The sequence below is a fragment of the Oncorhynchus mykiss genome, chromosome 3 (assembly GCF_013265735.2).
Source record: "Oncorhynchus mykiss isolate Arlee chromosome 3, USDA_OmykA_1.1, whole genome shotgun sequence".
In the NCBI taxonomy this organism is placed as follows: domain Eukaryota; kingdom Metazoa; phylum Chordata; class Actinopteri; order Salmoniformes; family Salmonidae; genus Oncorhynchus; species Oncorhynchus mykiss.
The window spans coordinates 16456980-16529068 of NC_048567.1; the positions used below are offsets into that span (position 1 = coordinate 16456980).

At 43.7% G+C, this 72089-nt stretch overlaps 2 protein-coding genes across 2 annotated transcripts; both read left to right on the plus strand.

Annotated features, from left to right (window-relative positions):
• Window positions 1-739: 739 nt before the first annotated feature.
• Window positions 740-19390, plus strand: LOC118946091 (activating signal cointegrator 1 complex subunit 3-like). Its single transcript, XM_036970561.1, has 5 exons — window positions 740-866; window positions 1424-1571; window positions 2644-2794; window positions 5847-6245; window positions 18905-19390. Exons 2-4 carry the CDS (start codon window positions 1482-1484, stop codon window positions 5930-5932), a joined length of 327 nt encoding a protein of 108 aa, XP_036826456.1. The 5' UTR covers window positions 740-866; window positions 1424-1481; the 3' UTR covers window positions 5933-6245; window positions 18905-19390.
• A 1555-nt stretch (window positions 19391-20945) lies between these two features.
• Window positions 20946-58918, plus strand: LOC118944532 (activating signal cointegrator 1 complex subunit 3-like). The gene is made up of 4 exons (XM_036964386.1): window positions 20946-20961; window positions 56729-56798; window positions 57844-57979; window positions 58805-58918. The coding sequence occupies exons 1-4, from the start codon at window positions 20946-20948 to the stop codon at window positions 58916-58918; spliced, it is 336 nt and encodes a 111-aa protein (XP_036820281.1).
• The last annotated feature ends 13171 nt before the right edge of the window (window positions 58919-72089 follow it).

Here is a 72089-nt window from a genome sequence, read left to right on the forward strand (position 1 = left end):
GACATGATACACCATTTTCAGGGACCACTTTTGGCTCGTGGACACTACTTTCAGAACTACTGGCTAAAAAGTATACACAAGTACAGGAGAATATCTTTAACACAGGTTTAAGGATGATTTTAAACGTTTTGTTCTATGATATTAAACCAGGCAATTAACATTAACTTTATGAATTATGAAGACTTTATCTGCTTTTATGTGCTTGTTTTGATTACATACTGTAAATGCTTCAACATTCCCAAAAGTGAAGTTAGCTGATGACAATTTCTCATAGAACAAAACGCACAGGATCTCTTAAATCTGTGTTTACCACAGAAATAATTCTGCTAGTTGGAACAAGGAAACGTTTCCTACAACCAGTCAGCAAGTTGGAAATGTCAGCGTTTACGACTAGCACCTGAACGCGCATATGGGCCAACGTTGGACCCACAGACCAGTGATCATCACTGATTAATAAACTCATAGTCAGAAAGCTGTAATACATTCTTAAATTATTCCCCTACACCAGGGGTTCCCAGACTTTTCCACGCAAGGACCCTTTTCACACCCCCAAAAATTATACATGTGAACAAAAATATTTTCACAAATTAGTTAGTTATGAATATCTTTGATGATACTATAGGCAAAGATAATTGTCATAAATACCTGTAGCTCGCTGATTTCTCTCTCACAAATCGATTACTGCTGGCTTGCTTCTTTTATCAATTAATATAGATATTGTAGTCCTTTCCATGTCTACAGGCCTGCAAGTATTTATACGCGTACTACAATACCCACTACTCCACCTTTGACAGAACATCTGACGTAAACGCTTCTGACAGTGTAGAAACGTGTGTATTAAGTCCTTTCTGTCGTTGCGAGTACAGGTATAATTATCCTTACGCCCTTTGTTGGTATTATTGTGATGATGTACCATACTGTCCTGCATTTGTGGCCATTGTATCGGGAGACGTGTTGAATTGAGCAGCTAACTAACGCAAGTCTCTCCATTTGGTCTCCCTCCCACTGCGCTAAGCTTGCTAGTTAGCTCACGTTAACTATTCTATTCATTTTAACAAAATCACGTTGTTGACATTGAGATTACAGCATTTCTTTCAAAGACTCATTTTGGAAAGAGGCTGTATTGTTATTACCCACGACATGCATTGTCAGCTGAGCAAGCTAACTAAGTGATGATGCTAGCCAGAGTTTACTAACGTTAGCTAGCTGTCAGTGGAGTTGACAGGCTGACGTCAGACCAAGCATTTAGCAAAGTTACCTAAATTGGTTACCCAATACACAGTTATGTGACAGCATCTATGTAACCTTATCTTCCAATTGAAAACAAATCTAGTGTCTTTGTTGGTGGTGAGGGAAAATGTATTGTTTTGTTTACTCCGCTATTGATTTAATAGCGTATGTGTGAATATTTTGTTACTTTCAGATCAGAGAAAAGACTGTGTTTGGTAGCATCTTATGGACCACAGAGTGGTAGGCAACCAATGTCTCCGCCCCGGTTCACCAGCGGCCTGCGCTCCTTCTCTACTGTCAGCAAGCAGGAAGACTTCTCTGAAGAAGTATATGATCTGAAGGTAAGGCTAACCCAAAGCAAGTTACATTACAGACCATATCCGACTAACCATTGTGATGGGACACTATCGCGATTTAACAATATCACAATATTATTTTATTGGTAGTCGGCTGTACCAGCACCAAAACTCTAGCATTTTTCCTGAAAAGCTTGTTATCAATATTTTTAAATAGGGAGCCAATTTGTTTTCATCACTTATGCCCATGATAAAAACTCACTTTCTCATTGCTCTCTCTTGAACATCTGCAGAAGACATTGGGTGAGAAATGGGTTTGGAACATCGAATTGCAATAAAATCACAGTATTATCACAGTATTAAAATCATAGTATTAAGCTAATTGAGGAGGATGCTTTGGGCTGTTGTGAACACAGGCTACTTGTAGTGCTTTTCACTCACTTCCCTCCTTGATATCACTTTCTTCAGCTCTCTCCCATTTACCATGCTACCTCTCTTTTCCTGTTATCTTCTTTAATCCTCTCTCTCTCTCTCGTTTCAAAATATATTCTAATCTTTGCCTCCCCCTAATTTCTCCTCTCTCATTCTGATCGGGGGCTTGTTAAGTTGTTGGTGTGTATTGAGATACTCAACTTAGGAGGAAATTGGGCCTGGTCCTCAGACCACCACCTCTGGCCCTGTTTTCCCAGAGCTAAATCCTCCACAGTGTGAAAACTGCTGCTTGAGGGAAAAGAGGGACTAATGAGGGTCGCTGGGAGATTATCAGAGCTCCAGTTAAAATTCTTTAGTTTTAGAGGACATGGAAGTGCTGATTGTAATAAAGGCATGGTGTTAATACTGCTGCCGGCCCTCCTTGCACTGAACCCCCTGACCTGATGAGCATTAATACCCAATGCTAAAGGAAAGGCTTATTTCAAAATTGCTCGCTATGCAAGGAACTTAGCGTATACTGCTGCACTATGTCTTTGAGTTATGAAAAGGACTTAGAATTACCCTCTGCTGTGTGTGATAGAGAGGGATATGCAGAGAGAAGTCACTGTGTGCATCCAATATCAGACTATATAGTTTCATAATAATTCTGTGTAACTTTATGCCCTTGCTGTCTGTCTTATGTTAGACCAAGCGTCTGAAGAGGCAGGAGCTGTTCTCCAGAGAGGGCCTGACATGGCAGAAGATAGTCCAGTTCTTCACTCAGCACCTGGAGAAGGCAGAGCAGCAGGCTGCAGCACAGGAGCTGAAGAGCATCCTAAAGGCTGCCAAGCAGATAGGTAATCAACTCGCTGGACTGGCAGGGATGCACTTTCAGTCATACAGCACCATTCTAATGTTATCTTATCTGTGAGGCTAAATAGGCAGTGTTTTCCCGAGGACTATTCGAATCAGTGGTGGCAAAGACAGTTGTTGTTTTGTAGACACCATCTGAAATGTAATTTTCTATTTAAAAGCATTATAACCTTTAGACCAGCTTATGTTGCACGGCAGCTTTAAATAGGCTGAATCATGGGGTTGCCCATCCAATGGAGTGCCGCTACTGAATTAATATAGGGTAAACACTGATAGGTAATCAACTCATTGTCCTGGATGATATTCACTCTAAGCCAGGGTTGTCAAACTAATTTTGCCCCGGAGGCTGCATTTGGTCTTCACTGAGGTCTGGAGGGCCGCAATTAAATGTATTATATTTCCTCGCTGTCAAAATGTGCATCAGTTCTCTATCGCCCCACAACGGCTTCCTGATGTGACTTATAATTAGATTAGATGCAAATCCCCCACAATTCCTCCCGAAGTTGTACAGTGGTGCAACACAGGTCCTTCTCCTACTGCTCTTATTACTATTCTGATACTGCCTGTTGGGGGATCACACACCCCATACTGCCTGTTGGGGGATCACACACCCCATACTGCCTGTTGGGGGATCACACACCCCATACTGCCTGTTGGGGGATCACACACCCCATACTGCCTGTTGGGGGATCACACACCCCATACTGCCTGTTGGGGGATCACACACCCCATACTGCCTGTTGGAGGATCACACACCCCATACTGCCTGTTGGAGGATCACACACTCCATACTGCCTGTTGGAGGATCACACACCCCATACTGCCTGTTGGAGGATCACACACTCCATACTGCCTGTTGGAGGATCACACACCCCATACTGCCTGTTGGAGGATCACACACCCCATACTGCCTGTTGGGAGATCACACACCCTATACTGCCTGTTGGGAGATCACACACCCTATACTGCCTGTTGGGGGATCCGTCCCCTAATCCCACTGCATCCCTGATAGATATCAGTGGAGTGCAGCAGAGAGTGGACTCTCCCCGTGTGGAGCACCTCTGTAGTGTACCGGAAGAAACTGAGGCCCGACACACAAGAAGGCATCTTTGAGGCTCTCTCAATTTGTCCATCCTTGATTCCTCACGTCCCCTCTCCTCACCTCCTTCTCAATACACATTAGAGGAAAACATCCAAGGTTCCTCCCCTCTGACTTTCTCCTCCAACTAGTTTTGAGAAGGTGACGAGGAGAATTGAGGGAAGACAAATTGAGAACAAGCCTGGGGTTCTAACAGTAGCTACATGTGTGTGTGTGGAGGATCAAGAGCTCAGGACAGCTAGTGGAGGCTGGCTGCCTGGGGGTGTGTCTCTGTCCAATGACTCATGCATATCAGGCCAGGGTCAGTGTCTCTGAAAGATGAGTAATATAGTGTAGAGCTTGATGCAGGTTCCTTAGCTGAGGTGTTTTAGTAGATACTACAGTACATTCTAACAATAGACACATGCAGTAGGTCACTGAAACCATGTTGTGCAGGCAGGATTTCTACTTTGAAATGCTGTCTAAGAGCTCACCAAGAGAAACATGATGTCCTACCTACCTTCTTGAAACCCTGTGAAAAAGACAATTTTCTATTTATTTGCCTTCTGTTCGCCACTACTCTTTTTGTGTCCTCATCATTGAAAAGCTAAAGAGCCTTCTGCGATAATAAACACGTTTTTGGGATATTTTTGAAAGGTTCTTGACCATGCAATTTTGGTCCTTTTAATGTGCCCTTAGCCTGTCTGTCTACCTAGAGCGTAGAGAGTAAAGTAATGCTCCAGAGCCCACTGAGAATGACGATGAAAAGCACCCATCGTGCCCTGACACACACAGTGGAGAGTGAGACGCTTTTAGGCCATTTTAATTGGCTTAAATCCTTTTCATTCGTTTCTCTCTGCCTCTCTAAGTATCACCCTTTATCTCTCTCTCTCGCGCTCTCTCTCTCTCTTTTTCTCCTCTCTCTCACTCTCATCTCTTTTGGACAATTAGTCCTGATTCCCTTGATTAAACAGAGCTCCAAATGAGCTACACGTGTCTTTTAGGAAGTGCTCTTTTTCATCTTTCATTTCTCTGAGGAGCAGTGCTAGACAATGGTAGTGTTTTACTGCTTGGAGCATACAGTTGGAGCATACAGTTGGAGCATACAGTTGGAGCATACAGTTGGAGCATACAGTTGGAGCATACAGATGTAACATACAGATGGAGCATACAGTTGGAGCATACAGTTGGAGCATACAGTTGGAACATACAGTTGGAGCATACAGTTGGAGCATACAGTTGGAGCATACAGCTGGAACATACAGTTGGAGCATACAGTTGGAGCATACAGCTAGAACATACAGTTGGAGCATACCGTTGGAACATACAGTTGGAGCATACAGTTGGAACATACAGTTGGAGCATACAGTTGGAGCATACAGTTGGAGCATACAGCTGGAACATACAGTTGGAGCATACAGTTGGAGCATACAGCTAGAACATACAGTTGGAGCATACCGTTGGAACATACAGCTGGAACATACAGTTGGAGCATACAGCTGGAACATACAGCTGGAGCACATAGCAGTGCAGCAAGAAATGTCACATTGCTGTAGCCACTAGCCAGCTAGGTATCACTAATGGTAATAGTAATGGTAGTGGGTTTTCTGATAATCACAATGATCATCATCAGTGTCAGCATATTTAGGTCACGAGGAGACAAGGGCCATCAAGCAGATCTTCCTCGGCAGCCGACGCCTCCTGTGCTGCTGTGGCCCCTCTGGGAGAGTCCCAGGTGGGGGGAGTCTAATTTGGTCTTCGGTTACAACTGAAATACTCAAATCAAATTTTAATAAAATACTATGACTATATATAGGCATACTTAAAATAAAATATTTTTAAAAAGTACATTTTCTTCCTAGTATTTTATTATTCTACTATCATACTTTTCTTAGAGCATTATAAATACATACATATTTAAATAAGTAATAATGTATGTATTTATTTATGTTTTACAGGTGGCGGAGTTTGTTTGTTCCCAGAGCTCCTGTCGCTCCCCTCAGCGTGGCTCGGCCTTCGGACGCAACATCACCTTCTCCTATGACTGTTACACCCTGGACCCCCAGGAGGCCCTGCCCTGGGCGGGGGGCCCTGAGGACGAGACCCCTGGTGGAGGCCTGGACTTCCAAAGCTTCCTCAACAACCATCAAGGCCTCTGGGGTAATGGGGGAGAGGCGGATGGAGGCAGGCTAAGCCCGGGAGGGGCTCAGAGCTCTGGGGATGGGACCAAACCTGAGGGGGAGGTTGAGAAGTTCCTGAACGGAGGCAACATGATCTCCTCCAGCCCTGAGGAACTGTGCACCTCCCTGTTTGAGATGCTGGCCTCCACCAAGAGTGACGACGAGCTGCAGAACGAGGTGAGCAGCACCCTCTCACACCACCTTTACCCTTTTCACACTATTGTGCCGTCCCAAACCTCAGTTATTCCTTGACCTTAGCCAGCTGGCCTTTGGGGGTTTAAACCCCGGTTCAGACCACATCCACTTTGGACCTCGTCTCCACGGCAGGTCAACCTTGGCCTTTAGTGTGAGGTTGACGTGGTACATATCTGGAGTTTGGAGAGATCTGGAGCTCTGACCTTAACCTTGTAAGAGAGGAGGAAGACTTTACTGCACACCAGGATAAAGGCTGCGGTATGCCTCAAATTTATTTGTCACATACACATGGTTAGCAGATGTTAATGCGAGTGTAGCGAAATGCTTGTCTGACATACACACCAGGATAAAGGCTGCGGTATGCCTGACATACACACCAGGATAAAGGCTGCGGTATGCCTGACATACACACCAGGATAAAGGCTGCGGTATGCCTGACATACACACCAGGATAAAGGCTGCGGTATGCCTGACATACACACCAGGATAAAGGCTGCGGTATGCCTGACATACACACCAGGATAAAGGCTGCGGTATGCCCGACATACACACCAGGATAAAGGCTGCGGTATGCCTGACATACACACCAGGATAAAGGCTGCGGTATGCCTGACATACACACCAGGATAAAGGCTGCGGTATGCCTGACATACACACCAGGATAAAGGCTGCGGTATGCCTGACATACGCACCAGGATAAAGGCTGCGGTATGCCTGACATACGCACCAGGATAAAGGCTGCAGTATGCCTGACATGCACACCAGGATAAAGGCTGCGGTATTGTGCAGTATGCCACACACAATAAGTGAAACAGTGTTCAGGTTCAATGTTTAATGTCTGAGATTCTCTCAGGTTTTTAGAGGGTGGAAAGACCTTGGGTTTAGTGTATGTGGAAAGGATTTGCGCCGTTACCAATGAATCAAGACTAGCCAGAAGTACTGGGCAACAACAGGCAATTAAGGCAGCACTTAGTCTGTGCTGAGCCATGGTGTTATTGAGACATGTTCACTTCTTCCACAAGAAAATAACACACTTACACAGAAGGATAGATGCCAGGTTGTGACAGAGGAGAGGAAGGATGGATTGATGAGGCTCTGGGCAGAGCTCCCATCTCTCTTATACAGGTGCTTAATTTAGAGTCGTTCTCTCTCCCCCTCGCTCCCCTGCAGCCCACAAAAACACAAGGTCGCCACACACATTTAATTAATATAATTTATTAGTGGCTCTCTGTTATCCAAAATCCAGTCTAGAAGAGGTGTGTGTCTGCGTGCTTGTCTGTTAGCAGTTAAAGGTCAGGGTTAGAGTGCCCCTTAGGCCACATGCTCTGTCGGCCACATGCTGAGACCTCTGGCAATGAGATTTCATCCATAACTTTCACTTATGAATTAGACAGTGCCTCTTTCTGTCCTCTTGAGTCCCTCTCCCTCCCTTCTCTTTCCTTCTCTCCACAGCAGAGTGTAGGTTTTACTAATACCTGAGTCTACATTCTCTTCTAATGTTCTTCACGTAGCTGACATTTGGAAGCCAACTCTCCTACTGACATCTTTCGATGTGGAGTGCCCTTTGTGTGTGTGCCCTCCTCTCTGTGTGTGACTCCAAATTCAACAGCAAAGTTTAAAGACTCTGTACCATTACATGTGACAGAGGATAAACCCCCGCTTATTATTTTATTACCTCTCATTTGTACCCCTGGAATGATGACATTTGCTGCAATAAAGGTATGTTTTTGTTTTTTTGTGAAGAGAGCTGAAGCTCCATTAAAGCACCAGGATATAGACTATTGAGTTATTATATTCATAGTTTTGACCGTTGTAAGACCTACTGTATGCAGGTGTGCTGCTTGTATGGCAGTCTCATTCAACATTTTGTATTATAACCAGTGCTCTATGTGGACACTGATAGTTGCCTGTCTTCCTGAAAGCTTGTTGTAGCCTATGCGTTTTCCAGAACAATCTATGGTTCACAGTTCACCTAATGTCTCAGCCTCATCCAGGCTTAAAGATAAAAAAAATGGCTTCAGGGTGGTTAGGTCTGTGAGCTCCTTCCTTCTGAGGGGAAAACTCTCTCACTCCCAGCGGACTTCTCTGTCCTCCTCACCTTCCCTTCCAGGCTGAGAGGATCCAATGAACTTCAAGGACAGAATTCATGAGTGCCCATAAAAAATATATTTTCTCAGGGCAGCAGGGGAAAAACAGACCAACAATATCAACACAGTCCCAGGGTCATTTCACCTCCAAAAAGCACAAGGTTTTCGACACCCACCACCTCAGATTGTTCTGAAATCAATTCTGTTGTAAGAAACAGAAGGTTACAGATCATTTTATGATATCCAATTGGTAGTTAGTCTTGTCCCATCGCTGAAACTCCCGTACGGACTCGGGAAAGGCGAAGGTCGAGAGTCATGCCTCCTCCGAAACACGACCCTGCCAAGCCACACTGCTTCTTGACACACTGCTCGCTTAACCCGGTAGACAGTCGCACCAATGTGTCGGCGGAGACGCCGTACAGCTGGCGACCGCAGTCAGTGTGCATGCGACCAGCCCGCCACAAGGAGTCGCTAGAGCGCGATGGGACAAGGACATCCCGGCCAGCCAAACCCTCTCCTAACCCGGACAACACTGGGCCAATAGTGCGCCGTCTCTCGGTCGCGGCCGGCTGTGACATAGCCTGGGAACAAACTTGGGTCTGTAGTGACGCCTTAGACCGCTGCGCCACTCGGGAGGCCCCCTGCAACATTATCTCTGAGAAATTAAGCTAATTGATTGCACCCAAATTCAGTAAATATAGTACATAACCTAAGACATGAGGATTCCAAAGAAATTGTCAAAAGCCCCCCCCCCCCCATGCCAAATCTTATCTGTTTCAAATGACAGAAATGATTTCAGAACAATCAGAGATTGTGGGTGTCATTGCTTTCTGAAACGACATGGAACGACCCTCCAGTCACTGAGAGGGAAAGGAATAAAACCAAGACCCAGCACTCAGAGAAACAGACTACCCTTCACAAAGGACCTGGCTGACCTGTCACCTGACATCATCAAAGTGCATCTGGTGTTTGGCTCCTCTACCGCGGTGGCTAGCCAAGTCTCCAGAGAGGATGTGGAAAAGCAAAAGAGCAAAGTTTCTCTTTCCATCAAACTATCCATCCATTTATCCATCTGCAGACTGAAAAGCATGAATTGAATGATCAGTTTTGTTTTTATTTAAACAAAAAAAAAGAAAGGGATATTTTATTTTATATATATATTCAAAAATGCTCATATCTTCTAATGTCAGGTACTATGTTGGTTTTGATGTTGTCTCATTGAGTGCAGTTACATGCACATAAACGATTTCCTTAACAATCATGTTTACATGGACACATCTGAAGTCAGGCTTCCTGATGGGACTTAAATAAATGCAGAAAATCGGTAATCAAAATAAACATTCTACCACAACGGCCATGTTATTTTTGTGAAGCCTGATTGAGTTTGGACGTATATAGTTTGTATGTGAAATGTATTTTTAAGATGCTTATTTTCAGTTTTTCCCAAACTCACGTCACTCGTGCATAAGAGGGAGGCTTGTGCTACCGGTGCTGGCACATGTGCAGATCAATTACACCGATGGAACCCGGATTAAGCTGTTGCCCTAATAATTCCAGATTGCTCAGGAAACTAGGTGTTTTATTCAGCGTGTGCTTACTTCCATTTACTTCCAAGGTGTCGAAGGCGTTCCACAGGGATGCTGGCCCACGTTGACTCCAATGCTTCCCACAGTTGTGTCAAGTTGGCTGGATGTCCTTTGGGTGGTGGAACATTCTTGATACACACACAGGAAACTGTTGAGCGTGAAAAACCCAGCAGCGTTACAGTTCTTGACATACTCTAACTGGTGCGCCCGGCACCTACTATCAAACGCCGTTCAAAGGCACTTCAATCTTTTGTCTTGCCCATTCACTCTCTGAATGGCACACATACACAATCCATGTCTCAAGACTTAAAAATCTTGAACCTGTCTCCTCCCCTTGATGTACACTGATTTGAATTGGATTTGACATGTGACATCAATAAGGGATCATAGCTTTCAACTGGTCAGTCTATATAATGGAAAGAGCAGGTGTTCCCGACTTGTGCAGCTGTCTAAGGCACTGCATCTCAGTGCAAGAGGCGTCACTACAGTCCCTGGTTTGAATCCAGGCAGTATCACATCCGGCCGTGATTGGGAGTCTCATAGGGCGGCGCACAATTGGCCCAGCGTTGTCTGGGTTTGACTGGGGTAGGCCGTCATTGTAAATAAGAATTTGTTCTTAACTGACTTTCCTGGTTTAATAAAGGTTACATTTAAAAAATAAATAAATACTTTTTTGCCCCTAATGTTGTGTACACTGTGCATGTAAACATACTCATTGTTTCTATTACACACAGCATTTCCACCCCCTATGGTTAATACTGTATGTTTCTCTCCTGTGCTAGCCAGCTCCTTGCTCAGTGATCGTTTCCCTCCCAGTCAGGTTTACTGTTGTTTTGCTGTCCCCAGCCAGCTAAGTGCCAGGTGGCTGTGTTTGGGGGGCTAAGCGGCACAGCATTATTCTGTCTCAGGCCCAGACTTACTTTGGGCATGGTAATTACCAGGTGCTCAGTCTTGGCACTGAATGCGTGTGTTTGGAGGGGAGGATGGAGGTTGAACCATAGGATGTGTTTGTTTACTGCTTTAGTGTTTTTTGGCTTAAGCACACCAGCTGATGTCTCCCCCTCTATTACTCTCTCTCTGCTCCTCTCCTTCTTGCCCTCTCTTTTTCTCTCTGCTTCGCTCTTGCTCTCTCTCTCTCGCTTTCTCTCTGTATCTCTCTCTCTATATATCTCTGTATCTCTCTCCCTCTGTATCTCTCTCTCTCTCTCTCTCTCTCTCTGTATCTCTCTCGGTATCTCTCTCTGTGTATCTCTCTCTCTGTATCTCTTTCAATTCAATTCAATTCAAGGGCTTTATTGGCATGGGAAACGTGTTAACATTGCCAAAGCAAGTGAGGTAGATAATATATAAAGTGAAATAAATAATACAAATTTACAGTAAACGTTACACATACAGTGCCTTGCGAAAGTATTCGGCCCCCTTGAACTTTGCGACCTTTTGCCACATTTCAGGCTTCAAACATAAAGATATAAAACTGTATTTTTTTGTGAAGAATCAACAACAAGTGGGACACAATCATGAAGTGGAACGACATTTATTGGATATTTCAAACTTTTTTAACAAATCAAAAACTGAAAAATTGGGCGTGCAAAATTATTCAGCCCCCTTAAGTTAATACTTTGTAGCTCCACCTTTTGCTGCGATTACAGCTGTAAGTCGCTTGGGGTATGTCTCTATCAGTTTTGCACATCGAGAGACTGAAATTTTTTCCCATTCCTCCTTGCAAAACAGCTCGAGCTCAGTAAGGTTGGATGGAGAGCATTTGTGAACAGCAGTTTTCAGTTCTTTCCACAGATTCTCGATTGGATTCAGGTCTGGACTTTGACTTGGCCATTCTAACACCTGGATATGTTTATTTTTGAACCATTCCATTGTAGATTTTGCTTTATGTTTTGGATCATTGTCTTGTTGGAAGACAAATCTCCGTCCCAGTCTCAGGTCTTTTGCAGACTCCATCAGGTTTTCTTCCAGAATGGTCCTGTATTTGGCTCCATCCATCTTCCCATCAATTTTAACCATCTTCCCTGTTCCTGCTGAAGAAAAGCAGGCCCAAACCATGATGCTGCCACCACCATGTTTGACAGTGGGAATGGTGTGTTCAAGGTGATGAGCTGTGTTGCTTTTTCGCCAAACATAACGTTTTGCATTGTTGCCAAAAAGTTCAATTTTGGTTTCATCTGACCAGAGCACCTTCTTCCACATGTTTGGTGTGTCTCCCAGGTGGCTTGTGGCAAACTTTAAATTACACTTTTTATGGATATCTTTAAGAAATGGCTTTCTTCTTGCCACTCTTCCAAAAAGGCCAGATTTGTGCAATATACGACTGATTGTTGTCCTATGGACAGAGTCTCCCACCTCAGCTGTAGATCTCTGCAGTTCATCCAGAGTGATCATGGGCCTCTTGGCTGCATCTCTGATCAGTCTTCTCTTTGTATGAGCTGAAAGTTTAGAGGGACGGCCAGGTCTTGGTAGATTTGCAGTGGTCTGATACTCCTTCCATTTCAATATTATCGCTTGCACAGTGCTCCTTGGGATGTTTAAAGCTTGGGAAATCTTTTTGTATCCAAATCTGGCTTTAAACTTCTTCACAACAGTTTCTCGGACCTGCCTGGTGTGTTCCTTGTTCTTCATGATGCTCTCTGCGCTTTTGACGGACCTCTGAGACTATCACAGTGCAGGTGCATTCATACGGAGACTTGATTACACACAGGTAGATTGTATTTATCATCATTAGTCATTTAGGTCAACATTGGATCATTCAGAGATCCTCACTGAACTTCTGGAGAGAGTTTGCTGCACTGAAAGTAAAGGGGCTGAATAATTTTGCACGCCCAATTTTTCAGTTTTTGATTTGTTAAAAAAGTTTGAAATATCCAATAAATGTCGTTCCACTTCATGATTGTGTCCCACTTGTTGTTGATTCTTCACAAAAAAATACAGTTTTATATCTTTATGTTTGAAGCCTGAAATGTGGCAAAAGGTCGCAAAGTTCAAGGGGGCCGAATACTTTCGCAAGGCACTGTACAGAAGTTTCAAAACAGTAAAGACATTAATGTCATATTTTATATATATATATATATATATATATATATATATATATATATATATATACATACATACATACATACATACATACATACATACATACATACAGTGGGGGAAAAAGTATTTAGTTAGCCACCAATTGTGCAAGTTCTCCAACTTAAAAAGATGAGGCCCATCATTTTCATCATAGGTACACTTCAACTATGACAGACAAAATGAGAAAAAAAATCCAGAAAATCACATTGTAGGATTGTTAATTAATTTATTTGCAAATTATGGTGGAAAATAAGTATTTGGTCACCTACAAACAAGCAAGATTTCTGGCTCTCACAGACCTGTAACTTCTTCTTTAAGAGGCTCCTCTGTCCTCCACTCGTTACCTGTATTAATTGGACCTGTTTGAACTTGTTATCAGTATAAAATACACCTGTCCACAACCTCAAACAGTCACACTCCAAACTCCACTATGGCCAAGACCAAAGAGCTGTCAAAGGAAACCAGAAACAAAATTGTAGACCTGCACCAGGCTGGGAAGACTGAATCTGCAATAGGTAAGCAGCTTGGTTTGAAGAAATCAACTGTGGGAGCAATTATTAGGAAATGGAAGACATATAAGACCACTGATAATCTCCCTCGATCTGGGGCTCCACGCAAGATCTCACTCCGTGGGGTCAAAATGATCACAAGAACGGTGAGCAAAAATCCCAGAACCACACGGGGGACCTAGTGAGTGACCTGCAGAGAGCTGGGACCAAAGTAACAAAGTCTACGATCCGTAACGCACTACGCCGCCAGGGACTCAAATCCTGCAGTGCCAGACGTGTCCCCCTGCTTAAGCCAGTACATGTCCAGGCCCGTCTGAAGTTGGCTAGAGAGCATTTGGATGATCCAGAAGAAGATTGGAAGAATGTCATATGGTCTGATGAAACCAAAATATAACTTTTTGGTAAAAACTCAACTTGTCGTGTTTGGAGGACAAAGAATGCTGAGTTGCATCCAAAGAACACCATACCTACTGTGAAGCATGGGGGTGGAAACATCATGCTTTGGGGATGTTTTTCTGCAAAGGGACCAGGACGACTGATCTGTGTAAAGGAAAGAATGAATGGGGCCATGTATCGTGAGATTTTGAGTGAAAACCTCCTTCCATCAGCAAGGGCACTGAAGATGAAAGGTGGCTGGGTCTTTCAGCATGACAATGATCCCAAACACACCGCCCGGGGAACGAAGGAGTGGCTTCGTAAGAAGCATTTCAAGGTCCTGGAGTGGCCTAGCCAGTCTCCAGATCTCAACCCCATAGAAAATCTTTGGAGGGAGTTGAAAGTCCGTGTTGCCCAGCAACAGCCCCAAAACATCACTGCTCTAGAGGAGATCTGCACGGAGGAATGGGACAAAATCCCAGCAACAGTGTGTGAAAACCTTGTGAAGACTTACAGAAAACGTGTGACCTCTGTCATTGCCAACAAAGGGTATATAACAAAGTATTGAGAAACTTTTTTTATTGACCAAATACTTATTTGCAAATACATTAATTAAAAATCCTACAATGTGATTATCTGGATTTATTTTCCTCATTTTGTCTGTCATAGTTGAAGTGTACCTATGATGAAAATTACAGGCCTCTCTCTTCTTTTTAAGTGGGAGAAGTTGCACAATTGGTGGCTGACTAAATCCTTTTTTGCCCCACTGTATATATACAGTGTTGTAACAATGTACAAATAGTTAAAGTACACAAGGGAAAATAATTAAGCATTAATATGGGTTGTATTTACAATGGTGTTTGTTCTTCACTGGTTGCCCTTTTCTTGTGGCAACAGGTCACAAATCTTGCTGCTGTGATGGCACACTGTGGAATTTCACCCAGTACATATGGGAGTTTATCAAAATTGGATTTGTTTTCGAATTCTTTGTGGATCTGTGTAATCTGAGGGAAATATGTATCTCTATGGTCAGAGACGTTGGACAGGAGGTTAGGAAGTGCCGCTCAGTTTCCCCCTCCTTTTGTGGGCAGTGTGCACATAGCCTGTCTTCTCTTGAGAGCCAGGTCTGTCTACAGCGGCCTTTCTCAATAGCAAGGCTATGCTCACTAAGTTTGTACATGGTCAAAGCTTTCCTTAAGTTTGGGTCAGTCACAGTGGAGAGGTATTCTGCCACTGTGTACTCTCTGTTTAGGGCCAAATAGCATTCTAGTTTGCTCTGTTTTTTTGTTAATTCTTTCCAATGTGTCAAGTAATTATCTTTTTGTTTTCTCATGATTTGGTTGGGTCTAATTGTGCTGCTGTCCTGGGGATCTGTGGGGTGTGTTTGTGAACAGAGCCCCAGGACCAGCTTGCTTAGGGGACTCTTCTCCAGGTTCATCTCTCTGTAGGTGATGGCTTTGTTATGGAAGGTTTGGGAATGTTCTTCCTTCTAGGTGGTTGTAGAATTCAACGTCTCTTTTCTGGATTTTGATAATTAGTGGGTATCGGCCTAATTCTGCTCTGCATGCATTATTTGGTGTTCTACGTTGTACACAGAGGATATTTTTGCAGAATTCTGCATGCAGAGTCTCAATTTGGTGTTTGTCCCATTTTGTGAAATCTTGGTTGGTGAGCGGACCCCAGACCTCACAACCGTAAAGGGCAATGGGCTCTATGACTGATTCAAGTATTTTTAGCCAGATCCTAATTGGTATGTTGAAATTTATGTTCCTTTTGATGGCATAGAATGCCCTTCTTGCCTTGTCTCTCAGATCGTTCACAGCTTTGTGGAAGTTACCTGTGGCACTGATGTTTAGGCCAAGGTATCTATAGTTTTATGTGTGCTCTAGGGCAACAGTGTCTAGATGGAATTTGTATTTGTGGTTCTGGCGACTGGACCTTTTTGGAACACCATTATTTTGGTCTTACTGAGATTTACTGTCAGGGCCCAGGTCTGACAGAATCTGTGCAGAAGATCTAGGTGCTGCTGTAGGCCCTCCTTGGTTGGTGACAGAAGCACCAGATCATCAGCAAACAGTAGACATTTGACTTCGGATTCTAGTAGGGTGAGGCCGGGTGCTGCAGACTTTTCTAGTGCCCGGGCCAATTCGTTGATGTATATGCTGAAGAGGGTGGGGCTTAAGCTGCATCCCTGTCTCACCCCATGACCCTGTGTGACGAAATGTGTGTGTTTTTTGCCAATTTTAACCACACACTTGTTGTTTGTGTACATGGATTTTATAATGTCGTATGTTTTACCCCCAACACCACTTTCCATCAATTTGTATAGCAGACCCTCATGCCAAATTGAGTCGAAGGCTTTTTTGAAATCAACAAAGCATGAGAAGACTTTGCCTTTGTTTTGGTTTGTTTGGTTGTCAATTAGGGTGTGCAGGGTGAATACACGGTCTGTTGTACGGTAATTTGGTAAAAAGCCAATTTGACATTTGCTCAGTACATTGTTTTCATTGAGGAAATGTACGAGTCTGCTGTTAATGATAATGCAGAGGATTTTCCCAAGGTTACTGTTGACGCATATTCCACGGTAGTTATTGGGGTCAAATTTGTCTCCACTTTTGTGGATTGGGGTGATCAGTCCTTGGTTCCAAATATTGGGGAATATGCCAGAGCTAAGGATGATGTTAAAGAGTTTTAGTATAGCCAATTGGAATTTGTTGTCTGTATATTTGATCATTTCATTAAGGATACCATCAACACCACAGGCCTTTTTGGGTTGGAGGGTTTTTATTTTGTCTTGTAACTCGTTCCAAGGTAATTTGAGAATCCAGTGGGTTCTGGTAGTCTTTAATAGTTGATTCTAAGATTTGTATTTGAACATGTATATGTTTTTGTTCGTTATTCTTTGTTATAGAGCCAAAAAGATTGGAGAAGTGGTTTACCCATACATCTCCATTTTGGATAGATAATTCTTCGTGTTGTTGTTTGTTTAGTTTTTTCCAATTTTCCCAGAAGTGGTTAGTCTATGGATTCTTCAATTACATTGAGCTGATTTCTGACGTGCTGTTCCTTCTTTTTCCATAGTGTATTTCTGTATTGTTTTAGTGATTCACCATAGTGAAGGCGTAGACTCAGGTTTTCCGGGTCTCTATGTTTTTGGTTGGACAGGTTTCTCAATTTCTTTCTTAGATTTTTGCATTCGTCATCAAACCATTTGTCATTGTTGTTCATTTTCTTCGGTTTTCTATTTGAGATTTTTAGATTTGATAGGGAAGCTGAGAGGTCAAATATATTGTTAAGATTTTCTACTGCCAAGTTTACACCTTTACTATTCCAGTGGAACGTTTTACCCAGGAAATTGTCTAGAAGGGATCGAATTTGTTGTTGCCTACTTGTTTTTTGGTAGGTTTCCAAACTGCATTCCTTCCATCTATAGCATTTCTTAATGTTACTCATTTCCTTCGACTTTGATGCCTCGTGATTGAGTATTGCTCTGTTCAAGTAGACTGTGATTTGCTGTGGTCTGATAGGGGTGTCAGTGGGCTGACTGTGAACGCTCTGAGAGACTCTGTTGAGGTCAGTGATAAAGTAGTCTACAGTACTACTGCCAAGAGATGAGCTATAGGTGTACCTAACATAGGAGTCCCCTCGAAGCCTACCATTGACTATGTACATACACAGCGTGCGACAGAGCTGCAGGAGTTGTGACCCATTTTTGTTTGTTATGTTGTCAAAGTTATGTCTAGGGGGGCATATGTGGGAGGGAATGCTGTCACTTGCAGGCAGGTGTTTGTCCCCCTGTGTCCTGAGGGTGTCAGATTCTTGTCCGGTTCTGACATTTAGGTTGCCACAGACTAGTACATGTCCCTGGGCCTGGAAGCTGTCTTCATTAAAGTATGGGGATTCTAGTGGGGGGATATAGGTAGCACACAGGAGGACATTTTTCTCTGTTAAGATAATTTCCTTTTGAATTTCTAGCCAAATGTAAAATGTTCCTGTTTTGATTAATTTAATTGAGTGAGTTAGGTCTGCTCTATACCAAATTAGCATACCCCCTGAGTCCCTTCCCTGTTTCACACCTGGTAGTTTGGTGGATGGGACTACCAGCTCTCTGTAACCTAGAGGGCAACCAGCGGGTCCGTCTCCTCTATACCAGGTTTTCTGCAGGATGACAATGTCTGTCTTACCGATTTCTTTGGTGAAGTCCGGGTTCCTGCTCTTTAGGCCAAAGGCAGATGACCTCAAGCCTTGGATATTCCAGGATGATATAGTGAAGGTTTTTGTTCCATAAAGTGTCCAATGTTGTTGGTCGTGGTTTAGCCTCAGGCCAGTAAGTGTGTATCTCTCTCTCTGTATCTATCTCTCTGTATCTCTCTCTCTCTCTTTGTATCTCTCTCTCTTTGTATCTCTCTCTCTCACTGTATCTCTGTATCTCTGTATCTCTCTCTCTGTATCTCTCTCTCTCTCTCTCTCTCTCTCTCTGTTTCTGTATCTCTCTCTCTCTGTACCTCTCTCTGTATCTCCCTCTCTCTCTGTATTTTTTTCTCTATCTCTCTCTCTGTGTATCTCTCTCCCTCTCTGTATCTCTCTCTCTGTATCTCTCTATCTCTCTCTCTGTATTTTTTCTCTGTATCTCTCTCTCTCTGTGTATCTCTCTCCCTTTCTGTATCTCTCTCTCTGTATCTCTCTATCTCTCTCTCTCTCTCTCTGTATCTCTCTATCTCTCTCTCTGTATCTCTCTATCTCTCTCTCTGTATCTCTCTATCTCTCTCTCTCTGTATCTCTCTATCTCTCTCTCTCTCTCTGTCTCTGTATCTCTCTCTCTCTGTCTCTGTGTCTCTGTATCTCTGTCTCTCTCTCTCTCTGTATCTCTGTCTCTGTCTCTCTCTCTCTGTATCTCTCTCTCTCTCTCTGCATCTCTCTCTCTCTCTCTCTCTCTCTCTCTCTCTCTCTCTCTCTCTGTATCTCTCTATCTCTCTCTCTCTGTATCTCTCTCTCTCCTCCAGCTATTTGAGCTGCTGGGCCCAGAGGGATTTGGGATGATCTCTGTTCTCCCCCAGCGAAGGTCTTCCATCATGAATTCTCTCCTTTCGATCCCTGCAGACAGGATCAACTACCCACCAGGTGAGTCAGACCCCACCCCCTGCACCAGAGGCATCCAGGTCATCTCCATAGAAACTAGAGATCCACCACACTCTCTGAGAGCAGCGGGGTAGAGCATTGTTGAGAAATTAAACTGTAGATAATTGGTTTGAAATTCAAAGTCTACCTACCTAGACAAATCTACTGACTCCAACATTCATCATTGAAAAAAAATTAAACGATGAAATAAATAACTATTTTGCCTGTCACTACCCCTCATTTGGAGGACAGCTTTTAATATTAGGCCTTTTTAATTTAGATGTTCAATACTTATTTACCCACAACCTTCATCAAAGTCAGGGTTTTCAAGGGAAGGAGAAGGTGTGGTCTGAAGTATAGGAGGAGGAGAGGGTGATGTATGATAGGGTCACTAAGGTCGACTCTTGGCTATGCATTTCTCAGCGGGGTCATGACCTTTAACACCTGGTCCATGTTTGGATGTTAATCATTACAACACAAACAACACAGTCCAGCTCCAACAACCCTTAAAGATCTATCTGAGGGTTTGATGTACAAATCAATATTAGACTCTGTAAATCTTTGATGGTGTCCAGTACTCTAGTACAGAGAGGTACAGTATGAAATGCAGTGTCCCTGTCTCTTTGTCATGGGTGAAGGTTGGTAAAGCTGTAGCCTACTAAGGCATACAATTACAAATACTTCCCTACTGCTATTCAAGATGGAAAATGTTAATTTTATGTACATTTCACATAACTGTGAAAACGCTATTCACCATCCTCTTTACCGAAAGGTTCAACATTCCACCATAACTTATATTCCATTCTATACCTTTCCCTCCCTCCCTCCCTCCCTCCCTCCCTCCCTCCCTCCCTCCCTCCCTCCCTCCCTCCCTCCCTCCCTCCCTCCCTCCCTTCCTCCCTCCCTCCCTCCCTCCCTCCCACATTGTTCTCTCATTTCTTTGTTCCCATCACCTACCCCTCAGGTCTGTTTTGGAGCTGTGTATTGCTCTCGTGTTCTGCATGATTGTCAAACGGCTCAATACACTGAAAAGCTATTACCTAAAGATAGCCCATTAAGCTTAGCTCAGGTCCTTCACTATTTCTCTAGTTTTTGGGGGAGGAGGATGGGAGGATGGGAGGTTGGTGGAGGTAATGCACCATGATCCATTTAAGTCCAAGATAGTCATCATCTCCAGCACTAGACCAGTCACTCTCCTTTTGCCCCTCTTGCCTTCCACTACTTCTCACAAATCAGAGAAAATGTAGCAAAGTATGATTTCACTCTATAGACAAATACCTGGCTCATGCCTTGTATGGTATTACTGTCCTCACAATGACATCTGGAAGGGAACTGTGCCTCTGTCTACGTCCTTTAGTACGTTCGTCACATGCAATATCTCAGACAGCACTGGCCCAATTTTGGCGAAACTTTGGTGAATGATGCATCTTGCCATAGAGATCCGGCACATACACAATGACACTGATTGGCCCAAGGGGGGTACTGTAGTAATCTACTGAATTTCAAAAGTTTGAACAAGCATGTCTCCTGTTCCGTTTGAGCTACTGTCATGGAATGAGCTGTTATATGCATCCCCTCATGAGCAACACGTTAGGGCCATTTTGTCCTCCACCAAACCAACATTTGTACAAGCATAGCTCCTGCCCCGTTTGAGCTACAGTCATGTTGTTTTGGACATGTTAACATCTTCTCATTAGAAACAAGTTTCCCATAATTACCTATGTAATTTGGTACTTACAAATGGAATGTCTTTCCACACAACATATGTTGGAATAATTGACACAGGGAGGAGCGCCACATCATTCGTGGGGGACAACATGTTCACTGTAGACTTGTTATTATATTGAGGGGTGGCATTATCCCTTAGCCTGGTCCTAGATCTGTTTCTACTGTCTTGCCAACTCCTATGATCAGTGTCCAGCACAAATGGATCTGGGACCAGGTTAGTACCAGAGAATACACTGCCTTGGTTGGTGCTGAAGCGTTCTCCCCTGTACTAGGATATGTGTCCTGCTGTAACTTAGCTATGCTGATCTGCTCTTTCCTCTCTATATACAGTAGCCTATGCAGTAGCCACTATTGTTTTCACTATATATTTTACCTCTTGGGGATGTCATTCGAAAACATAATGTTAACTTTCACTGCTATGCGGATGACACACAGCTGTACATTTCAATGAAACATTGTGAAGCCCCAAAATTGCCCTCGCTAGAAGCCTGTGTTTCAGACATAAGGAAGTGGATGGCTGCAAACGTTCTACTTTTAAACTCGGACAAAACAAAGATGCTTTTTCTAGGTCCCAAGAAACAAAGAGATCTTCTGTTGAATCTGACAATTAATCTTAATGGTTGTACAGTCGTCTCAAATAAAACTGTGAAGGACCTAGGCATTACTCTGGACCCTGATCTCTCTTTTGACGAACATATCAAGACTGTTTCAAGGACAGCTTTTTTCCATCTACGTAACATTGCAAAAGTCAGAAAATTTCTGTCCAAAAATGATGCAGAAAAATTAATCCATGCTTTTGTCACTTCTAGGATAGATAATGCTCTACTTTCTGACTACCCGGATAAAGCACTAAATAAACTTTAGTTAGTGCTAAATACGGCTGCTAGAATCCTGACTAGAACCCCAAAAATGTGATCATATTACTCCAGTGCTAGCCTCTCTACACTGGCTTCCTGTCAAGGCAAGGGCTGATTTCAAGGTTTTACACCTAACCTACAAAGCATTACATGGGCTTGCTCCTACCTATCTCTCTGATTTGGTCCTGCCGTACATACCTACACGTACGCTACGGTCACAAGACTCAGGCCTCCTAATTGTCCCTAGAATTTCTAAGCAAACAGCTGGAGGCAGGGCTTTCTCCTATAGAGCTCCATTTTTATGGAATGATCTGCCTACCCATGTGAGAGACGCAAACTTGGTCTCAGCCTTTTAAGCCTTTACTGAAGACTCATCTCTTCAGTGGGTCATATGATTGAGTGTAGTCTGGCCCAGGAGTGTGAAGGTGAACGGAAAGGCTCTGGAGCAACGAACTGCCCTTGCTGTCTCTGCCTGGCCGGTTCCCCTCTTTCCACTGGGATTCTCTGCCTCTAACCCTATTACAGGGGCTGAGTCACTGGCTTACTGGTGCTCTTTCCTGCTGTCCCTAGGAGGGGTGCGTCACTTGAGTGGGTTGAGTCACTGATGTGATCTTCCTGTCTGGGTTGGCGCCCCCCCTTGGGTTGTGCCGTGGCGGAGATCTTTGTGGGCTATACTCGGCCTTGTCTCAGGATGGTAAGTTGGTGGTTGAAGATATCCCTCTAGGGTGTGGGGCTGTGCTTTGGCAAAGTGGGTGGGGTTATATCCTTCCTGTGTGGCCCTGTCCGGGGGTATCATCGGATGGGGCCACAGTGTCTCCTGACCCCTCCTGTCTCAGCCTGTCTCTTATCCGGTGTCCTGTGTGAATTTTAAGTATGCTCTCTCTAATTCTCTCTTTCCCTCTTTCTCTCGGAGGACCTGAGCCCTAGGACCATGCCTCAGGACTACCTGGCATGATGACTTCTTGCTGTCCCCAGTCCACTTGGCCGTGCTGCTGCTCCAGTTTCAACAGTTCTGCCTGTGATTATTATTATTTGACCATGCTGGTCATTCATGAACATTTGAACATCTTGGCCATGTTCTGTTATAATCTCCACCCGGCACAGCCAGAAGAGGACTGGCCACCCCTCATAGCCTGGTTCTTTTTTAGGTTTCTTCCTAGGTTTTGGCCTTTCTAGGGAGTTTTTCCTAGCCACCGTGCTTCTACACCTGCATTGCTTGCTGTTTGTGGTTTTAGGCTGGGTTTCTGTAAAGCACTTTGAGATATCAGTTGATGTACAAAGGTCTATATAAATAAATTTGATTTGATTTAGTTCAGTGAAGTATCCTCTCTCTACATTATACAGCCTTCTCTATTGCTCTCCCCCTGTAGCTTGGAGCAGAGCTGACTGGCTTAAATTAAGGCAGTTGCCCCTGTAGTTCACTGTTTCCCAGGCTTTGCCTACAGAGTACACTGACTGTTTTATATTGAAGTTACTTCCTCCATGGCCTGTAGCTGAATTCAGTCAGTGATTTCAGTCTGTATTTCCCCACAGCATGGAACTGATTCCACTGGATGTCACTGAAGCTGTTCCCTGTGTAGCACAGTGAGCCCAGTGCCTGACTGTTATGTTTCATACACTGAACCCCATGCTGAGCTAGCAGTATCACTCCTCGTCTCTCCTGCTTTCTGTCTCCTCTTTTTGGAGATGTTTTCTTCGCTTGGAGGCTAATAGTTGTTTTTTTACCCCTTAAAATGTGAACAAAGCTGCGACTAGCTGAAGATGTGATTGGGAGGATAAGGATGGATCATTTGTCATTGCTGGGGTTCCAAATCGTAGGCATCAAAGAAATAAATATATATATATATATATATATATATATATATATATATATATAAGGCTGGAGTTTTAGTTTTTCCAAACGTTTCTTGAATATTTAAAAAAATATTTGTATAGCCCTAAGGGATTCATGTTATCTATTTGAGTCATTCATTTCCCATTAGTTTATTCAAATACATTTACAGCAGTGGTTGTGATACTGTAAATTAACCACCTAATTTAAAGGCCCAGTTCAGTCAAAAATGAGATTATCCTGCATGTGTGAGAGAGAATACTGTGAAATTGTAAATGAGTTAATAGACCAATAAGAGTTCCAAAGCTCTCTGCCAATAACAGCTTGTTTTCAGTTTGCCCCTCGCCACTCAGACAACTCCCAGACAGTCCTAGCAAAATTCTAGCATGAGAAATTGCTCTTTGCTTTTCCCCACCATTTTCATTGAAAACAATCACAGTAAGGTACTTAATTGTTACCCAGAAATGATTTGATATTGAGCCAAAAAACGTCTGCATTGGACTTGTAGTCCTTCACACTCGTACTCATACACAGGCTGAAAATGGCAGATTTGGGCACTGTTAAATACCAAAATTGGAACGCAGTGGCTGTACAGTAAAAACACTATTTTAGTAGTTCTTCAAAGTAAATAAGGCATACTTTAACGACTGCTGAAACCGTCACTTAGATCATGTATTTTCAGGTAGAGATACCTCGTGCAGTCGATTGTGCATTCTTCTCTCTGTTATTTAGCAGGTGTAAAAGAAAAACAGACCGGACATGTAAGCGTGCAATGGATTGTGGTCATTGTAGTTAGTTTACAGCAGAAAACTTGGTAATTTTGTAGAATATTAGCTTCCTACTACATCGCAGTTCGGGTTTGATCTGACTTATCTCTAGAAAAACTGTGCAATGTCCATATTGAGCTCACAGAAAAAACCTAAACGAAATGGAATAAAAATAATTTTACAGGCACCTGTCAATTAGTTATTTTAAAAACAATATACACCATTTTGGTTAATCGCGCGACCAGAAGTTGCCCCCATCCCTTCCAGTAATTGGCCAACTTTTGCACTTTTGTTGTCTGAGTGAGCAATATGCTGTACATTAGCATGACTCTATGTATTTTGAAAGATGAGACATTGAGAATTAAAATAAATACAGCTTTGATGTTTAGGGTTGGTCTTACTGGGGTCCTACACATAACAAAAATACATTACACACAACAGATGAACATGTAGTGTGTGTGCATCTATCAGTCACACATACATGTTAGTACAACCATTAGGTCACATGGGGGAGAGGCTTTGTGCTGTGAGGTGTTGCTTTATTTGTTTTTTGAAACCTGGTTTGCTGTTGACTTGCGCTGTATAAGATGGAAGGGAGGTCCATGCACGCATGGCTCTGTATAATACTGTACGTTTCTTAGAATTTGTTCTGGACCTGGGGACTGTGAAAAGACCCCTGGTGGCATGTCTGGTGGGGTAAGTGTGTGTGTGTCAGTGCTGTGTGTAAGTTGACTATGCAAACCTTTTGGAATTTCCAACACATCGTTTCTTATAAAAACAAGAAGTGACACAGTCTTTCCTCAACTCTTAGTCAAGAGTCATATTATTAATATTAGCCCTCCAATTAAGAGCAAGAAGTGCCACTCTGTTCTGGGCCAGCTGCAGCTTAACTAGGTCTTTCTTTGCAGCACTTGACCATGTGACTGGACAATAATCAAGGTAAGGTCAAACTAGAGCCTGCAGGACTTGCTTTGTGGAGTGTGGTGTCAACAAAGCAGAGCATCACTTTATTAAGGATGTCATACAAGCAAGCCACTTCACATTTCCATATTATTCCATATTATAAAACTCATGTGAACGTTTATGATCACTATGTTGGATGGATAGTTACAAGATGACAAGGCATCATACCCTTGTTGTTGTTCTGAACAGAATGAGCCTATGTTTGTCTATTGTGAAGATTTGTTGGGGCACACACATGAATTACTTATTTTTTATGTGCACCAAGATTATGATTTGTTTTCCCTGAATTGAATTGTGAAAGCCTAATTGTAAGATAGTATTTTGTAACTTAGCTTGTCATGTGGGCAATAGAACAAGCTTTCACACGATGCCTTGTTTCAGGTGAACTGTTGTGTCCTCACCTTTGGTCTAATATTTTCATAATCTCCAACCTGTTCCCTTTCAGTTGCTACCATGGTTATGCATATGCTCTTCATATTTCTTCTGCAAGAAACATTTCAATTTAGCACTATCCGTATAGGCCAATTCCCACGGGTTTAAAGGGTTGGACTTAATAACTCAAGAATAAATCGTTATCAGTTTGTGTGCAATTGATTAGTATGTATATTTAGTCAATCGATCTGTGTGTAATTAAGCAGTATAAATCATTAATTTGCTGTGGTTGGTTCTATGGTACCTGAGCCTAGCTGTGGTATCAAGTGCCAGGTCGTTTTGACCAGGGGCAGGTAGACACTAGAGGTCGACTGATTTATGATTTTTCAACGCGGATACTGATTTTTGGAGGACCAAAAAAAGCTGATACCGATTAATCGGCCCATTTTTAAATTTTTTATTTATTTATTTATTTGTAATAATGACAATTACAACAATACTGAATGAACACTTATTTTAACTTAATATAATACATCAATAAAATCTATTTAGCCTCAAATAGTTAATGAAAGATGTTCAATTTGGTTTAAATAATGCAAAAACAAAGTGTTGGAGAAGAAATTAAAAGTGCATTATGTGCCATGTAAGAAAGCTAACGTTTAAGTTCCTTGCTCAGAACATGAGAACATATGAAAGCTGGTGGTTCCTTTTAACATGAGTCTTCAATATTCCCAGGTAAGATGTTTTAGGTTGTAGTTATTATAGGACTATTTCTCTCTATATTCCATTTGTATTTCATATACCTTTGACTATTGAATGTTCTTATAGGCACTTTAGTATTGCCAGTGTAACAGTATAGCTTCCGTCCCTCTCCTCGCCCCTACCTGGGCTCGAACCAGGAACACATTGACAACAGCCACCCTCGAAGCATCGTTATCCATCGCTCCACAAAAGCCGCGGCCCTTGCAGAGCAAGGGGAACAACTAGAGCGAGTGACGTTTGAAACGCTATTAGCGCGCACCCCGCTAACTAGCTAGCCATTTCACATCAGTTACACCAGCCTAATCTTGGGAGTTGATAGGCTTGAAGTCATAAACGGCACAATGCTTGAAGCACAGCAAAGGGCTGCTTGCAAAATGCACAAAAGTCCTGTTTGAATGAATGCTTACGAGCCTGCTGGTGCTTACCATCGCTCAGTCAGACTGCTCTATCAAATCATAGACTTAATTATAACATAACACACAGAAATACGAGCCTTAGGTCATTAATATGGTAGAATCTGGAAACTATCATCTCGAAAACAAGACGTTTATTCTTTCAGTGAAATATGGAACTGTTCCGTATTTTATCTAACGGGTGGCATCCATAAGTTTAAATATTCCTGTTACATTGCAGAACCTTCAATGTTATGTCATAGTTACGTCAAATTCTGGCAAATTAGGCGGCCCAAACTGTTGCATATACCCTAACTCTGCTTGCAATGAACGCAAGAGAAGTGACACAATTTCACCTGGTTAATATTGCCTGCTAACCTGGATTTCTTTTAGCTAAATATGCAGGTTCAACCATGTGTAGTTAACTAGTGATTATGATTGATTGATTCTTTTTTATAAGATAAGTTTAATGATTTTAATGCTAGCTAGCAACTTACCTTGGCTTACTGCTTTTGCGTAACAGACAAGCTCCTCGTGGAGTGCAATGAGAGGCAGGTGGTTAGAGCGTTGGACTAGTTAACTGGAAGGTTGCAAGATTGAATCCCCGAGCTGACAAGGTAAAAATCTGTCGTTCTGCCCCTGAACAAGGCAGTTAACCCACCGTTCCTAGGCCGTCATTGTAAACAAGAATGTGTTCTTAACTGACTTGCCTGGTTAAATAAAGATTAAATAAAGGTGTATAAAAAAAAATCCAAATCGGTGTCCAAAAATACCGATTTCCGATTGATATGAAAACTTGAAATCGGCCCGACTTAATCGGCCATTCCGATTAATTGGTCGACCTCTAGTAGACACACCACAATAATTTCTGACCTGATGGGACTGGATAGGTAGCCTAAATAATCACTAGCCTGTGCACCGTGGTACAAAACTGGTTGCAATGTCGTCGTTAATGATGACTTAATCCAGTTGTGATGATGTAATTTTAACCACCATATTAGGCTATATCCACCTACCAGTATCTGTTTTCTTTGCGTTATTTTGGAACTGCCGATGTTAGGGGGCTAGGGGAAGGGCTTAGTGTTTTTCACATCAAGCTCACTTGTGTTCCATGATACTTTATCTCTGGACAATACTGCATCTTAAAGTCTTCACTTCTCTAGGTAACTTCCAGCCCCTGGAAAAATGAGCTGAGTGTGGTGAACTAAAGGTTCATGTTTAATATTGAATCACTTTGATATACACTGCTCAAAAAAATAAAGGGAACACTTAAACAACACAATGTAACTCCAAGTCAATCACACTTCTGTGAAATCAAACTGTCCACTTAGGAAGCAACACTGATTGACAATACATTTCACATGCTGTTGTGCAAATGGAATAGACAACAGTTGGAAATGATAGGCAATTAGCAAGACACCCCCAATAAAGGAGTGGTTCTGCAGGGGGTGACCACAGACCACTTCTCAGTTCCTATGCTTCCTGGCTGATGTTTTGGTCACTTTTGAATGCTGGCGGTGCTTTCACTCTAGTGGTAGCATGAGACGGAGTCTACAACCCACACAAGTGGCTCAGGTAGTGCAGCTCATCCAGGATGGCACATCAATGCGAGCTCTGGCAAGAATGTTTGCTGTGTCTGTCAGCATAGTGTCCAGAGCATGGAGGCGCTACCAGGAGACAGGCCAGTCCATCAGGAGACGTGGAGGTGGCCGTAGGAGGGCAACAACCCAGCAGCAGGACCGCTACCTCCGCCTTTGTGCAAGGAGGAGCACTGCCAGAGCCCTGCAAAATGACGTCCAGCAGGCCACAAATGTGCATGTGTCTGCTCAAACGGTCAGAAACAGACTCCATGAGGGTGGTATGAGGGCCCGACGTCCACAGGTGGGGGATGTGCTTACAGCCCAACACCGTGCAGGACGTTTGGCATTTGCCAGAGAACACCAAGATTGGCAAATTCGCCACTGGTGCCCTGTGCTCTTCACAGATGAAAGCAGGTTTACACTGAGCACGTGACAGAGTCTGGAGACGCTGTGGAGAACGTTCTGCTGCCTGCAACATCCTCCAGCATGACCGGTTTGGCGGTGGGTAAGTCATGGTGTGGGGTGGCATTTCTTTGTGCTCGCCAGGGGTAGCCTGACTGCCATTAGGTACTGAGATGAGATCCTCAGACCCCTTGTGAGACCATATGCTGGTGCGGTTGTCCCTGGGTTCCTCCTAACGCAAGACAATGCTAGACCTCATGTGGCTGGAGTGTGTCAGCAGTTCCTGCAAGAAGAAGGCATTGATGCTATGGACTGGCCCGCCTGTTCCCCAGACCTGAATCCAATTGAGCACATCTGGGACATCATGTCTCGCTCCATCCACCAACGCCATGTTGCACCACAGACTGTCCAGGAGTTGCCTCATCAGGAGCATGCCCAGGCGTTGTAGGGAGGTCATACAGGCACGTGGAGGCCACACACACTACTGAGCCTCATTTTGACTTGTTTTAAGGACATTACATCAAAGTTGGATAAGCCTGTAGTGTGGTTTTCCACTTTAATTTTGATTGTGACTCCAAATCCAGACCTCCATGGGTTGATACATTTGATTTCCATTGATAATTTTTGTGTGATTTTGTTGTCAGCATATTCAACTATGTAAAGAAAAAAGTATTTAATAAGAATATTTCATTCATTCAGATCTAGGATGTGTTATTTTAGTGTTCCCTTTATTTTTTTGAGCAGTGTATTAACTTCCTTTTACACTGTTGGGGCAGTGGTTATACACTGCAGGGCTGATTGGCCTACTTTAGCTTACTAGTCTCTTCCTCTTTGTCAAGTATTGACCACAGAGAAGACAGATGCAAGACATTTTCTGGGATGTTTTTTTATTTTCTTCCCTTCCATCCATCCACAATTCACATTACACGCATGGAGAGGAAGTGGTGATAGGCTTCTTCTTCTCTTTTCGCTTGTCAAAGTTCACCTGCCTGCCAGACGGCTTTTGAGATTAAAGTTCCCTTGACGATAGAGGGGAGAGGTCAGGAGAGGCTAAAAGAGGATGATTACATTTCCCACTTTCTGCATTCCATCAAAGAATAAGTGGCATTTGGTGGGAGGGTCTGGGTCTGTCAACTTCTGATTATCTTTCAAATTGCAAACTCGTTAATCGGCATGTTGGTAAATACAGTTGAAGACGGAAGTTTACATACACCTTAGCCAAATACATTTTAAACTCGGTTATTCACAATCCCTGACATTTAATCCTAGTAAAAATTCCCTGTCTTAGGTCAGTTAGGACCACCACTTCATTTAAAAAATTTGAAATATCAGAATAATAGTAGTGATTTATTTCATATTTTTATTTTTTTCATCACGTTGTCCCAGTGGGTCAGAAGTTTACATACACTCAATTAGTATTTGGTAGCATTGCCTTTTAAATTGTTTAACTTGGGTCAAATGTTTCGGGTAGCCTTCCACAAGCTTCCCACAATAAGTTGGGTGAATTTTGGCCCATTCCTCCTGACAGAGCTGGTGTAACTGAGTCAGATTTGTAGGCCTCCTTGCTCGCACACGCTTTTTCAGTTCTGCCCACAAGTTTTCTATGGGCTTGAGGTCAGGGCTTTGTGTTGGCCACTCCAATAACTTGACTTTGTCCTTTAAGCCATTTTGCCACAACTTTGGAAGTATGCTTGGGGTCATTGTCCATTTCGAAGACCCATTTGTGACCAAGCTTTAACTTCCTGATTGATGTCTTGAGACGTTGCTTCAATATATCCACATAATTTCCTCCTCATGATGCCATCTATTTTGTGAAGTGTACCAGTCCCTCCTGCAGCAAAGCACCCCCACAACATGATGCTGCCACCCCCGTGCGTCACGGTTGGGATGGTGTTCTTCGGCTTGCAAGAATTCCCCTTTTTCCTCTAAACATAACGATGGTCATTATGGCCAAACAGTTCTAATTTGGTTTCATCAGACCAGAGGGCATTTCTCCAAAAAGGACCATCTTTGTCCCCATGTGCAGTTGCAAACCATAGTCTGGCTTTTTTTATGGCGGGTTTGTAGCAGTGGCTTCTTCCTTGCTGAGCGGCCTTTCAGGTTATGTCGATATAGGACTCGTTTTACTGTGGATATAGATAATTTTGTATCTGTTTCCTCCAGCATCTTCACAAGGTCCTCTGCTGTTGTTCTGGGATTTGCACTTTTTGCACCAAAGTACGTTCATCTCTAGGAGACAGAATGCGTCTCCTTCCTGAGCGGTATGGCGGCTGCGTGGTCCCATGGTGTTTATACTGCACCATATTGTTTGTACAGATGAACGTGGTACCTTCAGGCATTTGGAAATTGCGCCCAAGGTCTACATTTATTTTTCTTCTGAGGTCTTTGCTGAATTATTTTGATATTCCCATGATATCAAGCGAAGAGGCACTGAGTTTGATGGTAGGCCTTGAAATACATCCACAGGTACACCTCCAATTGACCCAATGATGTCAATTAGCCTATCAGAAGCTTCTAAAGCATGACATTTTTTTTGAATTTTCCAAGCTGTCTTAAGGCACAGTCAACTTAGTGTATGTAAACTTCTGACCCAATGGAATTGTGATACAGTGAATTATAAGTTAAATAATCTGTCAGTAAACAATTGTTGGAAAAATGACTTGTGTCATGCACAAATGTATGTACATGTACTCTGCCTGATGGCTGTTTTTACAGATCTCTAAATTAGATTTGAAATCTGTGCATCTGTGCATGTACTACTGATGAAGGCAGGAGATGGTGAGATGCTTGATTTGCTTCTCAGGAAGGTTCATAGATATGGATAGTGTTCTATATATATAATTATTATGACAAAGAATAGACTCTTCATGTCTTCTCTAAGCTCCCCCTGAGTACTGAAGCACACACACGCTGTCTCTGAGTAAAATATTAAAAAAACGGAGGGAATTTGAGCTGTTCAGGGTGAACTTAATCATTGCTGACATGGTCACAAACTATTTGGTATCTCTGAAGACAAATGGTCAGGCAGCGAAACACACTGCACCGTCAGCCAGCCCGCTCAGTACTATGGAACTGTCTGTGGAACATGTTCTACATATTAAAATGAGCCAAGACGTGACTTGCAAGATAGTTCCGCTTTCTCATTCACCCACACACACACACACCCATGTGGTAGGCACACAGACACACATTCATGCATGCAATAGGTGCGTGCACGCACGCACACACGGCTGACACACACACACAGACCTTTACCATGCACACACACATCTGTCGTGTCTTTACTACCATTAAATGAAGACTTAGTTTTTATCAAAGATTCTATGTAATTAGTATTACGCGATCAACTGATTAATCACGTAACTCTAATTAACTAGGAAGTTGGGGCACCAAGGAAAACTATTCAGATTACAAGGTTATAACTTCCTAAGATAACCTTTCAGATATTTTCATATCTGATCCATAGTCTTCTGATTAATGGATTATTTACTTTACCTCACGTTAGTCTCATTCCAAGCGTCGTAAATTGTTGGTTTTCTGCACGAACCCAGTCTTCACTATGAGTCATCCATCCATCAATTGTCTTAAATAATTGATTTATTACTAACTAAGTAATTCACAGAAATGCATTAACAAACAAACAAGGTAAATGTGGTTACAAGAAATGATAGGGGAATGTGCACTAGTGGGCTAAACCGGCATCGCGGCTTGTTAGACAAGGGGAAGTGGGGGTCGACTAAAAAGTCACTACAAAGTGATAATTATAACAATTGAAATGCTAATCCTTTGCACATCAACGCTCACTCATTCAGGAACAATTCCAATCAATATGTATATTTACGCTCAGTGTGTCGTTGGGATCTTTGTTGAAAAGTTTGTTTCTGTTGGAGAGTTTCATTCTCTCTCTCTCTGTCTTGGATAGAGGGGATAGTTCAGAGAGACAATCATTCATTTGTTATAGAATGGATGTTTCGTCGGTTGTCGTTCTTCGCGTTTGATGATACCGAATTCCTAGCTGCAGACTAGTAATTAATATCAAAGACTTGTTCTTATTCTATCGGTATTGATAGTCTAAGAGTTTAACTACGTGGTGTGGTTAAAAGATTCAGCAATGGTCTACAACCTTTGTCCTTTGTCCAGAAGAGAGGCTGTCCCAGGATGCCTGACCCTAACTGGGCTCAGGGGCGGTCCTCTGATTTAGTTCAAATCAAACGGGAATTGTATTTTCCTTCATTAAACAGTCCAAAATCATATTACAGTTGTGTAAACAGTATCATACTCACTCATTCATCTTAGGTGTAAACCTCATATCTGAGGCTATTACAGTGGGGAGAACCAGTATTTGATACACTGCCGATTTTGCAGGTTTTCCTACTTACAAAGCATGTCGAGGTCTGTAATTTCTATCATAGGAACAGTTCAACTGTGAGAGACTAAATCTAAAACAAAAATCCAGAAAATCATATTGTATGATTTTTAAGTAATTAATTTGCATTTTATTGCATGACATAAGTATTTGATACATCAGAAAAGCAGAACATAATATTTGGTACAGAAACCTTTGTTTGCAATTACAGAAATCATACGTTTCCTGTAGTTCTTGACCAGGTTTGCACACACTGCAGCAGGGATTTTGGCCCACTCCTCCACACAGACCTTCTCCAGATCCTTCAGGTTTCGAGGCTGTCGCTGGGCAATACGGACTTTCAGCTCCCTCCAAAGATGTTCTATTGGGTTCAGGTCTGGAGACTGGCTAGGCCACTCCCGGACCTTGAGATGCTTCTTACGGTGCCACTCCTTAGTTGCTCTGGCTGTGTGTTTCGGGTCATTGTCATGCTGGAAGACCCAGCCACGACCCATCTTCAATGCTCTTACTGATGGAAGGAGGTTGTTGGCCAAGATCTCGCGATACTTGGCCCCATCCATCCTCCCCTCAATACGGTGCAGTCGTCCTGTCCCCTTTGCAGAAAAGCAAGAATGATGTTTCCACCTCCATGCTCCACGGTTGGGATGGTGTTCTTGGGGTAGCACTCATCCTTCTTCTTCCTCCAAACACGGCGAGTGGAGTTTAGACTCTATTTTTGTCTCATCAGACCACATGACCTTCCCCATTCCATCTCTGGATCATCCAGATGGTCATTGGCAAACTTCAGATGGGCCTGGACATGCGCTGGCTTGAGCAGGGGGACCTTGCGTGCGCTGCAGGATTTTAATCCATGACGGCGTAGTGTGTTACTAATGGTTTTCTTTGAGACTGTGGTCCCAGCTCTCTTCAGGTCATTGACCAGGTCCTGCCATGTAGTTCTGGGCTGATCCCTCACCTTCCTCATGATCATTGATGCCCCACGAGGTGAGATCTTGCATGGCGCCCCAGACCGAGGGTGATTGACCGTGATCTTGAACTTCTTCCAATTTCTAATAATTGCGCCAACAGTTGTTGCCTTCTCACCAAGCTGCCTGCCTATTGTCCTGTAGCCCATCCCAGCCTTGTGCAGGTCTGCAATTGTATCCCTGATGTCCTTACACAGCTGTCTGGTCTTGGCCATTGTGGAGAGGTTGGAGTCTGTGATTGAGTGTGTGGACAGGTGTCTTTTATACAGGTAACGAGTTCAAACAGGTGCAGTTAATACAGGTAATGAGTGGAGAACAGGAGGGCTTCTTAAAGAAAAAGTAACAGGTCTGTGAGAGCCGGAATTCTTACTGGTTGGTAGGTGATCAAATACTTATGTCATGCAATAAAATGTAAATGAATTACTTAAAAATCATACAATGTGATTTTTGTTTTAGATTCCGTCTCTCACAGTTAAAGTATACCTATGATAAAAATTACAGACCTCTACATGCTTTGTAAGTAGCAAAACCTGCAAAATCGGCAGTGTATCAAATACTTGTTCTCCCCACTGTATATAAACAGTGTTATGGTAATGTGGCCACACCGTCTCCCATGAGCTTCCCCAAGTTGTAACAAATGGACCAGTTCATAGCTGGATTCTTCACCAATCTTTTATACTTTCTCCGGAACATGAAATTTGTTTGTACCTCAAGTTCTGTGAGGTAGAAGAAATTCCTTTGTGCTCTATGAAAATTTACTCTGCCTCTGCCTCTTATACTATGTGGCCATGTAGCAGGGTCTTCTCAGGAATTTACGACCTCTCTCTGACCACAGCAGCCTAGTTGACGGAGGAAAGGGGGAGGCAGGGAGAGGGGGATGGGGCTTGCTATACCCAAAGAGGGCAACGTCATGACACATCCTATAAGCTCGTTGGTTTACTCCCCTCCCATCTATCGACATGCTAGAGCACGTGTTTAGCTAATTGCTCAGTATCTGTTTACATTTGTTTAGAAAGTGGTAACCACAAGGGGAAAAAGCTCAATTTGAATGCAGCAAATTCCTCAAGCATATCTAGCAAACCCAATAGATGGTGAACGCACCAGCGCAGCAGCACAGAGCTCACACAGAGCAAGAGACTGAGTGGGTGAGCGAGCCACATGAAAGGGAAGGGAAGAGACAGAGAAAGGAGGGGTGTGGATGTACAACCACAGTGTCAGCGGGGGCTAAGAGAGGGGGGCTGGGGGGGGGGACAGACGTGACCGTGTCCCAAATGTAGTTGTGAAGAAAGGAGAAGAGCTGATGCCTTTGAGATGGAAATGGCTGTGAAGGTAGAGAGGGCGTCAGAGGGCTGGATGAAAAATTCAAAAGGGCCTTTTGATTCTTGATGGGCATTCACTCTGAGAAAAGAGTGGGAGGGAAAAAAGTCAGAGAGAGAGGATGGACAGGCACTGACAGGGAGTTAGTTTTTCATCTATATGATTTTTACTCTCATTCCAGTGTTACAGGAAGGGGACGATGATGCAATCTGGTCCTCCTACTTGACAGACAAGGCCTACTTCACACACTAGCTCAGACTGGAAGGTTAATTGGTTAAGACCTATACAATCTTGTTGGGATTTTACATATTTATATATGTGACCATATTCAGTGGTTCCTCATGCTGTGTTACTGTAAAGGGCTTTGTGACAAATGTTACTGTAAACATGGCTACATAAATACATAAGGTTTATTGATTGATAAATTCATTAATATCCATTCTTGTTTTTCTACTCTCACCATTTTTATTCTCCAAATAGTTTGTCTAAATGTGGGACTTGAGTACACAGTGCAGTGGTCCAGTCCTCATTTGCAACCTGTTCCATCTGATTCAGACATGTTAATCCCAGCTCCCAGTGGGTCAGTTGACTGCATTTCATTAGGGATTAGGAATGGTCCTGTTTCCTGAAACCAGGAGGGGGGAGTGATAATAGTGTCAGTGTGTCAGAACCACTGACCAGTCTCTGCTCATTCTGTGAGGACAGAAAGATGGGACAAACATAAATGCATGTGGCCACCGGGAGACTACACGCACCTATGAGATTGGATGATTTCACACTCTTACCAATCCTGTTAGAGAGAGCTGGATGTAATATAGATTGATGTAGGAAAGTGGACTGACAGAATAAGGGCTCAGATTATGTTTCAGATTATGCTCAATTATGTTTCTTATAAAAAGAAGTGATGCAGTCAGTCTGTCCTCAACTCTTAGCCAAGAGAGACTGGCATGCATAGTATTTATATCAGCCCTCTGATTACAATTAAGAGCAAAGGGGACAGTGGACTGACAGAAATAAGGGCTCAGATGGGTGTAGGACAGTGGACTGACTGAATAAGGGCTCAGATGGGTGTAGGACAGTGGACTGACTGAATAAGGGCTCAGATGGGTGTAGGACAGTGGACTGACTGAATAAGGGCTCAGATGGGTGTAGGACAGTGGACTGACTGAATAAGGGCTCAGATGGGTGTAGGACAGTGGACTGACTGAATAAGGGCTCAGATGGGTGTAGGACAGTGGACTGACTGAATAAGGGCTCAGGTGGGTGTAGGACAGTGGACTGACTGAATAAGGGCTCAGATGGGTGTAGGATAGTGGACTGACTGAGAATAAGGGCTCAGATGAGTGTAGGACAGTGGACTGGGTGGGTGGTGAGACAGGAGAGCATGATGTACAACACACTGACATGCTGCCGTCCAGGAGGGTTCAACATTACAGAACACACTATTGTGTAGAACAGAGGATTAATTAAAGTACAATAGGGAAGGATGTTATCTATGTTCATTAACGTTTCTACCTCTATATTTCGGAATGTTTGACCTACCTGAATACACACCAGCAGAGGAGGCTGGTGGGAGGAGCTAATATTGGTATTTTATTAGGATCCTCATTAGCTGTTGCAAAAGCAGCAGCTACACTTCCTGGGATCCACACAAAACATGAAACGTAATACAGAATGACATAATATAGAACATCAATAGTCAATAAAGAACAGCTCAGACAGAACTACATAAAAATAATTTAAAGGCACACGTAGCCTACATATCAATGGATACACACACACACTATCTAGGTCAAATACGGGAGAGGCATTGTGCTGTGAGGTGTTGCTTTATCTGTTTTTTTCTAAACCAGGTTTGCTGTTTATTTGAGCAGTATGAGATGGATGGAAGTTCCATGCAATTAGGGCTCTAAATAATACTGTACGCTTTCTTGAATTTGTTCTGGATTTTGGGACTGTGAAATACCCCTGGTGGCATGTCTGGTGGGATAAGTTGTGTGTCAGAGCTGTGTGTAAGTTGACTTTGTAAACAATTTGGGATTTAACACAATTATGTTTCTTATAAAAAGAAGTGATGCAGTCAGTCTGTCCTCAACTCTTAGCCAAGAGAGACTGGCATGCATAGTATTTATATCAGCCCTCTGATTACAATTAAGAGCAAAACATGCCGGTCTGTTCTGGGCCAGCTGCAGCTTATCTAGGTCTTTCCTTGCAGCACTGGACCGCACGACTGGACAATCAAGATTAGACAAAACTAGAGCCTGCAGAGTGTGGTGTCAAAAAAACAGAGCATAGAAAAGAGTAGAGGGCCTAGAGAACTGCCCTGCGGTACAACACACTTTACATATTTGACATTAGAGAAGCTTCCATTAAAGAAAACCCTTTGAGTTCTACTAGATAGATTGCCATATCGTGGAATCAGAGCTGAGGCTCAAAAGCCATAACACAAGTTTTTTTCAACAACAGGTTATGGTCAATAATATCAAAGGCTGCACTGAAATCTAACAGTACATTTCCCACAATCTTCTTATAATCAATTTCTTTCAACAAATCATCAGTAATTTGTGTCATGTTGAGTGCCCTTCTCTATAAGTGTGCTGAAAGTCTATTGTTAATTTGTTTACAGAGAAAAAGCATTGTATTTGGTCAAACACAATTTTTTCCAACAGTTTGCTGAGAGCTGGCCGCAAGCTTATAGGTCTGCTGTTAGAAACAGTGAAGGCTGCTTTACCACTCTTGGGTAGCGGATTTACTTTGGCTTCCCTCCAGGCCTGAGGACAAAGACTTTCCGCTAGGCCCAGATTAAAAATATGATTGATAGGAGTGGCGAAGTGTCAGCTAGCATCCTCAGTAGCTTTCCATCAAAGTTGTCAATGCCAGGAGGTTTGTCATAATTGATTGATAACAAAAAAAATCCACTTCTCCTACACTAACTTTACAAAATTAAAACTTGCAATGCTTTTCTTTCATTTAGTTTTTTTATGCATGAATACAATTGCTCAGTATTAGTTGTTGGCATTTCCTGCCTAAGTTTGCCCACTTTGCCAATGAAATAATCATTAAAATAATTAGCAACATCAAATGGTTTTGTGATGAGTAAGCCATCTGATTTGATGAAAGATGGAGTTGAATTGGTATTTCTGCACATAATTTCATTTAAAGTACTCACGTTTTTTTCCATCATTCTTTAAATCATTGATCTTTGTTTCATAATACAGTTTCTTCTTCTTTTTGTTGAGTTTAGTCACACAATTTCTCGATTTGCATTAAGTAAACCAGTCAGATGTGCAGCCAGACTTATTAGCCACTCCCTTTGCCCCATCTCTTTCAACCATAGTTGTTCAATTCCTCATCAATCCATGGAGCCTTAACAGTTCTAAAAGTCAGTTTCTTAATTAACAGATGCATGTTTATCAATAATTGGAAGAAGCAATTTCATAAATTCATCAAGTGCAGTGATGCTCCTCATTAATCACATCAGACCAACCCAAATGTTTAACGTCATCCACATAAGTCACAGCAAAATCGTTTGTATAATCTCTTATACACTATTTTAGGCCCAGCTGTGATCACTGCATCCAATGGGTACGGATACAGCTTTAGAACAAAGTTCTACAGTATTAGTAAAAATGTGATCGAAACATGTGGATGATCTTGTTCCTGTAGTGTTTGTAAACACCATGGTACAGTGGTTTGTCTTTTAAAAGGTGTAGCTTATTGCAGCACAGCTTGAGTGGTGCCTCAGAATTCTATGGCACGTTATTTAAGTGCCAACCACTGGTACAATTAGTGCTAGTTTGACCACCAGAGGGCATCTTTGACAAGCATTTGATAGAATCCCCGTGTCGTGCGGGCACGAGGGAAACCAGGGTTCAATTCCCCGACTGGGAGGAAGGAGTTGGCTGTCCTTGTAAATAAGAATTTGTTCTTAACTGACTTGCCTAGTTTATTAAAGGTTACACTAAGAACATAACATTTCTTCACCCTAATTGTAGTCTAACCAATACCCAAACGGAGATTCAGTGAAAATAAACATTTCATTGATTTATCAAGACCAGTCCCCATGCTTCTCTCAGAGCAGCACGAAACGGTGCTAAAATAGTTGTAGGCTATTGCTTCAAATCCTATTGCTTCTAACTTCAATATGCTATTTAAATAAGTAAGACCTACACCACTTTTAACAGCACATTACTCAACACTAGTGAGACTCATGTCACCTATGTTAGACCTATAGTATATAAAACAATATGACGTAACTCACCACCAATAATTACATACAGAGGATTGGAGGATTCTAAATTAAAACCAAAAGCCGCCTCCATGGGTCTCCCAGTGGCGGCCGGCACGGGTATCGACCGTGTGTGTTTCAAATAATATTTTCCAGTAAGCAACAATTTGTCTACCTTCATTAGACCACTTTGTTACAATATTTCTGTAATTCAGTTATATTTATTCCCATAGTAATTAGTTATGAATCCATAACTAAATAAACATTGCCGTTTTGAAAGAGGTGTTTTATCATTATTTTATTAATGAAGGCATAAAGATGCCATTCTTAGTTACATTGTTTTAGTTTGAACGTGCAGACTGGCACTAAGAACAGCAGGAACATTTCCCTGGTCAGCGCCATTACTAGTGTATTGCCTCTTAGTGTTGATCTGTGCTACCCAGTGTGGCAGGGAGGGGGTCCACTCTCCCTCGCCCTTCCTCCTCCTCCCTTCCCCATGATCAGTCTTCTGTGCGCGGCTCTGCGGCCCATCCCCTGCCCTCGTGCCTTGAACCTTGTGCGTTTTCAGTGGATACAGCTGGAGAACTGCAAGGCAATCCCATTGTACACCTCTCATGAGCCATGAGCAATATGACCAATATAAACTCAGCAAAAAAATCAACTTCCCTTTTTCAGGACTCTGTCTTTCAAAGATAATTCATAAAAATCCAAATAACTTCACAGGTCTTCATTGTAAAGGGATTAAACACTGTTTCCCATACTTGTTCAATAAACCATAAACAATTAATTAGCATGCACCTGTGGAACGGTCGTTAAGACACTAACAGCTTACAGACGGTAGGCAATTAAGGTCACAGTTATGAAAGCTTAGGACACTAAAGAGGCCTTTCTACTGACTCTGAAAAACACCAAAAGAAAGATGCCACGGGTCCCTGTTCATCTGCGTGAACGTGCCTTAGGCATGCTGCAAGGAGGCATGAGGGCTGCAGATGTGGCCAGGGCAATAAATTGCAATGTCTGTACTGTGAGACGCCTAAGAAAGAGCTACAGGGAGACAGGAAGTACAGCTGATCATCCTTGCAGTGGCAGACCATGTGTACACCTGCACAGGATCGGTACATCCGAACATCACACCTGCGGAACAGGTACAGGATGGCAACAACAACTGCCCGAGTTACACCAGGAATGTACAATCCCTCCATCAGTGCTCAGACTGTCCACAATAGGCTGAGAGAGGCTGGACTGAAGGCTTGTAGGCCTGTTGTAAGGCAGGTCCTCACCAGACATCACCGGCAACAATGTTGCCTATGGGCACAAACCCACTGTCGCTGCACCAGACAGGACTGGCGAGTTGCGGTTTTGTCTCCCCAGGGGTGATGGTCGGATTCGTGTTTATCGTCGAAGTAATGAGCGTTACACAGAGGCCTGTACTTTGGAGAAGTATTGATTTGGAGGTGGAGGGTCCGTCATGGTCTGGGGCGGTGTGTCAGCATCATTGGACTGAGCTTGTTGTCATTGCAGGCAATCTCAATCTCTGTACTTTACAGGGAAGACATCCTCCCTCATGTGGTACCCTTCCAGCAGGCTCGTGTGTGTGTGTGTGTGTGTGTGTGTGTGTGTGTGTGTGTGTGTGCTTGCTGTACAGAAACCCAGCCTAAAACCCCAAACAGCAAGCAATGTAGGTGTTGAAGCACGTTGGCAAGGAAAAACTCCCTAGAAAGGCCAAAACCTAGCAAGAAACCTAGAGAGGAACCAGGCTATGAGGGGTGGCCAGTCCTCTCCTGGCTGTGCCGGGTGGAGATTATAACAGAACATGGCCAAGATGTTCATAAATGACCAGCATGGTCAAATAATAGGTCTGGGACAGGTAGCATGTCCAGTGAACAGGTCAGGATTCCATAGCTGCAGGCAGAACAGTTGAAACTGGAGCAGCAGCAAGCCCAGGTGGACTGGGGACAGCAAGGAGTCATCATGCCAGGTAGTCCTGAGGCATGGTCCTATGGCTCAGGTCCTCCGAGAGAGAGAAAGAAAGAGAGAATTCGAGAGAGCATACTTAAATTTACACAGGACACTGGATAAGACAGGAGAAGTACTCCAAATATAACATACTTTTTTTATTACATTTTTTTATTTCACCTTTATTTAACCAGGTAGGCAAGTTGAGAACAAGTTCTCATTTACAATTGCGACCTGGCCAAGATAAAGCAAAGCAGTTTGACACGTACAACAACACAGAGTTACACATGGAGTAAAACAAACATAATCAATAATACAGTAGAAAAATGAGTCTATATACAATGTGAGCAAATGAGGTGAGATAAGGGAGGTAAAGGCAAAAAAGGCCATGGTGGGGAAGTAAATACAATATAGCAAGTAACATTTTTTAATAAAAAAATAAACACTGGAATGGTAGATTTGCAGTGGAAGAATGTGCAAAGTAGAGATATAAATAATGGGGGTGCAAAGGAGCTAGATAAATACAGTAGGGGGAGAGGTAGTTGTTTGGGATAAATTATAGATGGGCTATGTACAGGTGCAGTAATCTGTGAGCTGCTCTGACCGCTGGTGCTTAAAGCTAGTGAGGGGGATAAGTGTTTCCAGTTTCAGAGATTTTTGCAGTTTGTTCCAGTCATTGGCAGCAGAGAACTGGAAGGCGAGGCGGCCAAAGTAAGAATTGGTTTTGGGGGTGACCAGAGAGATATACCTGCTGGAGCACGTGCTACAGGTGGGTGCTGCTATGACCAGCGAGGTGAGATAAGGGGGGACTTTACCTAGCAGGGTCTTGTAGATGACCTGGAGCCAGTGGGTTTGGCGACGAGTATGAAGTGAGGGCCAGCAAACGAGAGAGTACAGGTTGCAGTGGTGGGTAGTATATGGGGCTTTGGTGACAAAACGGATGGCACTGTGATAGACTGCATCCAATTTATTGAGTAGGGTATTGGAGGCTATTTTGTAAATGACGTCGCCGAAGTCGAGGATCGGTAGGATGGTCAGTTTTACAAGAGTATGTTTGGCAGCATGAGTGAAGGAGGTTTTGTTGTGAAATAGGAAGCCAATTCTAGATTTAACTTTGGATTGGAGATGTTTGATGTGGGTCTGGAAGGAGAGTTCACAGTCTAACCAGACACATAGGTATTTGTAGTTGTCCACATATTCTAAGACAGAACCGTCCAGAGTAGTGATGTTGGACCGGTGGGCAGGTGCAGGCAACGATCGGTTGAAGAGCATGCATTTAGTTTTACTTGTATTTAAGAGCAATTGGAGGCCACGGAAGGAGAGTTGTATGGCATTGAAGCTTGTCTGGAGGGTTGTTAACACAGAGTCCAAAGAAGGGCCAGAAGTATACAGAATGGTGTCGTCTGCGTAGAGGTGGATCAGAGACTCACCAACAGCAAGAGCGACATAATTGATGTTTACAGAAAATAGAGTCGGTCCAAGAATTGAACCCTGTGGCACCCCCATAGAAACTGCCAGAAGCCCGGACAACAGGCCCTCCGATTTGACACACTGAACTCTATCAGAGAAATAGTTGGTGAACCAGGCGAGGCAATCATTTGAGAAACCAAGGCTAACGAGTCTGCCGATGAGGATGTGGTGATTGACAGAGTCGAAAGCCTTGGCCAGGTCAATGAATATGGCTGCACAGTATTGTTTGTTATCGATGGCGGTTAAGATATCGTTTAGGACCTTGAGCGTGGCTGAGGTGCACCCATGACCAGCTCTGAAACCAGATTGCATAGCGGATGATGAGATTCAAAATGGTCGGTAATCTGTTTGTTGACTTGGCTTTCGAAGACCTTAGAAAGGCAGGGTAGGATAGATATAGGTCTGTAGCAGTTTGGGTCAAGAGTGGCCCCACCTTTGAAGAGGGGGATGACCGCAGCTGCTTTCCAATCTTTGGGAATCTCAGATGACACGAAAGAGAGGTTGAACAGGCTAGTAATAGGGGTTGCAACAATTTCGGCAGATAATTTTAGAAAGAAAGATTGTCTAGCACGGCTGATTTGTAGGGGTCCAGATTTTGCAGCTCTTTCAGAACATCAGCTGACTGGATTTGAGAGAAGGAGAAATGGGGAAGACTTGGGTGAGTTGCTGTGGGGGGTGCAGTGCTGTTGACCGGGGTAGGGAACTGACCCTAGCCCCCCGACACAAACTCCTGCAGCATAAATACTTGAGGCTGAGACAGGAGGGGTCAGTAGACACTGTGGCCCCATCCGATGATACCCCCGGACAGGACCTAACCGGAAGGATATAACCCCAACCACTTTGCCAAAGCACAGACCCCACACCACTAGAGGGATATCTTCAACCACCAACTTACCATCCTGAGACAAGGCCGAGTATAGCCCACAAAGATCTCCGCCACGGCACAACCCAACGGGGAGCGCCATCCCAGACAGGAAGATCACATCAGTGACTCAACCCACTCAAGTGACGCACCCTTCCTAGGAATGGCATGAAAGAGCACCAGTAAGCCAGTGACTCAGCCCCTGTAATAGGGTTAGAGGCAGAGAATCCCAGTGGAAAGTGGGGAACCGGCCAGGCAGAGACAGCAAGGGCAGTTCGTTGCTCCAGAGCCTTTCCGTTCACCTTCACACTCCTGGGCCAGACTACACTCAATCGTTTGACCCACTGAGGAGATGAGTCTTCAGTAAAGACTTAAAGGTTGAGACCTAGTTTGCGTCTCTCACATGGGTAGGCAGACCATTCCATAAAAATGGAGCTCTATAGGAAAAAGCCCTGCCTCCAGCTGTTTGCTTAGAAATTCTAGGGACAATTAGGAGGCCTGCGTCTTGTGACCGTAGCGTACGTGTAGGTATGCACGGCAGGACCAAATCAGAGAGATAGGTAGGAGCAAGCCCATTTAATGCTTTGTAGGTTAACAGTAAAACCTTGAAATCAGCCCTTGCCTTGACAGGAAGCCAGTGTAGGGGGGCTAGCACTGGAGTAATATGATAAAAAAAAATGTTGGGTTCTAGTCAGGATTCTAGCAGCCGTATTTAGCACTAACTGAAGTTTATTTAGTGCTTTATCCGGGTAGCCGGAAAGTAGAACATTGCAGTAGTCTATCCTAGAAGTAACAAAAGCATGGATTCATTTTTATGCATCATATATACATTCACCAGTCCATTAATCAATTTGTGTGTGTGAGCTGTGTGGTTAAAGCTTCGAACCCATAGGCTAGGCTCTCTCATCCCTTCCAGGCTTCCGTGAGGGAGGTTGGACAAAAAGCATGTCATAGTGGATGTAAGCAATGTCCCCACGCGCTCTGGCAGCTTTCATGGCTGGGATCAGATCTTTCATCTTCTGGCATACAGCTTCAGGATAGTCCTTGTTGAGGAAGATATAAGTTCCTCTAATGTTCTTGGCTCTTTCCAGAACCGCTACCTTGTCCTTGAACCTCGGGAACTTGACCACTATTTGCCTGGGCCTATCACCTGGGCCGGTGGTGGGTTTTCCTGGGCCGGTGGTGGGTAAGTCTCTTTTTGTTAGTTTAAAAGATCCTTCACGTGTGATAGAGAGACACCACTGTCCTCAACGGTACTCCCACCAGCTTTGGTCTTTGTCATGGTTGCTAGCAACTTAGGTTATGCTGTTATTCCTTGCAGTTCCAGACAGGGCAGGTCACGGGGAAGATTGAAAATAACATACAGCAGGGATCTAGACAGACACAATCCCAGGACAATCCGCGGTCCCAGCCACAATGGCTAACCGCATCACAGGCTGCGTTTAAGAAAACCCCACTAGCTTGATATGCAGCTAGGCTAGCCGCGACGCAAAATATCTCCACAGACCCATCCTTGGTCGGCAGGATCATTGGAAAGAGACAAGCAGTCCCAGCAACTGATGCCAACTGGGTTGTGTGATCCAAACTAAGAAGCTAGCTAGCTACCAAGAACTTTCCAATACACTTTCAAACAACAAACTTTCCAAACGAACAAAACCAAGCTCTTCCTCATTCCGCGTGCAACAGGAAGTGACGTGAGGGAAGGAGGATTAGATTTGGGAAGGACCGGCTCATTCTAATGGCTGAAATTGAATTAATGAAATGGTATAAAACATATGGAAATCACTTTTGACTTAGTTCCATTTATTTCATTCTAGCCATTATGAGTCCATTCTCCTATCCTCCCACCAGCCTCCTCTGCACAGCAGTGTCTGGGACTGGACTCCTGCCAGGCAGAAGCCCTGCTGCTCTCCCATGGAGCAGAGGTTTCCCAGACAGGCCTCTTCTCATCCATCCACAGCTTGTTGGTTCACCAGCAAGGAGTGTGTTGTTCCAGGACACTTTAATCTTCACTGAACCCAGTCTCCATATTGACCCTAGTTTACAATAATCCCTGTGTGTGATATTATTCCCAGCAGACAGTAAAGAAGGACGGGTTAGGGGGTGATTGGAAGTGTGCCCTGTCGTAAGGTAGAGCTTCCAATTAAACCTGCCTTTCTGCTCATAACTAACCAAGCAGCAGCAGTAATGAGGAAGAGTCTAATTAGCAGGTCAAGATCGGCATCTGGCAACTGGAGCCAAGCCTCTCTCGCTGGGCGGGAAGGGAAGACGTCTGTGGTTAACCTGCCCAGTCTAGTAGCCATGTGAACCCTACAGCTGTGTTTGTTTTAGTGTGTGTGTGTTCGAGTTTGTATCCAGTTTAGTAGGGATCCCTGAAGCTTCCGCAGGTGGGTTGGTACTGGTGGTTCCAGCCAGAACCAGCTGTCAGTTCAAACCTGACATGAATAGCCTCCAGTTGTGTCTGTCTATCAGTCTGTTTGTGTGTGTATGTATGTGTGACTTTGTTTGTTTTTCTTTCTGTGCATGCAGGGGAGCAACTTTGGTTTTAGAAGTGCGTGCGTGGTGGTGGGGGTGGTGGGGGGGTGTTTATCGAAAGCTCATTTCCTGCATTTCTACTAGGCTGTCCCCAAATAAAAATAATCTTGGTCGACCAAAATTAGTATTTTCTTTTGTCTGATGCTTTCAGCATGCTTTTTGATTAAATAATGAAGACACACAAATGACTGAAGAGGGAGCCAGAGATCAAGATAGCCTAACCAGAAGAAAAAAAACCTGTTCCCTATCCTCCTTCTGCTGCTGGTCTTCGCAAATTCTGCCATTATGCTCCTGAACTTGCCGGTAATGGGCAACACCAGCGGTCGGCAACCTTATCCATTTGGAGTGCCAATTTATCATTTCTACCAATCTGCATGCCAGTTAGGATTTTCATATGCGCAAATTCGTGGAACAGTTTCAGTTCATTTGTAATAGTATTTGTATCTCATCATCATTGTCTGTGGTTAATCTACATTATATCTAAAGGATAATTATACCAGTCTAAAAGTAACTTTTATTGCCATTGCAAACTATGTAAAAATAGCCTACATAAAGCCAATCTCAAAACATTGCAGCCTGCAGGTAGAAAATATCCTGATATGAAATAAATATCCTATAAATCACATTGACTAACGCATGGTCTGCAACAGACTTGATACGTATCAACTGGGTCGCCCCAAAACTTGTGCTAGCAAACTTGAGACGTATAAAATATTCTGGACCCCCAGAGTTTCCCACGCCAATGAGCTTGGGACAGACACAGCTGTAGGCTATTTGTGCAAGGGATAAGAAGTAATCGAGTATTTTATGATGTTTTCACTGGATCAGAGCATTACATTTTTCCCTTTCATGCCAAGTGGTTATCGAAAGGGAGAGAGCTGGAAATATTGTTAAAATGCTTTCAGGAACTTTTATCATTCTCATTTGATTCTAAAAACAGACTTTGTTTACTTGCTGTTTGAGGTGAAGAAAAATTACTTTGAGAAGCACCACACAGTGGTGCTAAATTAAGACAGTCAGAAATACTATCAGACAACCCCAAATGGGCTCATTTATAGGCCTACATTTGTGCGCAGGCCAGGTTAGACTAGTCCTACTTCTATATGCGTAATCAGGTGTGCGTTCTTATTCAACATTGACAGGAGCTTTTCAAAGAGACAATTAATAAATTGACAAAACCCGTAAATGTTGAGAAACAGGTTTTAGTTTATTTCATTCAAGTGTAGCATAGGTAGTGATTTCTGCAAAACACATGTCCACTCTAACAATGAGAACGGTAAATGACTGTAACAATAATATATTGAATGTATTAACATAAATTACCATAACCAAATAAACATAGCAGATTAGAAATGTTACTACTGGTGATATACAGTACCAGTCAAAAGTTTGGACACACCTACTCATTCCAGGGTTTTTATTATTTTTACTATTTTTTACATTGTAGAATAATAGTTAAGACATCAAAACTATGAAATAACAGATATGGGATCATGTAGTAACCAAAAAGTACTAAACAAATATATATTTTAGATTCTTCAATGTAGCCACCCTTTGCCTTGATGACAGCTTTGCACATGCTTGGCATTCTCTCAACCAGCTTCACCTGGAATGCTTTTCCAACAGTCTTAAAGGAGTTCCCACATATGCTGAGCACTTGTTGGCTGCTTTTCCTTCACTCTGCGGTCCAACTCATCCCAAACCATCTCAATTGGGTTGAGGTCAGGTGATTGTGGAGGCCTGATTATCTGATGCAGCACTTCATCACTCTCCTTCTTGGAGGGGTGGGGGTGGGGGGGGTCGGTCATGTCCCCCCATCCCCAGTGTAAGTATTCCATCCTGTTTGCATGTAAATGACTTTGTCTGTGCATGTCTGATTCTGTGTACTGTAGGCTATGTTTGAGGAAAATTGTCGTACCTAGGGCTGTGACGGTCATGGAATTTTAGGAAACAGTAATTGGCCAAATGACCATGTCCGTCATAATATATAAAACATTTTAAAGCATATTTTCTCCTCTCCTCCAGTCCTCACTACTCACTACTGGAATTGAAATATAATTATTTGAAAAGGCATCCCCATTCAAGTCAATGATGGCATAATGGGTGGAATGGCTGCCATTGTGAGTGTACCCATAGGCGCAAAGCAGAAATTAAAATATGTGTGTTGTGATTTGTTGATTCAACTGACATTACAAAAAATACAGTCCATTGCATAAGCCACATCAGCTCACATAATTTGAATGCAATTTTACATTATCATGGAAATTATAACATCACAATACCTGGTAGCCATAGTCCCAGTCGGTATTAGATAGATGGAGCGTCACGGTCCTGCCCGCCTGTGGGGAAAACAACCTGTGGTTACCCCATTTGGCTCACAGCAAGAACTTCATCTTTTTTAAACAAAATGTTCTTGTTGTCTGCTTGTTTTAGTCAATTACAAAACTACCCAGAAAAAATATGTAAACGCAACATGCAACAATTTCAAAGCTTTTACTGAGTTACAGTTCATATAAGGAAATCAGTCAATTGAAATAAATGTATTAGGCCCTAATCTATGGAATTCACATGAGCGTCCCAAACATGCTCAATAGGGGACGTCTGGTGAGTATGCAGGCCATGGAAGAACTGGGACATTTTCAGCTTCCAGGAATTGTGTACAGATCCTTGCGACATGGGGCCGTGCAATTTCATGCTAAAACATGAGGGGATGGCGACATATATTTGGCAGGGCAATGGGCCTCAGGATCTCGTCACGGTATCTCTGTGCATTCAAATAGCCTTCGCTAAAATGCAATTGTGTTCGGTATACATAGCTAATGCCTGCCCATACCATAATACTAATGCCACCATGGGACACGGTTTACAACGTTGACATCAGCAAACCGCTCGCCCACACGACACCATACATGCCTTCTGCCCGGTACAGTTGAAACTGGGATTCATCCGTGTAGAGCCATCAACGGTGGACATTTGCCCATTGAAGTCCAACGCCTGACTGCAGTCAGGTCAAGACGACGAGCATGCAAATGAGCTTCCTTGAGACGGTTTCTGACAGAGTCTTCAGTTGTGCAAACCCACAGTTTCATCAGCTCTCCAGGTGGCTGGCCTCAGATGATCCTGCAGGTGAAAAAGCTGGTTGTGGAGGTCCTAGGCTGGCATGGTAACGTGTGGTCTGCGGTTGTGAGGCCGGTTGAATGTACTGCCAAATTCTCTAAAAAGGCTTATAGTAGAAAAATAAAACAAAAATTCTCTGGCAACAGCTCTTGTGGACATTCCTGCAGTCAACTTTCCAATCGCACGCTCTCTCAGAACTTGAGACATCTGTGGCATTGTGTTGTGACAAAACTGCACATTTTAGAATGGCCTTTTTTTTTTGCCCCCCCCCCCCCCAGCACAAGGTGCACCTGTGTGATCATGCTGTTTTAATCATCTTCTTGATAAGCCACACCTGTCAGGTGGATGGATTATGTTGGCAAAGGACAAATGCTCACTAACAGAGATGTAAACAAATTTGTTCACACAATTTGAGCAAAATAAACTTTGTGCATATGGAACATTTCTGTGATCTTTTATTTCAGCTCGTGAAACATGGGACCAACACTTTAAATGTTGTGTTTGTTCAGTGTACAATTAAGAAAAGTACAACATGTCTGAAGATTACTTTTCAATGTTGCCTGCTCCCGAGCATTCTCACTACTTAGAAAATCGCAATATTGTAGGGCTTCCCAAATGCCCCTTTTTATGACTGTGCTAGCAGCCACCTGAGTGAGTGTTAGCTAACTACCGTCAGGAACATTAAGCTAGCCTAGACCAACAACACAAACAAACAGACTTTACAGGTTCATGTAGTGAGTGGAGTTACAAATGGACTACACTAAACAAGTTAAATGTCTTACCTGAGATTAAATGTATTACACACATACAGACAACTGTAGCGTACTAGGACACCGGGTCCACACATTTCCTACTATCCCACACCAAATAGCCTGAAGCCACAGGGCTCTTTTCACAGGCTCTTTTTCCCAACATGGGAGCATTGCAAACTGTAGGTTGGGATTTTTGCCCTGATTTCTGGCATGTTTTGTTATTTCTGTATAACTGGGCGTCAGTGGAAATAATGTTTTCCCCAATTTGTGGGTGAGGGAAATTCCTAATTATTGTGTGAATATCAACTTGGACTATTGTGAGTGTAGGCTACCCATGAGTTTACCAGTCAAATTGCCAGGTTTAGAGTTTCCAAGCATGCTCTCTATTCATTCTATTTTCTATGTCTGCTGCTGCGTTGTGGTGTGCGTTGCCTAGGCAACTGAAGTCTAATTTGCTTGTTTCAGCAAGGAGCAACAACGTCTCATCGCGTTGTTAAGAGTCCATGTAACGGCTGAAACGGACTCAACCACACGAATGCCCCGCCCGTCTTCAGGTTCGTTCCACGCACAGAAGTTATTTTATTATATATTTTTTAAAACATTTATGACGGTTATTTTCATGACGGTCTTCATCCATAAACCTCTGCGCTTATACATTGAATATTCCAGCCCTAGTCGTACTTTGAAAATTAAAATAATTGCATGAGTCCTGGTGGCAATCACTGTTCTGAAAGCTGTAGTAGGAGTTGATGAGAGAGAGCTGGAAAGAGAGGGAGGGAGAGGGAATAGATTAGGCTAGATGAATAGGCGCATCAAGAATGAAGGAATGTTGGAGTGAAGAGAGGTACTGGGGGAAGGGGGGGGGGGGGGGGGGTGCAGCAGCTAGAGCCGTTAGAGGAGATAAAGATAAGATCATTCAGACAATCAGCCGAGACCTCAGGACAATCATCACATCTCATCTGTTTTCAAGAGCAATTCTGTCTTCTATTGAACTGTTGTGACTCGGTCAGGGAGGCAGTCTCTGGGGGCTTTAACACTCGCTGTGCCACACTCTCTCACAACATTCTCGTTTCCAGGGATACATAATGGCGAGAAACCGGTACATTATAATACATTATTTATATGAACAGCGTGACGTGAAATTGAACTGTTAAATTCTATTTTGTGTCCATCTCTGGCTTCTCTGTGGCCTGCTCTGCTATCTGCATGATCAATCATCAGCGCTCAGTGTGTGATTGTGTGCGTGCTGTTGTAGCCTACCGTAGGCCTATTTACATTCACAAAGTCGACATAAATTCAAAGGGCTGCGTGTAATGGGTTCTCCTACCATTCCATTGCAAACAACAAGTAGGCCTGCGGGCTATACAGATCCGCTCCCCCAAAAATGGCCATAGCCTACCCTCCCCAAGAATCCCTCAACTTATCACAACTGGTGAGATGATATGCAGAAGAGAGAAACAAAATATGCACGTGCGATGTATCAAATTTCTGGCTTCATTCATACATTAAACCAGTCAACGCTAGCAGCCTACCATATTCACTCATCACAAAGTCCCCAATAGAAAACATCCCTGAGGCTGCATGGCTTCTAAAAATTTAATTGCTTACTATATGTGCAGGCTACACGCAACCTCTCGATGCCGTTACCGTACACAATCTAAATCTCAATCTCACATTCAAATCACCACTAATGTGGCACTGGCAGAGGCTGAAATACAAACGGGTGCTAATCACAAAACAGCAGATACTGTGTCCACAAAAGCGCTTAAGGAAATCGACATTTGCACCATTGTTTCATGATGTTATGATTACAAAAGCGGCCACACGGTGGGCTGCTGGTCAGATTTGCGGGCAGTTGATTAACTGAGCTATCCATGGTGCTGAATCTCCGCTAGTTTAGGCCTGTTAGTTTAGAAGCTGATGTTCCCTGCGACAGTCACCACAATAAGCAGGTTATAATGAAGTAAAAACAACCACAACCTCCCCAAATCCCCCCAATAGCCAGGTACAAAGGCGAGAATTTTTTTTATTTGTATTTTTTATTTCACCTTTATTTAACCAGGTAGGCAAGTTGAGAACAAGTTCTCATTTACAATTGCGACCTGGCCAAGATAAAGCAAAGCAGTTCGACACATACAACGACACAGAGTTACACATGGAGTAAAACAAACATACAGTCAATAATACAGTATAAACAAGTCTATATACGAAGTAAACAAATGAGGTGAGATAAGGGAGGTAAAGGCAAAAAGGCCATGGTGGCAAAGTAAATACAATATAGCAAGTAAAACACTGGAATGGTAGATTTGCAATGGGAGAATGTGCAAAGTAGAAATAAAAATAATGGGGTGCAAAGGAGCAAAATAAATAAATAAATAAAATACAGTAGGGAAAGAGGTAGTTGTTTGGGCTAAATTATAGGTGGGCTATGTACAGGTGCAGTAATCTGTGAGCTGCTCTGACAGTTGGTGCTTAAAGCTAGTGAGGGAGATAAGTGTTTCCAGTTTCAGAGATTTTTGTAGTTCGTTCCAGTCATTGGCAGCAGAGAACTGGAAGGAGAGGCGGCCAAAGAAAGAATTGGTTTTGGGGGTGACTAGAGAGATATACCTGCTGGAGCGTGTGCTACAGGTGGGAGATGCAATGGTGACCAGCGAGCTGAGATAAGGGGGGACTTTACCTAGCAGGGTCTTGTAGATGACATGGAGCCAGTCGGTTTGGCGACGAGTATGAAGCGAGGGCCAGCCAACGAGAGCGTACAGGTCGCAATGGTGGGTAGTATATGGGGCTTTGGTGACAAAACGGATTGCACTGTGATAGACTGCATCCAATTTGTTGAGTAGGGTATTGGAGGCTATTTTGTAAATGACATCGCCAAAGTCGAGGATTGGTAGGATGGTCAGTTTTACAAGGGTATGTTTGGCAGCATGAGTGAAGGATGCTTTGTTGCGAAATAGGAAGCCAATTCTAGATTTAACTTTGGATTGGAGATGTTTGATATGGGTCTGGAAGGAGAGTTTACAGTCTAACCAGACACCTAAGTATTTGTAGTTGTCCACGTATTCTAAGTCAGAGCCTTCCAGAGTAGTAATGTTGGACAGGCGGGTAGGTACACGTAGCGATCGGTTGAAGAGCATGCATTTAGTTTTACTTGTATTTAAGAGCAATTGGAGGCCACGGAAGGAGAGTTGTATGGCATTGAAGCTTGCCTGGAGGGTTGTTAACACAGAGTCCAAAGAAGGGCCAGAAGTATACAGAATGGTGTCGTCTGCGTAGAGGTGGATCAGAGACTCACCAGCAGCAAGAGCGACCTCATTGATGTATACAGAGAAGAGAGTCGGTCCAAGAATTGAACCCTGTGGCACCCCCATAGAGACTGCCAGAGGTCCGGACAGCAGACCCTCCGATTTGACACACTGAACTCTATCAGAGAAGTAGTTGGTGAACCAGGCGAGGCAATCATTTGAGAAACCAAGGCTGTCGAGTCTGCCGATGAGGATGTGGTGATTGACAGAGTCGAAAGCCTTGGCCAGATCAATGAATACGGCTGCACAGTAATGTTTCTTATCGATGGCGGTTAAGATATCATTTAGGACCTTGAGCGTGGCTGAGGTGCACCCATGACCAGCTCTGAAACCAGATTGCATAGCAGAGAAGGTATGGTGAGATTCGAAATGGTCGGTAATCTGTTTGTTGACTTGGCTTTCGAAGACCTTAGAAAGGCATGGTAGGATAGATATAGGTCTGTAGCAGTTTGGGTCAAGAGTGTCACCCCCTTTGAAGAGGGGGATGACCGCAGCTGCTTTCCAATCTTTGGGAATCTCAGACGACACGAAAGAGAGGTTGCCTGTTCAACCTCTCTTTCGTGTCGTCTGAGATTCCCAAAGATTGGAAAGCAGCTGCGGTCATCCCCCTCTTCAAAGGGGGTGACACTCTTGACCCAAACTGCTACAGACCTATATCTATCCTACCATGCCTTTTCAATAGGGGTTGCAACAATTTTGGCAGATAATTTTAGAAAGAAAGGGTCCAGATTGTCTAGCCCGGCTGATTTGTAGGGGTCCAGATTTTGCAGCTCATTCAGAACATCAGCTGAGCAGATTTGGGAGAAGGAGAAATGGGGAAGGCTTGGGCGAGTTGTTGTGGGGGGTGCAGTGCTGTTGACCGGGGTAGGAGTAGCCAGGTGGAAAGCATGGCCAGCTGTAGAAAAATGCTTATTGAAATTCTCAATTATGGTGGATTTATCAGTGGTGACAGTGTTTCAAATCTTCAGTGCAGTGGGCAGCTGGGAGGAGGTGTTCTTATTCTCCATGGACTTTATAGTGTCCCAGAACTTTTTTGAGTTAGTGTTGCAGGAAGCAAATTTCTGCTTGAAAAAGCTAGCCTTGGCTTTTCTAACTGCCTGTGTATAATGGTTTCTAGCTTCCCTGAACAGCTGCATATCACAGGGGCTGTTCGATGCTAATGCAGAACGCCATAGGATGTTTTTGTGTTGGTTAAGGGCAGTCAGGTCTGTGGAGAACCAAGGGCTATATCTGTTCCTGGTTCTAAATTTCTTGAATGGGGCATGTTTATTTAAGATGGTTAGGAAGGCATTTTTAAAAAATATCCAGGCATCCTCTACTGATCCTCAAAATGCTGAGGTAGGCTAAAACAAATGTAATTTTCACTGGACCTCATAATATTTGAGCAGTCGGCCAAAAGTGCTTCATAGGCCTAGCCTACCTTAAAGGGGAATTTTACCCTAAATCCATTTTAATGTGTATTTCTAGTCAATCCACCATGCATACGGTCTCGAAATTTCATTTATCATACGGTTGCATCTTAGATATCGAAACACCCCGTCTGTCAAAAAGTCTAATTACGTCACCATGCGAGACTTAAAGCAGCACGTTCTAGCTGACTCTCTTGGGATGTTCAACCACCGGTGGACGTGTCATTCAAATGATTTGCTGAGATGTTTAATAGAGCCCTACCTATGCCTGCAATGTTCAGGCCCTACCCTACCCAGGCCCGATTGCTTTTGCCCAAACCCCGAAATTAGAAATAACTTTGTTCGTTATTAAATCCATTAGCTGCTCCTCTACGTCTGTCACTTGCTCGTTGTGCATGAGCTCTGCTCATGGCGGCTCTGGATGTCTGTGTATATAGCATCAGCTCCTCTTGGGCTGCTCTGCTCAATGACGAGACATGAGAGAACACAGAGCATGGCTGTTAGCTACTTTTCGTCACAGTAAACTCTGACAATTCAAGGAACATTATTTTCTGCTAAATAATCTCAACTGTTTTATATTTGAAGCAGTTTTGACACCTATGTGTTGAACCAAGTCAACACACCGCCCACTCAATCCAGTTAGAGGGGAATATTAGGAGAATTTACTCAAATGGGCAATTGGGAACATCAGGAATAATCAGGACATTCAAAGCTAGAAATCTAGACTCATTGTTTTGAAAAATATTTTGTGAATTTGTCTACTATGGACTACTGAAAACAACAAAACCAATGGATTACTTGGGTAAAATAGTTATTTAAAACTAGGCTACGTTAGATCCATGTGTGTATTTCTCCATTTACAGTGGTAGAATCACGTCAGTTTTTTTTCTCTCGCTTGTATTATATGCTTTTAAATAGCACTTCTGGTTTCAACTGGAATACTGGCATACTGGTAATTTCTTGCCATTTTCTCAGGAAGAAAAATTGGTAAATTCTCTGGAAAATATTAAACCCTAGTACACACTCTCTCTCTCTCTCTCTCACACACACACACACACACACACACACACACACACACACACACACACACACACACACACACACACTAGAAAGATAAAGGTCTAGACCACCCTGGGGTTGTAGGTCCTCTGTTGAAGTAGTTATAGATTTTACTCACGTCACTTGTACTTGTATGCTGTTAGGGTTTATTTTGCTCCTGTGATGCTCTTTCTCCCTGCTCAACAACAAGCTGAGCTGGTGGTCTCCTGTGGGCCCTTAACCATGCAGGTTAAGTAAAGGACACACACACACACACGTTACAATATGAATTAATGCTGAGGTCCTGGGGTTACAAATTGTCCTTTCCACCTGGTGGCAACCAGAATCTGAACAGATATGGTTGTTTCAGTCTGGAAAAACACACACAGCCACTTGTCAGTCCTGTTGCATCGCAGCTCGGCTCTCACCATTAACTATTGACCAGTCTAGCAACCATGTCTGATAAACAGCACAGCTGAAGAGTAGACGGTGGGGTGACTTCACCTAGACCTTCAGCTATAATATAGGCAGTATGGTATAGGTGGTATACAATAGGCGGTGGCAAATTGTGTATTACAGTACTGTACATGCTGTTCCAAACTTAGTTACCATATTATAAGTGCTCAATTACACAATACAACATTGTAGCCTAGCTCAAAGAAACATTGAATGTATCAGTGATGACCCAACTGTCGGTTTGTAATATTTTACTGATGTCTCTGTTATTCTTGTGTTTAGATGTTAGCCGTAAAGGAGGCGGAGTAGAGGGGAGCAGCAAGCCCACCTACGGCTGTCAGGTGACCATCCAGTCGGGGAAGGAGAAAGAGATGAGGAAGAGGGAGAGAGACGCTGGGATGACACCGAATCCTCTTCCGACCTCTACTTTGACCCCAAGGAGATGAGAGCTCAGAGGTGAACCACCACACTCAATCTCACTCACTCTAGCTCTTCCCCTTTCTCTTCTCTCTCTCCCCATCTTTCTCTTCTGTCTCTCTTCCCATCTCTTTCTCTTCTGTCTCTCTTCCCATCTCTTTCTCTTCTGTCTCTCTTCCCATATCTTTCTCTTCTCTCTCTTCCCATCTTTCTCTTCTGTCTCTCTTCCCATCTCTTTCTCGTCTGTCTCTCTTCCCATCTCTTTCTCTTCTCTTTCTTCCCATCTCTTTCTCTTCTGTCTCTCTTCCCATCTCTTTCTCTTCTGTCTCTCTTCCCATCTCTTTCTCGTCTCTCTTCCCATCTCTTTCTCTTCTGTCTCTCTTCCCATCTCTTTCTCTTCTGTCTCTCTTCCCATCTCTTTCTCTTCTGTCTCTCTTCCCATCTCTCTCTGCTTTACTTCTTTTTCTACATCTCCCCATGTGATCTTCTTTCCATATGGAAACACCCTCCTGCATTTGTCATCACTGCTCGGCTGCAGGTTATAAGAAAAAAAACACGGCTCCTGGTCACATTTTTTTCTGAAAAAAATAAATAAGAAAGGATCTTTCTGAAAGTTTACTTTCAGAGGATAGAAAAGCAGCGCAGCGATCTGTTTAATTAAAAACTTATCCGGGCCAAATCCGGCAGAGTGTGAGGGAAGAGATTAACAGAGAGGTAAGCCACGTTACATTAGCAGAGAATAGTATTACTGCAGAGCCTCACATCTCCACACCTCTCCTGTCTAACAGCTCTCAACTCTAGTATCCATCCCCAATCACAACCAACCACACATTAAGCATATGTAACTATGGCTGTTCTGCTGTTGATGTGGATGTTTGGTGTTGAAATACTATATATATATATTTCTTTATGGGTTTTATGGATGTGTTATTGTTGTGTCACAGTTGTGTTGTGGTTGATTAATGGTTGTGTTACTCCAGAGAGCAGGCCCTGCTGACAGCACGGTGGTCTCCAGTGCTGAGCAGAGAGAGGGTGTACAAACGCGTCCGCTACCCCAACGTCTATGACTGCTACGCCGAGGCCACCAAGACCTCCGCCTTCGTAGGGGGAGCCAAGGTACAGTATGTGGGGATTACCAGATGTGCGTCACAAATGGCACCCTTTTCTTATTTAATGCACTACTTTTCAGCAGGCTCCATAGGGCTCTGGTCAAAAGTACTGCACTATGTAGGGATAAGGGAATAGGGAGCCTTTTGGGACAAAGCCCTGTACTGCCCAAAACCAAATCTATGCCCTATACACTTGACCTCCAGACCATCATGTTCTATCCAAGTAAAAAGTGATTATAACAAGACTAGAAGACATTTTCAAATCCTGCCCACCTGTATTATTGGGCAAAATGAACAGCTTTTTTTGTATTAGTTTGTATTACTTCCATTTCTCTTTCATAGTGACATGCAGGAAAGTCATAAAGTACACACACGTGTGCACACACACACAAGCACACACACTTTTCAGTTCTTTGTTTACCCACCATCCTTCATGGCAGTCAGTTCCTTTTATTACACACCAGCACCCATCACATTACCCACAAGCCACTGCTTTTATCCTGTTTTTTTTGTTCTTGCTGATTTTTCACTCACTATTTACATCAACTAACCTGTGGTGTGTTTCTTTAGTCCTCAGTTCAGTAGGAGCAGGTGGGGTCGGGGAAATGATGTTCACTGGAAAGTTGATACATTTTCAAATCTGAACATGACTTTTGCAATGTTTTGAATGTGTTTGTTTTCAGGTTGAGGCACTGTTTGTTGTTTTATTATGTGTATTGTAAAATGTTTAATATTATGTAGTTCAGTTGGTAATAAATAGATTGGGGTGGAAATGTCCTTTATGTAATGCGGTGCGTTGTTAATATTTGGGATGTGTTTGTGTTATGTTCAGCTGATGTTACCCGAGGGGATAAAGAGAGAGAATAATAAGATGTATGAAGAGGTGGAGATTCCTCCTAGTGATCCCATGTCCATCGGCTTTGAGGAGAAACCCATCTACATGTGAATTTGGGAGGTGGGGGGCACACAGCACTGTCAAACGCACACAGCATACTACACATCACAGAGGGACTTGCAATTTTGGAGGGAGAATGACTGTGAGAAGGTCAGTTCTGGTTACTTTTTAAAAGGACTTTCTACTCATAAGTGAAAAATAAAACATCATTCCCCCTCCAGAAATGACCCCAATATAACCGATTGGTACATATTGTCATGCAGGTGTGCTATTTAGTTAAGCTGGGATGATACCAGTATTGCGATACTCGTTAGTATCATGGTTGGGGAACAAATCACAAAGAGGATTTAACTTCTTTAGGAAAACAGCCCTAATGTTGAAAACGGTCATCATTATGTTGTCATCCAGTCACATTGATTTATTTTCCAAGATACAGATCAAAATATTTGACATACAGCAGGTTTTTAAAGGACCAAAGAGTTAGATCTGCTTCCTGTTTTCATTTTTGCCATGGAAACAGGAAGCAGATCTAACTCTTTGGTCCGTTAAAAACCTGCTGTATGTCAAATATTTTGGTGTCGTCCCAGTCCTACTTTTATCAATAAGCATTGTCACATGATGTAGCCCACCTGATGCAGCATAGCGGATAGAAATAAATAGTAGGTAATAGGTTGCCCATAAAATAGGTTGCCCATCTGCATTTACCCTATTGCGTCACAAGCTCTAAAGTTCATTAGGCTATCTTGCTGCTAGTTATAGCAAAACATTGACGACTTGAAAGTCCCCCCCAAAAATTCACTCAGCCAACCAAGGATCATGTACTGTGAACATAATGTAGACCTACCCAGTCAGGGCCCCCTGTTGATTTTGTTCGTAACTCATCATATTAACATGGCATAAGTCATGTCAAAATGTGTAGAATTGCAGAAAATTAGCTTTAAAACTGTAAAGCTTTTCTCCCTTCTTGTTTGTCTATGGAGATTGCATGGCTGTGTGCTCAATTTTATACACCTGTCAGCAACGGGTGTGGCTGAAATAATTTGAAGGGGTGTCCACATACTTTCGTATATGTATGTATTAGGAGTAATAGGATATATGATAAACAGAGTAGCAGCAGCATATATGATGATTTTATGGGTGTGTGAAGAGTTATTATAAATATATGTGTGTCAGTGTGTGTGAGTGTGTAGGTCCCTGTGAGTGTGCATGGAGATAGTGCAAAAATAAGAATAAAATACAAGCGCCAACTCAGATAGTCCATGTAGCTGTTTGTTAGCAACAGTATTTAGCAGTATTATGGCGTGGGGATTGAAGCTGTTCAGGAGCCTGTTGGCGTCAGAATTGATGCACCGGGACTGTTTGCCATGCAGAAGCAGAGAGAACAGTCTATGGCTTGGGTGGTTGGAGTCATTAACAATTTTCCAGGCCTTCCTTTCATACCACCTGATACAGAGATCATGGATGGCAAGGAGCTCTGTCCCAGTGATGTACTAGGCTGTCTGCACCACCTTCTGTAGCGCCTTGCGATCGAGGGCGGTGCTATTGCCATACCAAGTAGTGATACAGCCAGTCAAGAGGCTCTCAATGGTACCTATATTCTTAGCCTACTATAAAATATATGCGTGTGGACTGTGATTAGGGTAGTCTAAGTGTGTCTTGTCTGTTTAATGAACAAAATACCTATTGATTTCATGTGCATGCTGCAGCCATAAAGTGCATTTGGAAAGTATTCAGACCCCCTGACTTTTCCCTCATTGTGTTACATTACAGCCTTATTCTAAAATTGGTTAAATAACTTTTTTCGTCATCAATCTACACACAATACCCCATAATGACAAAGCAAAAAAATTTTTTACATTTAATTTATTAAAAATACAAATGTAAATATTCAGACCCTTTGCTATGAGACTCGAAATTGAGCTCCGGTGCATCCTGTTTCCATTGTCCATCCTTGATGTTTCTACAACTTGATTGGAGTCCACCTGTAGTAAATTAAATGTATGACATATGATTTGGAAAGGCACACACTTGTCTATAGAAGGTCCTACAGTTGACAGTGCATGTCATAGCAAAAACCAAGCCATGATGTCTAAGAAATTGTTCGTAAAGCTCCAGGACGACAGGATTGTGTAGAGAAACAGATCAGGGGAAGGGTACCAAAAACATTTAAGGTCCCCAAGAACACAGTGGCCTCCACCATTCTTAAATGGAAGAAGTTTGGAACCGCCAAGACTCTTCCTAGAGCTGGTTGCCCAACCAAACTGAGCAACCGGGGGAGAAGGGCCTTGGCAAGAACCCGATGGTCACTCAGACATAGCTCTAGAGTTCCTCTGTGGAGATGGGAGAACCTTCCATCTCTGCAGCACTCCACCAATCAGGCCTTTATGGTAGAGTGGCCAGACAGAAGCCACTCCTCAATAAAAAGCACAACAGCCTGCTTGGAGTTTGCCAAAAGGCACCTAAAGGACTCTGACCATGAGAAACAAGATTCTCTGGTCTGATGAAACCAAGATTGAACTCTCTGTCCTGAATGCCAAGTGCCACATCTGGAGGAAACCTGGCACCATCCCTGTGATGAAGCATGGTTGTGGCAGCATCATGCTGTGGGCATGTTTTTCAGCGGCAGGGACTGGGAGAATAGTCAGGATCAAGGGAAAGGGACGGAGCAAAGTACATAGAGATCATGACGAAAACCTGCTCAGGACCTCAGTCTGGGGTGAAGGTTCACCATCCAACAGGACAACGACCCTAAGCACACAGCCAAGACAACACAGGAGTGGCTTCGAGACAAGTCTCTGAATGTCCTTGAGTGGCCCAGAGCCCAGACTTGAACCCAATCGAACATCTCTGGAGAGACCTGAAAATAGCTGTGCAGCGATGCTCCTCATCCAACCTGACAGAGCTTGAGAGGATCTGCAGAGTAGAATGGGAGAAACTCCCTAAATGCAGGTGTCCCAAGCTTGTAGCGTCATACCCAAGAATAGTCTAGGCTGTAATCGCTGCCAAAAGTGATTCAACATAGTACTGAGTAAAGGGTCTGAATACTTTATGTAAATGTTTTTATACATTTGCAAAACATATCTATACCTGTTTTTGCTTTGTCATTATGGGGTATTATGTGTAGATTGATTGAGGGGGGAAAAAACGATTTAATCAATTTTAGAATAAGGTAACAAAATGTGGAAAAAGTCAATGGGTCTGAATACTTTCCATATGCACTGTATACAAATGTGCCATTCTGTTCTTTTGAAAATACATTTTATTAGTCTTATGTTTTAGGGCCTGCATAAAACAATTTAGTAATATATTTCTTTGTGATGGTGTATATTCAATTGATTTAGTGAAATAGATATCCATCCACATCGGCCCACATCTACTTCCTCTCCTAAACTTGCCAGAATCTGCACGGGAGATATACAAGGCTTATCCCGGCCAAGAATATGGTAATCATGGGACTATATGAATTGGGCTCTAAAAAACATTGGCTGATCATTTTTTTTACTGGCAACATACTGTAAAGGGTTTCTGTGTGACTGTGTGAGTGCCAGCCAGGGCTCAGTTTCACTCCCTGGTGTCCATATTCCTGCGACTGGGAGCGTTCTGGAGCCGTAATTGGCAGTGAGTGATGTTGAGTCTTAATGGAAGTGCTGTAGTTCTCAGCCAGCTGTCTGGAGCCACAATGGCTTCTCCTCCCTCACTGACAGGTCGAGTGACAGTCTAAGTGACAGGCTTACAAATCTTCCCTCAGCCAATAGCAAGGAAGTGGACCGGACTGATGGACAGGTGAGCCAATCCCCACCCAGCCATTTGGGAGATGGGAGAGCAGAGGTGGTCAGTTGGCTTCAGTTCAATCACATCACTGTCTTTTCTTCTGGTTCTTCATCTAGACTTCTGGAGTCATTCTGTATGGGATCATGGTGGGATGTTAGAAACAGTTGTTATGGCATTTATTCTCTGTCAAGTGTGTTGTGAAATGCACTACATTCAATCTTGAATAGATTTTGGGTAGAATCCTAAGTGTGGAATTAACTCCCCTGGATGTTCCCAAACATGGCATCATATTTATGTTTAAACCTTGGAACATATTTTGTCATATTTGAAGAGTACTCCTGTAGCTGTTCACCTCACTTAACCTGTCTGTCACTCAAGATGACAGGCATACTGTGTGTGTGTGATCACAGGCTGAGACAAATTGATTAAGAGAAGGATTGGTCATGCATGTGTGGTTGCTGTTGTTATTTTTGCGGTGTCTGTGACGCTGGCTCAGGTGTTTGTCTCCCTGCCTGTCACTCATTATCTTCATTAGGCTTTTTTAAAAGTGTAAATGTCCAGATTTTTATAGTGTTTTTTCCATGGAAACGTCTCACTCTATCCACAATCAATCCCTAGCTTCCTCTGGTGGGTTAAGTGGAGTTATGACTATTTAGTTTTTACACCCATTCTGCTATTCCAGAGAGGGTACTTCATGAAGTGGGTTGGGATTGGGTGTGAGAGTATCACTAGGGCTGGGATTGGGTGTGAGAGTATCACTAGGGCTGGGATTGGGTGTGAGAGTATCACTAGGGCTGGGATTGGATGTGAGAGTATCACTAGGGCTGGGATTGGGTGTGAGAGTATCACTAGGGCTGGGATTGGGTGTGAGAGTATAACTAGGGCTGGGACTGGGTGTGAGAGTATCACTAGGGCTGGGATTGGGTGTGAGAGTATCACTAGGGCTGGGATTGGGTGTGAGAGTATCACTAGAGCTGGGATTGGGTGTGAGAGTATCACTAGGGCTGGGATTGGGTGTGAGAGTATCACTAGGGCTGGGACTGGGTGTGAGAGTATCACTAGGGCTGGGATTGGGTGTGAGAGTATCACTAGAGCTGGGATTGGGTGTGAGAGTATCACTAGAGCTGGGATTGGGTGTGAGAGTATCACTAGGGCTGGGATTGGGTGTGAGAGTATCACTAGGGCTGGGATTGGGTGTGAGAGTATCACTAGGGCTGGGATTGGGTGTGAGAGTATCACTAGAGCTGGGATTGGGTGTGAGAGTATCACTAGGGCTGGGATTGGGTGTGAGAGTATCACTAGGGCTGGGACTGGGTGTGAGAGTATCACTAGGACTGGGATTGGGTGTGAGAGTATCACTAGAGCTGGGATTGGGTGTGAGAGTATCACTAGGGCTGGGATTGGGTGTGAGAGTATCACTAGGGCTGGGATTGGGTGTGAGAGTATCACTAGGGCTGGGATTGGGTGTGAGAGTATCACTTTCAAAAAGCTCTCTCCCACGCTAGGGCTGGGGTGATACCAGTATTGCAGCAAGGAAACAAAACATTAAGTGGATTTAACTTCTTTAGGAAAACAGCCCTACTGTTGGAAACAAACATAATTATGTTGTCATCCAGAGTCACAATGATTGATTTTTCAAGCTATAGCACACAACATTTTACACACAGCAGGTTTTTAAAGGACCAAAGAATTTGGTCTGCTTTGTGTTTTCATTTTCGCCATGGAAGAAATGTTGTGAGACTGGTATCATCCCGGCCCTATCCCATACCTCAGGTCCGGTCTCCTTCCTCATCCCCATCTCCAACCCTGGATTCACCCCTAGCCCTGGGTTCAGCTGCTTTGGCTATTACCCGCACCAGTACCTGATACATTTGCTCCTCGGGTTGGTTCTCGGCTATTCACACTGTATCTTCAAGCCTCTGGAGAGCCTCCTGGCACATCAAACAGTAAGTGTTCTAAGGGACCAGGTATTTGAGAGGAAGGTTTGCCCAAGTGCCCGAATAGAGAGGCAAAACATAGTTGTATATGCACACGCATGCATGTCCCAATCAAGGTAGGCATAGTCTTTTGCTCAAAGCGTATTTGAAACTATTCAGTAGTATTTGAAATAAGACAAATACTATTGGAACCCAGGTCTGATGTGAGCCCTCACATGCAACAGCACAACCCTTTGCATGAGATAGTAGTTGTGGAAGAACCCTTGGTCCTCATCATGAAGGAAGTGATCAATGTCTGAGGCTCTCCTCTACTTTAAGTGGGATGGACAGACAGGATTTATCTCTTCCTCTCTCTCTCTCTCTCAAATAAATTTCCTGTTTCTATTTGTCTCATGGGAACAATGAATGACAGTACACCAGGGCATGATAAGTTTGTGGTTGTGTCTTACAGAGAGAGTTAATAAATAAAGCTCCTTTTCACCATTTTATTCATTCTGCAGCCTTGGCCATCGCAAAATTAATTTACAAGTTCCACATTAAATGTTTTTTTTTTTTAAAGAGACTGAGAATAAAAAGGGAATTCTCTGAGGTGCCATCTGTTGTTCTATATTTCTTTCTTGTATTGTTTTGTTCTGTGCTTCTCCCTGTCTCTTCACTAGCTCCAGCAGGCTAGATTCCCTGCTTCCTGTTCTGTTTGAAACCTCCGTGTGACTGATCCAGATTGATATGGAGCCTGTTCAGCTGAGCGATGTGAATTAGCCCCTAGCGTAGGAGCTCCTCTATTCATTAACTTAAGCCATGCTACTCTGAAACAATATGCCTCTCTCTTATTAAGCGCCAAGCACACAACACCGAGGCTAATAAGTCTTTATGTGCTATTAGGAGCAGTGCTTTGCAAGGCAGGCCGAACCGAAAGCCTGTCAGCTTTTTTCCCCTTCCCTTTCTTTCTCCACCATCACGCAGCGTAGCGTAGATTGTCATTTATTGAAATCTGTAATGGGCAACAGGGCTCTGCCTGGCCTGGCAAGCCTTTAATAGCACTGTGAAACATTAAAAGTGGGGAATTTATTAGAGGGCCTTTTAACCAATGAATCAGTGGCCTACGCATCCTGCTCTCGTCACGCTGGTAAAAGCCCTCCTAATTTCTGTGAATAAATTTGTGTGTTTGTGTGTGTGGTTGGCTTTCCTCCTAGTACTGACAGAAAAACAACACAACAACCCCTCCACTCAGGCACTAATAGATGTACTGAAATATCAACTGAAATATCCATGGAGGCTTGAGAAGACACGGACTAGGGTTGCAAAAGGGAGGGTATATTACTGGAACATTTCTAACTTTACCAGTAAACTACCAGAATTTTGGTATCTTTCAGTGATTTTATGTAATCTATCACAAGACATCTCGTGGCATTGTTGATTAGATGCTTTTAAAATGAATTAGGCAATTTTCTCTTGAACCACATGGTCTAGAAACTCATGGACAGTATGACACAGATAAAAAATGTATACTAGATATATATATATTTTTTTTAAAAGTATAAATGACTGAAGTTACATTACATTGCCATAGCTTTTCTGTGTTTTACCAAAATTACTGAAGATTCTGGTAACTTTGTCAAATTACCGGTAGCTTTTGCAACCCTATCAGACACATCCTGTCCCCCGAGGAACTGCTAATCAGGACCACCCTCCTCTTCAAGGATTCTAAGAAGACTTGACTTACATTAAGACATATGGTTATTCCCGAAGGGGAGCACTGAATTGAGCGATAGGATTTAGGGGCGTGTGTGCTTGCGCTGATGGTCTTTACTGTCCCTAGTGGGTTTTTTAAAGGGCAGGAACATGAGTGATGAATGGGGGAGAGTTTCCTGCCAAACTCTGGTTGTGTATTCTCCTGCAGCTTCTTCGCCTAAGTGGATATTGAACACTTAGCCTGTCTTCTTCATAGACATTGGCATGATTGTGTACTGATGGACAGGGTTATCCGTCTACTCTGCTGTCATAGAGAGGGAGGGTCAGAGGGACTTGTGGTGCGTGTGATGCGTATGATGGTTGGAATCATGTGTGTGGACTCACTCTTCTGTCCTCATGTCCTGACTAGGTGTCTCTCTCCTCACTGAATGCAGATTTTGGACCTTCATGTGTTCAAACCTTCAAGAGGAGTGTAGTAAGCCCGGTTCTAGTTCTAGGATTTAGCACAAAGACTCTTCTAAATGAAGTGAGGGTTTCCACCCTCCTCTTATCTCCTAATTCAATGTTCAACCCTCCCCCATTAGTGTCCCCCCACTTGTTGGTGTCTCTACCTCACCCTTCAGTGTGAGAGACATGGGTCCTGTGCTCTGGACTGTGGCAGGAGGACACGAGACAGAGCAGGGAGTGCCATCCATAATTAATATGTCCTGATTACGTTTCCTAATCCAGTTTTGGTTTCCTCAGTGCACACGTGTGTGTGTGTTTGCTCAGACTTGCAAAGCAGGTGTGGGGATGAGAGAGGCAGTCAGAGAGAGAGAGTGGGGGGTGGAAAGAGCACAGATGGTGGACAGAGGCTTGTTAAAGCCTTATCTCTGATGTGAAAGGAGAGGCCTTGGGGAGTGGCAGCATACATCTCATCTAGAGCCACTTATCTCTCAGGTTGTGTGTGTGTGTGTGAGTCCGTGTGTGCGTGTGAGTCCGTGTGTGTGTGAGTCCGCGTGTGTGTGAGTCTGTGTGAGTCCGTGTGTGTGTGTGAGTCCGTGTGTGTGTGTGAGTCCGTGTGTGTGTGTGAGTCTGTGTGTGTGTGAGTCCGTGTGTGTGTGTGTGAGTCTGTGTGTGTGTGAGTCTTTGTGTGTGTGAGTCTGTGTGTGTATGTGAGTCCGTGTGTGTGTGTGTGGTGTGTGTGTGTGTGTGTGTGTGTGTGTGTGTGTGTGTGTGTGTGTGTGTGTGTGTGTGTGTGTGAGTCCGTGTGTGTGTGTCCGTGTGTGTGAATCTGTCTGTGTGTGTGTGAGTCTGGGGGGGGGGGGGGGGGGGGGGGGGTCCGTGTGTGTGTGTGTGTGTGTGTGTGTGTGAATCTGCCTGTGTGTGAGTCTGTGTGTGTGTGTGAGTCTGTCTGTCTGTCTGTCTGTCTGTCTGTGTGTGTGTGTGTGTGTGTGTGTGTGTGTGTGTGTGTGTCTGTCTATCTGTGTGTGTGTGAGTGTGAGTCTGATTGTGTGTGTGTCTGTCTGTGTGTGTGTCTGAGTCTGTTTGTGTGTGTGAGTCTGTCTGTGTGTGTGTGTGAGTCTGTGTGTTTGTGTGAGTCTGTGTGTCTGTCTGTGTGTGTGTGTGAGTCTGTGTGTAAATCCATGTGTGTGTGTAAATCCGCGTGTGAGTCCGTCTGCATGTGAGAGCCTGTGTGTGTGAGTCCGTCCGTGTGTGAGAGCCTGTGTGTGTGAGTCTGTGAGTCCGTCCGTGTGTGAGAGCCTGTGTGTGTGAGTCTGTGAGTCCGTCCGTATGTGAGAGCCTGTGTGTGTGAGTCCGTCCGTGTGTGAGAGCCTGTGTGTGTGAGTCTGTGAGTCCGTCCGTATGTGAGAGCCTGTGTGTGTGAATCTGTGAGTCCGTCCGTATGTGAGAGCCTGTGTGTGTGAGTCCGTCCGTATGTGAGAGCCTGTGTGTGTGAGTCCGCAAGTCCGTCCGTGTGTGAGAGCCTGTTTGTGTGAGTCCGTGAGTCTGTCCATGTGTGAGAGCCTGTGTGTGTGTGAGTCCATGTCCGTCCGTCAGTAAGTCCATGTCTGAGTCCGTCCGTCAGTGAGTCAATCCGTGTGTGCGAGTCCGTCAGTCCGTGAAGACTTGACTTAGTCCGTGTGTGAGTCTGTCTGTGTGTGGATGTGGGGTTGGGTGAGTCGGTGCGTGTGCGTGTGCATAGGGGTGAGTCGGCGTGTAGGGGTGAGTCGGCGCGTAGGGGTGAGTCGGCGCGTAGGGGTGAGTCGGCGCGTAGGGGTGTTTCTGCGTGTGGGGTTGAGTCGGCGCCCGCACGCAGGGGTGAGCCGGTGTGTGGGTGTGTCTGCGTGTGGGGGTGAGTCGGTGCGCGCGCATAGGAGTGAGTCGGTGCGGGGGTGAGTTGGCACGTGCGTAGGGGTGAGTTCCGCGTAGGGGTGTGTCTGCGTGTGGGGGTGAGTCGGCGCACGCTTGCGTAAGGGTGAGTCAGCACGCGTGTAGGGGTGAGTCGGCGCGCGTGCGTAGGAGTGAGTCGGCGCGGGGGTGAGTTGGCACGTGCGTAGGGGTGAGTTCCGCGTAGGGGTGTGTCTGCGTGTGGGGGTGAGTCGGCGCACGCTTGCGTAAGGGTGAGTAGGCACGCGCGTAGGGGTGAGTCGGCGCGCGTGCGTAGGAGTGAGTCGGCGCGGGGATGAGTTGGCACGTGCGTAGGGGTGAGTTCCGCGTAGGGGTGTGTCTGCGTGTGGGGGTGAGTCGGCGAGCGCTTGCGTAAGGGTGAGTCGGCACGCGCGTAGGGGTGAGTCGGCGCGCGCGTGTGCACGAGTGAGTCCAGTAACAGTGCCCCCAGGATGGGTGCCTCAGGATGGGGTGATTGATTGCTTCTCTTATTCTTGCTCTCTCCCTCGCTTTCACTCTCCACTCACCCTCTGTCTTTTTCTCAATTTCCCTCCCTTTTTCTCTGCTTCTCTTTCCCTTCACCTCCTTCTCCTCTCTCCCTTCACCTCCCTCTCCTCTCTCCCTTCAACTCCCTCGCTCTCTCTCTCTCTTTCTACTGGTGTGCTGTGGGGAAATTAATGGGCCTCCTGTTTGCTGCATCTGCATCTCACTCTGTCAAACCCCACAGTACAGTTTGTGTGTGTGTTTGGCCAGGTCATTCAGGGCTGTGTATGTGGGCTTGGAGCGGGCTGATAAGCTGTTTACTAAAACTAGCAATTAAAAGTTGATCAAGCTGTCAATTCAAATGGAATGAAATGGAACTGAAAAGTAATTAAAAGGATAGCGTGCAAACAACTTTCTTTTAGCTCCCCATTACCACACACACACGCACATCATTTAATTAGTTTAGCTGTTCACACACAGTATATGCTTACACGTATACAGTAGCCACACGCACACACCTTTGCACAGGACATTTTTAGTTGAGCAGGTACAGTGCATTTGGAAAGTGTTCAGACCCCTTGACTTTTCCACATTTTGTTACATTACAGCCTTATTCTAAAATTACATAAATACTTTTTTCCTCATCAATGGACACAAAATACCCCATAATGACAAAGCGAAAACAGGTTTTCAGATTTTTCTTTGCACTTGTATTAAAAATAAAAAAACAATTACTTCTTTACATACAGTTGAAGTCGGAAGATTACATACACTTAAGTTTGAGTCATTAAAACTTGTTTTTCAACCACTCCACAAATTTCTTGTTAACAAACTATAGCTTTGGCAAGTTGGTTAGGACATCTACTTTGTACACGACGCAAGTAATTTTTCCAACAATTGTTTACAGACAGATTATTTCACTTATAATTCACTGTATCACAATTCCGGTGGGTCAGAAGTTGACATACACTAAGTTGACTGTGCCTTTAAACTGCTTGGAAAATTCCAGAAAATGATGTCATGGCTTTAGAAGCTTCTGATAGGCTAATTGACATCATTTTAATCAATTGGAGGTGTACCTGTTGGTGTATTTCAAGGACTACCTTCAAACTCTTTGCTTGACATCATGGGAAAATCAAAAGAAATCAGACCTCAGATAATAAATTGTAGACCTCCACAAGTCTGGTTCATCCTTGAGAGCAATTTCCAAATGCCTAAAGGTACCACGTTCATCTGGAGAAACAATAGTATGCAAGTATAGACACCATGGGACCACGCAGCCGCCATACTGCTCAGGAAGGAGACGCGTTCTGTTTCCTAGAGATTAACGTACTTAAAGTGCAAATCAATCAATGAACAGCAAAGTACCTTGTGATGGTGCTGAAGGAAACAGGTACAAAAGTATCTATATCCACAGTGAAATGAGTCCTATATCGACACAACCTGAAAGGCTGCTCAGCAAGTAAGAAGCCACTACTCCAACACCGCCATAAAAAGACAGTCTATGGTTTGCAATTGGACATGGGGACAAAGATCGTACTTTTTGGTGAAATGTCCTCTGGTCTGATGAAACAAAAATATAACTGTTTGGTCATAATGGCCATTGTTATGTTTGGAGGAAAAAGGGGGAGGCTTGCAAGCTGAAGAACACCATCCCAACCGTGGGGTGGCAGCATCATGTTGTGGTGTTGCTTTGCTACTGGAGGAACTGGTGCACTTCACAAAATAGATGGCATCACGAGGAAGGAAAATGATGTGGATATATTGAAGCATCTCAAGACATCAGTCAGGAAGTTAAAGCTTGGTCGCAAATGGTTGTTCCTTAATGGAGAATGACCCCAAGCATACTTCAAATGTTGTGGCAAAATGGCTTAAGGACAACAAAGTCAAGGTATTGGAGTGGCCATCACAAAGCCCTGACTAAGTTACACCAGCTCTGTCAGGAGGAATGGGCCAAAATTCACCAAACGTATTGTGGGAAGCTTGTGGAAGGCTACCCGAAACATTTGACCCAAGTTAAACAATTTAAAGGCAATGCTACCAAATACTAATTGAGTGTATGTAAACTTCTGACCCACTGGGAATGTGATGAAAGAAATGGAATCTGAAATAAATAATTATTTCTACTATTATTCTGACATTTCACATTCTTAAAATTAAGTGGTGATCCCAACTGACCTAAGACAGGGAATTTTTTACTTGGATTAAATGTCAGGAATTGTGAAAAACTGAGTTTCAATGTATTTGGCTAAGGTGTATGTATACTTGCGATTTCAACTGTAAGTATTCAAACCCTTTGCTATGAGACTCGAAATTTTAGCTCAGATCTAGATCTGGCCTCCCGGCCAAACTGAGCAATCGGGGGAGAGAGGCCTTAGTCAGGGAGATGACCAACAACCCAATGGTCACTCTGACAGAGCGCCAGAGTTCCTCTGTGGAGATGGGAGAACCTTCCAGAACGACAACCGTCTCTGCCTCACTCTACCAATCAGGCCTTTATGGTAAAGTGGCCAGAAGGACGCCACTCCTCAGTAAAAGGCACTTGACACCCCGCTTGGAGTTTACCAAAAGGCAGCTAAAGACTCTCAGACCATGAGAAACAAGATTCTCTGGTCTGATGAAACCAAGATTGAACTATTTGGCCTACATGCCTGGAGGAAACCTGGCACCATCCCTACGGAGAAGCATGGGGGTGGCAGCGTTATGCTGTGGGGATGTTTTTCAGCGGCAGGGACCGGGAGACTAGTCAGGATCGAGGCAAAGTACAGAGAGATCCTTGATGAAAACCTGCTCCAGAGTGCTCAGGACCTCAGACTGGGGTGAAAGTTCACCTTCCAACAGGACAATGACCCTATGCACAATGTCCTTGAGTGGCCTAGCCAGAGCCCCGGACTTGAACATCTTTGGAGAGACCTGTAAATAGCTGTGCGGCGATGCTCTGCATCCAACCTGACAGAGCTTAAGAGGAT

Excerpts from the sequence above, each read along its gene's own strand:
- LOC118946091 (XM_036970561.1), top strand. The coding sequence starts at position 1,482 with ATGTCTCCGCCCCGGTTCACCAGCGGCCTGCGCTCCTTCTCTACTGTC. Across the intron at positions 1,572-2,643 it reads AAGAAGTATATGATCTGAAG|ACCAAGCGTCTGAAGAGGCA; the intron begins GTAAGGCTAACC and ends GTCTTATGTTAG. Across the intron at positions 2,795-5,846 it reads AAAGGCTGCCAAGCAGATAG|GTGGCGGAGTTTGTTTGTTC; the intron begins GTAATCAACTCG and ends TATGTTTTACAG.
- LOC118944532 (XM_036964386.1), top strand. Across the intron at positions 56,799-57,843 it reads GGCTGTCAGGTGACCATCCA|AGAGCAGGCCCTGCTGACAG; the intron begins GTCGGGGAAGGA and ends GTGTTACTCCAG. Across the intron at positions 57,980-58,804 it reads CCTTCGTAGGGGGAGCCAAG|CTGATGTTACCCGAGGGGAT; the intron begins GTACAGTATGTG and ends TGTTATGTTCAG.